Raw genomic sequence first — 72,089 nt, 5'->3', positions numbered from 1 at the left:
TGTGACAATGCATGTGATCCTTCCTTCCATCCTTCTTTCCTTTGTGACAAAGCTTGTGATCCATCCTTCCATCCTTCTTTCCTTTGTGACAATGCATGTGATCCTTCCTTCCATCCTTCTTTCCTTTGTGACAATGCATGTGATTCTTCCTTCCATCCTTCTTTCCTTTGTGACATTGCATGTCATCCTGCCTTCCATCGTTCTTTCCTTTGTGACAATGCTTGTAATCCTTCCTTCCATCCTTCTTTCCTTTGTGACAATGCATGTGATCCTTCCTTCCATCCTTCTTTCCTTTGTGACAATGCATGTGATTCCTCCTTCCATCCTTCTTTCCTTTGTGACATTGCATGTCATCCTGCCTTCCATCGTTCTTTCCTTTGTGACAAGGCATGTGATCCTTCCTTCCATCCTTCTTTCCTTTGTGACAATGCTTGTGATCCTTCCTTCCATCCTTCTTTCCTTTGTGACAATGCATGTGATCCTTCCTTCCACCCTTCTTTCCTTTGTGACAATGCATGTGATCCTTCCTTCCATCCTTCTTTCCTTTGTGACAAAGCTTGTGATCTTTCCTTCCATCCTTCTTTCCTTAGTTTAGTTTCAGTTTTCAGATTTATTTGTCATATGCAAGTTAGCACAGGGTCAACATTGCAATTAAATGTGTTTTACGAGCAGCAGTCACTCAGCAGCATGCACAGTAGGAGAAAATATATTAAAATAAAATAAAACAATAAAGAAAATAGAAAAATAGTAAGGAGCAAAATATTAGAGAGACATTGTAAAAGAGAAAAGTTGACTGAATATATATGTATCTATAAATATAAATATATGTACATTAGTGATTAAATAAGAAAATCTTGAAAAGAAATATGACGGGAGGGCAGATGGGATATTGCACAGGAATGAGCAGCAGAAAATTAAAGTATTGCACTTGTGACAAAGCTTGTGATCTTTCCTTCCTTTCTTCCACCCTTCTTTCCTTTGTGACAAAGCTTGTGATCCTTCCTTCCATCCTTGTTTCCTTTGTGACAATGCATGTGATTCTTCCTTCCATCCTTCTTTCCTTTGTGACATTGCATGTCATCCTGCCTTCCATCGTTCTTTCCTTTGTGACAATGCATGTGATCCTTCCTTTCATCCTTCTTTCCTTTGTGACAATGCATGTGATTCTTCCTTCCATCCTTCTTTCCTTTGTGACATTGCATGTCATCCTGCCTTCCATCGTTCTTTCCTTTGTGACAATGCTTGTGATCCATCCTTCCTTCCATCCTTCTTTCCTTTGTGACAATGCTTGTGATCCTTCCTTCCATCCTTCTTTCCTTTGTGACAATGCATGTGATTCTTCCTTCCATCCTTCTTTCCTTTGTGACATTGCATGTCATCCTGCCTTCCATCGTTCTTTCCTTTGTGACAATGCATGTGATCCTTCCTTCCATCCTTCTTTCCTTTGTGACAATGCATGTGATTCTTCCTTCCATCCTTCTTTCCTTTGTGACATTGCATGTCATCCTGCCTTCCATCGTTCTTTCCTTTGTGACAATGCATGTGATCCTTCCTTCCATCCTTCTTTCCTTTGTGACAATGCATGTGATCCTTCCTTCCATCGTTCTTTCCTTTGTGACAATGCATGTGATTCTTCCTTCCATCCTTCTTTCCTTTGTGACATTGCATGTCATCCTGCCTTCCATCGTTCTTTCCTTTGTGACAATGCATGTGATCCTTCCTTCCATCCTTCTTTCCTTTGTGACAATGCATGTGATTCTTCCTTCCATCCTTCTTTCCTTTGTGACAATGCTTGTGATCCTTCCTTCCTTCCTTCCTTCCTTCCTTCTTTCCTTTGTGACAATGCATGTGATCCTTCCATCCTTCTTTCCTTTGTGACATTGCATGTCATCCTGCCTTCCATCGTTCTTTCCTTTGTGACAATGCATGTGATCCTTCCTTCCATCCTTCTTTCCTTTGTGACAATGCATGTGATCCTTCCTTCCATCGTTCTTTCCTTTGTGACAATGCATGTGATTCTTCCTTCCATCCTTCTTTCCTTTGTGACATTGCATGTCATCCTGCCTTCCATCGTTCTTTCCTTTGTGACAATGCATGTGATCCTTCCTTCCATCCTTCTTTCCTTTGTGACAATGCATGTGATTCTTCCTTCCATCCTTCTTTCCTTTGTGACAATGCTTGTGATCCTTCCTTCCTTCCTTCCTTCCTTCCATCCTTCTTTCCTTTGTGACAAAGATTGTGATCTTTCCTCCCATCCTTCTTTCCTTTGTGACAAAGCTTGTGATCCTTCCTTCCATCCTTCTTTCCTTTGTGACAATGCTTGTGATCCTTCCTTCCTTCCATCCTTCTTTCCTTTGTGACATTGCATGTCATCCTGCCTTCCATCGTTCTTTCCTTTGTGACAATGCATGTGATCCTTCCTTCCATCCTTCTTTCCTTTGTGACAATGCTTGTGATCCTTCCTTCCATCCTTCTTTCCTTTGTGACAATGCTTGTGATCCTTCCTTCCATCCTTCTTTCCTTTGTGACAATGCATGTGATTCTTCCTTCCATCCTTCTTTCCTTTGTGACATTGCTTGTGATCCTTCCTTCCATCCTTCTTTCCTTTGTGACAATGCATGTGATCCTTCCTTCCATCCTTCTTTCCTTTGTGACAATGCATGTGATTCTTCCTTCCATCCTTCTTTCCTTTGTGACATTGCATGTCATCCTGCCTTCCATCGTTCTTTCCTTTGTGACAATGCATGTGATCCTTCCTTCCATCCTCCTTTCCTTTGTGACAATGCTTGTGATCCTTCCTTCCATCCTTCTTTCCTTTGTGACAATGCATGTGATTCTTCCTTCCATCCTTCTTTCCTTTGTGACATTGCATGTCATCCTGCCTTCCATCGTTCTTTCCTTTGTGACAATGCATGTGATCCTTCCTTCCATCCTTCTTTCCTTTGTGACAATGCATGTGATTCTTCCTTCCATCCTTCTTTCCTTTGTGACATTGCATGTCATCCTGCCTTCCATCGTTCTTTCCTTTGTGACAATGCATGTGATCCTTCCTTCCATCCTTCTTTCCTTTGTGACAATGCTTGTGATCCTTCCTTCCATCCTTCTTTCCTTTGTGACAATGCTTGTGATCCTTCCTTCCTTCCATCCTTCTTTCCTTTGTGACAATGCATGTGATCCTTCCATCCATCCTTCTTTCCTTTGTGACAAAGCTTGTGATCTTTCCTCCCATCCTTCTTTCCTTTGTGACAAAGCTTGTGATCCTTCCTTCCATCCTTCTTTCCTTTGTGACAATGCTTGTGATCCTTCCTTCCATCCTTCTTTCCTTAGTTTAGTTTCAGTTTTCAGATTTATTTGTCATATGCAAGTTAGCACAGGGTCAACATTGCAATTAAATGTGTTTGACGAGCAGCAGTCACTCAGCAGCATGCACAGTAGGAGAAAATATATTAAAATAAAATAAAACAATAAAGAAAATAGAAAAATAGTAAGGAGCAAAATATTAGAGAGACATGGTAAAAGAGAAAAGATGACTGACTATATATGTATCTATAAATATAAATATATGTACATTAGTGATTAAATAAGAAAATCTTGAAAAGAAATATGACAGGAGGGCAGATGGGATATTGCACAGGAATGAGCAGCAGAAAATTAAAGTATTGCACTTGTGACAAAGCTTGTGATCTTTCCTTCCTTCCACCCTTCTTTCCTTTGTGACAAAGCTTGTGATCCTTCCTTCCATCCTTCTTTCCTTTGTGACAATGCTTGTGATCCTTCCTTCCATCCTTCTTTCCTTTGTGACAATGCTTTTGATCCTTCCTTCCATCCTTCTTTCCTTTGTGACAATGCATGTGATCCTTCCTTCCATCCTTCTTTCCTTTGTGACAAAGCTTGTGATCCATCCTTCCATCCTTCTTTCCTTTGTGACAATGCATGTGATCCTTCCTTCCATCCTTCTTTCCTTTGTGACAATGCATGTGATTCTTCCTTCCATCCTTCTTTCCTTTGTGACATTGCATGTCATCCTGCCTTCCATCGTTCTTTCCTTTGTGACAATGCATGTGATCCTTCCTTCCATCCTTCTTTCCTTTGTGACAATGCTTGTGATCCTTCCTTCCATCCTTCTTTCCTTTGTGACAATGCATGTGATCCTTCCTTCCATCCTTCTTTCCTTTGTCACAATGCATGTGATTCTTCCTTCCATCCTTCTTTCCTTTGTGACATTGCATGTCATCCTGCCTTCCATCGTTCTTTCCTTTGTGACAATGCATGTGATCCTTCCTTCCATCCTTCTTTCCTTTGTGACAATGCTTGTGATCCTTCCTTCCATCCTTCTTTCCTTTTTGACAATGCTTGTGATCCTTCCTTCCATCCTTCTTTCCTTTGTGACAATGCATGTGATTCTTCCTTCCATCCTTCTTTCCTTTGTGACATTGCATGTCATCCTGCCTTCCATCGTTCTTTCCTTTGTGACAATGCATGTGATCCTTCCTTCCATCCTTCTTTCCTTTGTGACAATGCATGTGATTCTTCCTTCCATCCTTCTTTCCTTTGTGACATTGCATGTCATCCTGCCTTCCATCCTTCTTTCCTTTGTGACAATGCATGTGATTCTTCCTTCCATCCTTCTTTCCTTTGTGACATTGCATGTCATCCTGCCTTCCATCGTTCTTTCCTTTGTGACAATGCATGTGATCCTTCCTTCCATCCTTCTGTCCTTTGTGACAATGCTTGTGATCCTTCCTTCCATCCTTCTTTCCTTTGTGACAATGCTTGTGATCCTTCCTTCCATCCTTGTTTCCTTTGTGACAATGCATGTGATTCTTCCTTCCATCCTTCTTTCCTTTGTGACATTGCATGTCATCCTGCCTTCCATCGTTCTTTCCTTTGTGACAATGCATGTGATTCTTCCTTCCATCCTTCTTTCCTTTGTGACATTGCATGTGATCCTTCCTTCCATCCTTCTTTCCTTTGTGACAATGCTTGTGATCCTTCCTTCCATCCTTCTTTCCTTTGTGACATTGCATGTCATCCTGCCTTCCATCGTTCTTTCCTTTGTGACAATGCATGTGATCCTTCCTTCCATACTTCTTTCCTTTGTGACAATGCTTGTGATCCTTCCTTCCATCCTTCTTTCCTTTGTGACAATGCTTGTGATCCTTCCTTCCTTCCATCCTTCTTTCCTTTGTGACAATGCATGTGATCCTTCCATCCATCCTTCTTTCCTTTGTGACAAAGCTTGTGATCTTTCCTCCCATCCTTCTTTCCTTTGTGACAAAGCTTGTGATCCTTCCTTCCATCCTTCTTTCCTTTGTGACAAAGCTTGTGATCTTTCCTTCCATCCTTCTTTCCTTAGTTTAGTTTCAGTTTTCAGATTTATTTGTCATATGCAAGTTAGCACAGGGTCAACATTGCAATTAAATGTGTTTGACGAGCAGCAGTCACTCAGCAGCATGCACAGTAGGAGAAAATATATTAAAATAAAATAAAACAATAAAGAAAATAGAAAAATAGTAAGGAGCAAAATATTAGAGAGACATGGTAAAAGAGAAAAGATGACTGAATATATATGTATCTATAAATATAAATATATGTACATTAGTGATTAAATAAGAAAATCTTGAAAAGAAATATGACGGGAGGGCAGATGGGATATTGCACAGGAATGAGCAGCAGAAAATTAAAGTATTGCACTTGTGACAAAGCTTGTGATCTTTCCTTCCTTCCATCCTTCTTTCCTTTGTGACAAAGCTTGTGATCCTTCCTTCCATCCTTCTTTCCTTTGTGACAATGCATGTCATCCTTCCTTCCATCCTTCTTTCCTTTGTGACAATGCATGTCATCCTTCCTTCCATCCTTCTTTCCTTTGTGACAAAGCTTGTGATCCTTCCTTCCATCCTTCTTTCCTTTGTGACAAAGCTTGTGATCCTTCCTTCCATCCTTCTTTCCTTTGTGACAATGCATGTGATCCTTCCTTCGATCCTTCTTTCCTTTGTGACAATGCATGTCATCCTTCCTTCCATCCTTCTTTCCTTTGTGACAAAGTTTGTGATCCTTCCTTCCATCCTTCTTTCCTTTGTGACAATGCTTGTGATCCTTCCTTCCATCCTTCTTTCCTTGGTGACAATGCATGTGATCCTTCCTTCCATCCTTCTTTCCTTTGTTTAGTTTTAGTGAGAAGGGTCTGGCTGCAGCCACTGTGGAGCTCCACAGTAGCCGGAAGCACGTGACCTCCACAGTAGCCGGAAGCACGTGACCTCCACAGTAGCCGTAAACACGCATGGATACCGTGGAAGTCTTGCAAGTTGATCGCAAAGGTTAGTTAAGTCTTTCTTATATAAATTTGCCGTTAGTGATTTCATAATTCTAGGAATCGTCTAGTTTTCTTACAATGATCATGTTGCCACTTTTTTTGCGTTACAACAACATTCCTCCTTATTTTAATGTTTTTTCATCGTGCTCCATGGCAGAGAAACACACAGATATGCTTTTTCCTGGGCCTGGTTTTAGTAAGAGAGCTGGATTAACGGCTTCTGTGGGCGAGAAGAAGCAAAAACCACATTTTGCATTAGAGTATGATTTATTGTTGGCGTCAGAGATGCAAAATAACGAATACTTCAATACTGTACTTAAGTAGAATTTTCTGGTATCTTTACTTTACTGCTGTACTTTTTTGTGCCTACTGTATACTTCTTTATACTTCTACTTCTCACATTTTAGCACGCGTATCTGTACTTTGTAATCCGTACATTTGTAAATCAGCACGCGTGCTTTGGACGCAAGATTACTTCAAAATTTTGTACATAAATTATATTTTAGACCCTGTACTTCTTACTTCGACTTGACTAAAAAGTCGAGCCAGTGCTTTCTAAACAGAGGTATCTAAACTGTAGTAAGGAACGTGTGTACTTGTGACACCTTTGGTTAGCGTCAACACTGCAAATTTCGTCACAAACAGATTTATATATTTATCAATACTTCTATTCGTCATTCTTTTCTGTACAGCTTTTTTATTGCCCAGATTTTAGTTAGCCTCTGTTCAATTGACTGTTATATGTCAATAGAAACATATCTCACAGATTAAAGTGTCTTTTAAAATATTTGGGGTTTTTTTTTCAAGAATTTTCTTCCCAAATCTATTACATGCCAAGTGTAAATTGTTATTTCTGCTAAAACCTTAACTTAAATGTGTATATGGTGTTTATCTGTTTCTCTCTGTGTTTTAGATGCACACATCAATCTGGAATTCAGGCTTAAAGCCAGAATTGCAGGAATGCAACACGTGTTGCAGAGGACTCTTTCACTGCCCTCTGTGCCCCACTTTCAGCCCTACTGTCAGGGCAAAGATTGAGGAGCATCTAAGTGTGCATATAAAAAATGCTTTGCCTTTAAAAGGTATGTTTGTATTAAATATACTTTATAGTTATAAATATGCACTTTTTTAAGCACTTCTGCAGTATCTTTGTTGACTTAAAAGTTGCTGTTGATATTGTACAGTTCAGTGCATTCATCTGCAACAAAAATAGTGTTTTTATAAAATATATTTTTATTTACTTTTCACCACTTTTCTTGACATAACTTTTGTGATCCATACCATTTTGCTTTCATTATTGAGGTTGGCTTGGATGTTTTTGTTAACATGTACAATCTGATTGTTAGACAAATTGATTGCATTCTATACAACTACATTTAAATTACATCTGTTTGTTTGTTTGTTTGTTTTTTTTCTCTTACAGATAAAATGATATGCCGGTGCAGGCAGCCTTGTAGGACAACAGGACACTTTCACTGCCCTGTCTGTAAGATTACAATCATACGGCGTGGGGATATGGCAAGGCATTTATTGTCTTGTCAGCATTCTTCAATGCCAAGTCAGCCACCATTATCAGGACTGCTCCCCGCTGAACTCTTCGAGGAGACCCGTCTCCCCCCCCCCAAGGTTTTGTCTTCGGTATCTGAACCATTTTCTGAGTCTTTGTTAGAACATTCATAAGCTCTACCCTCTGTGTTCAATAAAACTGCAGCTGATGGAAAGTCCATGAAAATGACATGCCCTCACTGTGGCCTTACTCTTCGTAGCTCTGGCAAGCTATTTGCACACTGGAGAGAGGAAGCCAAAGCTGTGCTTGAAGGACAACACGTGCCCATTTTCAGACTGAAAAAGCGCAAGTTCCAGGAAGTCAGTCAGGTCAGTATTCACTTTAAACAGTAGTGTAATTACATGGTTAGTGACATTTGAATAACTATTAAAAAACTGTTCTGCAACAGAGAAATAACTATGTTTTCATCCCCATTTGCCTGACACAGGAGCCAGCAGTTGTTGAAGATCTGCGTCCTGCTGTGCAGTGGGCTGTCCAAAATAAGGCACATGTAACAATGCCCAAATATCTGTCCTTAAATCAAGGGGACCAGCAGAGGGTCTTAAGAGACATGTCAGAGGAAGAAGACACTGGAGCAAGGGACTTGTTCCTCTTTGTTTTTCAGTTTGCAAAGGACATGGAGCTCTTTTTGAAAGCATGTGCTGATGATCAGGGGCTAAGGGTCAGTGCTATGTTTGACATGTAATGGACAAATGAAGGCACTGGCTGTGTTTGTTTAATATGTTGTTGTTGTTGTTGTTGTTTTGTTTTTGCATAGTACAAAATTCCAATTAAACTTATTTCAAAATGTTGTTCACTTGATTCTGTGTCCATACTTATAATAAATGATTACAGTGAAACAGCATTAAATGTAAATGTAACAGCATTTTTTTAAACTTGTAATTTCAAAATAAAAAGCTTATTGTTGATATTAACAGTAAAGAATTGTAATCAATAATATTTTTATACATTTTAAACATTAACACTCTGGGCTCTATCCTGGCTATCTGTGGACACTTCACTTATTCTTTTTTTTTGACTACTGCACTGCAGTGGACCAAAACAATGACACGGGTTTGATCTTAAGGATCTAATAGTTATGTGTGTTGTGCATGACATTGCCACACAAATATGTATTTGCAAGATAGAGTAGAATAAATTATGACGCATGAAATATTACATAGGCTGCAGTGAATTTCTGTTGATACAGCCAATTGAGCTTTGAGTTTCCCAGTCAAACTTAGCTTTGAAGCACCTGCTAAAAACACTTTTACTCTTTTACATTTCATAACAAGACACCATAGCCAAAATATTAACAAAATATATATTATTAAAAAATTCAAAGCTGCACATACAGCAACAAACACCGTTAGTAAATGTGTCCTGGAGTTTATGCAGGTGCAGAAAGTGCTGCTGCTGTAAGTCAGCCTAACAGCTTACAGATCACTTATTTTTCTGGAAAGATGGTAGGAAGGGCATCACTGCTCATTTCTACAGTCTCCCAGATCTTGGAATACAATCCCTTTGTACCATGAAACCACTTCGCAGTACTAGGAGTCCACTAAAACCTATAAAGAGAGTGATCCTGGAAGAAATGGGGCACACACTAGTGACCTCAACAATTGCAAGACGGCCTTTTCCCCGATGCTCAGATGGGGAAAAAAAGGAAGTTTCATGAAAACATTAGGACTTTATCACCGTTTTACCAGAAAAGTTAATGGTAATATATAACCTAACTGGCTATAAAGAGTAAAACATTTAGATACAATTTTGATTTTGATGAAAAGGACTGGTGCTATTTTAAAGAGTCACGTCGGTAAAAGTAGATAAATGTTTTAAGAAATATACATTTTATAGCATTTTGTGAACATACACAAAAAGTGGCCATTTTTGGCAACAAACAAGCTGAGAGAGAGTTGTATATTTTTGGCTCTCCTTGAACAAAAATAATAGTGCATAATAATCAATGTTGATGTTAATCAATTAGATGTCCCAGACACTACTATTAATAATACAGCGGTGCCTCGTTTATCGCTGGTGTTACGTTCAAAAAATAACCCGCGGTAGGTGAAATCCATAGCCAACTTTATTTTTTACAATTATTACAGATGTTAAGACTGTAAAACCCCTCACTACATGCTTTATACACTTTTCTCAGACAGGAATGAACATTTTCACACTTTTCTCTTTGTTTAAACACTCTTAGAGTTCAAACCTTTGTAGAAACACAAGTCCAGTATTATGGAATGAAACCTAAAGGTGCATTTGAGGGTGCAAAACGTTTCGTCGGCATTGTTGTGTTTGTTTGGGAGAAAACTTCCAAACGTACAGTACAGCACTTCAGAGTTACACTGCTAGCGATCGAAGATTTATGTAAATTCGACAAGCTAAACGCATTCTGTACTGTACAGCGGGAGTCCCCAACCTTTTTTGCACCACAGACCACTTTAATGTCAGACAATATTTTCAGGGAACTACCTTTAAGGTGTCGCGGATAAATACAACAAAAGAATAAAAAAAAGAAACTGTGGTATTTTGTAAATATAATAATAAACGTGACTTGAGCTGTGCGCCAACAACAATGACAGTGACATCCTCCTCTCTGCTTCTTAACGCTCTCTGGTCGCTATGGTAACGCGTAAATAGTTCTTTCAAAATAAGACACACAACTACAACCATACATTTCACACCGGAAGATCAACCCTCGCGGAACGGTACCAAAGGACTCACGGACCGGGACCGGTCCGTGGGCCTATTAGGGACCGCTCCTGTACAGGAGACACTGGACTAGATTGATTGACAAAGGTCTACAGCAATCAGAACGCACAACACGATGTACTGTAAAAATAATAATAAATCAGCGAAACAGCAAGTGTCACTTTTGGCCACGAACAATTTAGGGGATGGTGAATTTTTTTTGAACAAACCCAGAGTGTTAAAACCCCCCCCACTTAAAACCATTTTATAGTAACAAAAACGCAATTTAGTTTTCGCTGTCAAAGTCGATTTAACCGAAGTTACGTGTTTACGGCTAGTGTGGAGGTCACGTGTTTCCGGTTACTGTGGAGGTCACGTGTTTCCGGTTACTGTGGAGCTCCACAGTGGACAGTGGCTGCAGCCAGGTGCTCTTGGTTTTAGTTTTCAGATTTATTTGTCATATGCAAGTTAGCACATAAATGTGTTTGACGAGCAGCAGTCACTCAGCAGCATGCACAGTAGGAGAAAATATATTAAAATAAAATAAAATAATAAAGAAAATAGAAAAATAGCAAGGAGCAAAATATTAGAGAGACATGGTAAAAGAGAAAAGATGACTGAATATATATGTATCTATAAATATAAATATATGTACATTAGTGATTAAATAAGAAAATCTTGAAAAGAAATATGACGGGAGGGCAGATGGGATATTGCACAGGAATGAGCAGCAGAAAATTAAAGTATTGCACTTGTGACAATACTTGTGATCTTTCCTTCCTTCCACCCTTCTTTCCTTTGTGACAAAGCTTGTGATCCTTCCTTCCATCCTTCTTTCCTTTGTGACAATGCTTGTGATCCTTCCTTCCATCCTTCTTTCCTTTGTGACAATGCATGTGATCCTTCCTTCGATCCTTCTTTCCTTTGTGACAATGCATGTGATCCTTCCTTCCATCCTTCTTTCCTTTGTGACAATGCATGTGATCCTTCCCTCCTTCTTTCCTTTGTGACAAAGCTTGTGATCCTTCCTTCCATCCTTCTTTCCTTTGTGACAATGCTTGTGATCCTTCCTTCCATCCTTCTTTCCTTTGTAACAATGCATGTGATCCTTCCCTCCTTCTTTCCTTTGTGACAAAGCTTGTGATCCTTCCTTCCATCCTTCTTTCCTTTGTGACAAAGCTTGTGATCCTTCCTTCCATCCTTCTTTCCTTAGTTTAGTTTTAGTTTTCAGATTTATTTGTCATATGCAAGTTAGCACAGGGTCAACATTGCAATTAAATGTGTTTGACGAGCAGCAGTCACTCAGCAGCATGCACAGTAGGAGAAAATATATTAAAATAAAATAAAATAATAAAGAAAATAGAAAAATAGCAAGGAGCAAAATATTAGAGAGACATGGTAAAAGAGAAAAGATGACTGAATATATATGTATCTATAAATATAAATATATGTACATTAGTGATTAAATAAGAAAATCTTGAAAAGAAATATGACGGGAGGGCAGATGGGATATTGCACAGGAATGAGCAGCAGAAAATTAAAGTATTGCACTTGTGACAAAGCTTGTGATCTTTCCTTCCTTCCATCCTTCTTTCCTTTGTGACAAAGCTTGTGATCCTTCCTTCCTTCCTTCCATCCTTCTTTCCTTTGTGACAAAGCTTGTGATCCTTCCTTCCTTCCTTCCATCCTTCTTTCCTTTGTGACATTGCATGTGATCCTTCCTTCCATCCTTCTTTCCTTTGTGACAAAGCTTGTGATCCTTCCTTCCATCCTTCTTTCCTTTGTGACAAAGCTTGTGATCCATCCTTCCATCCTTCTTTCCTTTGTGACAATGCATGTGATCCTTCCTTCCATCCTTCTTTCCTTTGTGACAATGCATGTGATTCTTCCTTCCATCCTTCTTTCCTTTGTGACATTGCATGTGATCCTTCCTTCCATCCTTCTTTCCTTTGTGACAATGCATGTGATCCTTCCTTCCATCCTTCTTTCCTTTGTGACAATGCATGTGATTCTTCCTTCCATCCTTCTTTCCTTTGTGACATTGCATGTGATCCTGCCTTCCATCGTTCTTTCCTTTGTGACAATGCATGTGATCCTTCCTTCCATTCTTCTTTCCTTTGTGACAATGCTTGTGATCCTTCCTTCCATCCTTCTTTCCTTTGTGACAATGCATGTGATTCTTCCTTCCATCCTTCTTTCCTTTGTGACAATGCTCGTGATCCTTCCTTCCATCCTTCTTTCCTTTGTGACAATGCTTGTGATCCTTCCTTCCATCCTTCTTTCCTTTGTGACAATGCATGTGATTCTTCCTTCCATCCTTCTTTCCTTTGTGACATTGCATGTCATCCTGCCTTCCATCGTTCTTTCCTTTGTGACAATGCATGTGATCCTTCCTTCCATCCTTCTTTCCTTTGTGACAATGCTCGTGATCCTTCCTTCCATCCTTCTTTCCTTTGTGACAATGCTTGTGATCCTTCCTTCCATCCTTCTTTCCTTTGTGACAATGCATGTGATTCTTCCTTCCATCCTTCTTTCCTTTGTGACATTGCATGTCATCCTGCCTTCCATCGTTCTTTCCTTTGTGACAATGCATGTGATCCTTCCTTCCATCCTTCTTTCCTTTGTGACAATGCTTGTGATCCTTCCTTCCATCCTTCTTTCCTTTGTGACAATGCTTGTGATCCTTCCTTCCATCCTTCTTTCCTTTGTGACAATGCATGTGATTCTTCCTTCCATCCTTCTTTCCTTTGTGACATTGCATGTCATCCTGCCTTCCATCGTTCTTTCCTTTGTGACAATGCATGTGATCCTTCCTTCCATCCTTCTTTCCTTTGTGACAATGCATGTGATTCTTCCTTCCATCCTTCTTTCCTTTGTGACATTGCATGTCATCCTGCCTTCCATCGTTCTTTCCTTTGTGACAATGCATGTGATCCTTCCTTCCATCCTTCTTTCCTTTGTGACAATGCATGTGATTCTTCCTTCCATCCTTCTTTCCTTTGTGACAATGCTTGTGATCCTTCCTTCCTTCCATCCTTCTTTCCTTTGTGACAATGCATGTGATCCTTCCATCCATCCTTCTTTCCTTTGTGACAAAGCTTGTGATCTTTCCTCCCATCCTTCTTTCCTTTGTGACAAAGCTTGTGATCCTTCCCTCCATCCTTCTTTCCTTTGTGACAAAGCTTGTGATCTTTCCTTCCATCCTTCTTTCCTTAGTTTAGTTTCAGTTTTCAGATTTATTTGTCATATGCAAGTTAGCACAGTGTCAACATTGCAATTAAATGTGTTTGACGAGCAGCAGTCACTCAGCAGCATGCACAGTAGGAGAAAATATATTAAAATAAAATAAAACAATAAAGAAAATAGAAAAATAGTAAGGAGCAAAATATTAGAGAGACATGGTAAAAGAGAAAAGATGACTGAATATATATGTATCTATAAATATAAATATATGTACATTAGTGATTAAATAAGAAAATCTTGAAAAGAAATATGACGGGAGGGCAGATGGGATATTGCACAGGAATGAGCAGCAGAAAATTAAAGTATTGCACTTGTGACAAAGCTTGTGATCTTTCCTTCCTTCCATCCTTCTTTCCTTTGTGACAAAGCTTGTGATCCTTCCTTCCATCCTTCTTTCCTTTGTGACAATGCTTGTGATCCTTCCTTCCATCCTTCTTTCCTTTGTGACAATGCTTGTGATCCTTCCTTCCATGCTTCTTTCCTTTGTGACAATGCATGTGATCCTTCCTTCCATCCTTCTTTCCTTTGTGACAATGCATGTGATCCTTCCTTCCATCCTTCTTTCCTTTGTGACAATGCATGTGATTCTTCCTTCCATCCTTCTTTTCTTTGTGACAATGCTTGTGATCCTTCCTTCCATCCTTCTTTCCTTTGTGACAAAGCTTGTGATCCTTCCTTCCATCCTTCTTTCATTTGTGACAAAGCTTGTGATCCTTCCTTCCATCCTTCTTTCCTTTGTGACAAAGCTTGTGATCCATCCTTCCATCCTTCTTTCCTTTGTGACAATGCTTGTGATCCTTCCTTCCTTCCATCCTTCTTTCCTTTGTGACAATGCATGTGATCCTTCCATCCATCCTTCTTTCCTTTGTGACAAAGCTTGTGATCTTTCCTCCCATCCTTCTTTCCTTTGTGACAAAGCTTGTGATCCTTCCCTCCATCCTTCTTTCCTTTGTGACAAAGCTTGTGATCTTTCCTTCCATCCTTCTTTCCTTAGTTTAGTTTCAGTTTTCAGATTTATTTGTCATATGCAAGTTAGCACAGTGTCAACATTGCAATTAAATGTGTTTGACGAGCAGCAGTCACTCAGCAGCATGCACAGTAGGAGAAAATATATTAAAATAAAATAAAACAATAAAGAAAATAGAAAAATAGTAAGGAGCAAAATATTAGAGAGACATGGTAAAAGAGAAAAGATGACTGAATATATATGTATCTATAAATATAAATATATGTACATTAGTGATTAAATAAGAAAATCTTGAAAAGAAATATGACGGGAGGGCAGATGGGATATTGCACAGGAATGAGCAGCAGAAAATTAAAGTATTGCACTTGTGACAAAGCTTGTGATCTTTCCTTCCTTCCATCCTTCTTTCCTTTGTGACAAAGCTTGTGATCCTTCCTTCCATCCTTCTTTCCTTTGTGACAATGCTTGTGATCCTTCCTTCCATCCTTCTTTCCTTTGTGACAATGCTTGTGATCCTTCCTTCCATGCTTCTTTCCTTTGTGACAATGCATGTGATCCTTCCTTCCATCCTTCTTTCCTTTGTGACAATGCATGTGATCCTTCCTTCCATCCTTCTTTCCTTTGTGACAATGCATGTGATTCTTCCTTCCATCCTTCTTTCCTTTGTGACAATGCTTGTGATCCTTCCTTCCATCCTTCTTTCCTTTGTGACAAAGCTTGTGATCCTTCCTTCCATCCTTCTTTCATTTGTGACAAAGCTTGTGATCCTTCCTTCCATCCTTCTTTCCTTTGTGACAAAGCTTGTGATCCATCCTTCCATCCTTCTTTCCTTTGTGACAATGCATGTAATCCTTCCTTCCATCCTTCTTTCCTTTGTGACAATGCTTGTGATCCTTCCTTCCATCCTTCTTTCCTTTGTAACAATGCATGTGATCCTTCCTTCCATCCTTCTTTCCTTTGTGACAATGCATGTGATCCTTCCTTCCATCCTTCTTTCCTTTGTGACAATGCATGTGATCCTTCCTTCCACCCTTCTTTCCTTTGTGACAATGCATGTGATCCTTCCTTCCATCCTTCTTTCCTTTGTGACAAAGCTTGTGATCCTTCCTTCCATCCTTCTTTCCTTAGTTTAGTTTTAGTTTTCAGATTTATTTGTCATATGCAAGTTAGCACAGGGTCAACATTGCAATTAAATGTGTTTGACGAGCAGCAGTCACTCAGCAGCATGCACAGTAGGAGAAAATATATTAAAATAAAATAAGATAATAAAGAAAATAGAAAAATAGCAAGGAGCAAAATATTAGAGAGACATGGTAAAAGAGAAAAGATGACTGAATATATATGTATCTATAAATATAAATATATGTACATTAGTGATTAAATAAGAAAATCTTGAAAAGAAATATGACGGGAGGGCAGATGGGATATTGCACAGGAATGAGCAGCAGAAAATTAAAGTATTGCACTTGTGACAAAGCTTGTGATCTTTCCTTCCTTCCATCCTTCTTTCCTTTGTGACAAAGCTTGTGATCCTTCCTTCCTTCCATCCTTCTTTCCTTTGTGACAAAGCTTGTGATCCTTCCTTCCTTCCTTCCATCCTTCTTTCCTTTGTGACATTGCATGTGATCCTTCCTTCCATCCTTCTTTCCTTTGTGACAAAGCTTGTGATCCTTCCTTCCATCCTTCTTTCCTTTGTGACAAAGCTTGTGATCCATCCTTCCATCCTTCTTTCCTTTGTGACAATGCATGTGATCCTTCCTTCCATCCTTCTTTCCTTTGTGACAATGCATGTGATTCTTCCTTCCATCCTTTTTTCCTTTTTGACATTGCATGTCATCCTGCCTTCCATCGTTCTTTCCTTTGTGACAATGCATGTGATCCTTCCTTCCATCCTTCTTTCCTTTGTGACAATGCATGTGATTCTTCCTTCCATCCTTCTTTCCTTTGTGACATTGCATGTCATCCTGCCTTCCATCGTTCTTTCCTTTGTGACAATGCATGTGATCCTTCCTTCCATCCTTCTTTCCTTTGTGACAATGCTTGTGATCCTTCCTTCCATCCTTCTTTCCTTTGTGACAATGCATGTGATCCTTCCTTCCATCCTTCTTTCCTTTGTGACAATGCATGTGATCCTTCCATCCATCCTTCTTTCCTTTGTGACAAAGCTTGTGATCTTTCCTCCCATCCTTCTTTCCTTTGTGACAAAGCTTGTGATCCTTCCTTCCATCCTTCTTTCCTTTGTGACAAAGCTAGTGATCTTTCCTTCCATCCTTCTTTCCTTAGTTTAGTTTCAGTTTTCAGATTTATTTGTCATATGCAAGTTAGCACAGGGTCAACATTGCAATTAAATGTGTTTGACGAGCAGCAGTCACTCAGCAGCATGCACAGTAGGAGAAAATATAATAAAATAAAATAAAACAATAAAGAAAATAGAAAAATAGTAAGGAGCAAAATATTAGAGAGACATGGTAAAAGAGAAAAGATGACTGAATATATATGTATCTATAAATATAAATATATGTACATTAGTGATTAAATAAGAAAATCTTGAAAAGAAATATGACGGGAGGGCAGATGGGATATTGCACAGGAATGAGCAGCAGAAAATTAAAGTATTGCACTTGTGACAAAGCTTGTGATCTTTCCTTCCTTCCATCCTTCTTTCCTTTGTGACAAAGCTTGTGATCCTTCCTTCCATCGTTCTTTCCTTTGTGACAATGCTTGTGATCCTTCCTTCCATCCTTCTTTCCTTTGTGACAATGCATGTGATCCTTCCATCCATCCTTCTTTCCTTTGTGACAAAGCTTGTGATCCTTCCTTCCATCCTTCTTTCCTTTGTGACAATGCATGTGATCCTTCCTTCCATCCTTCTTTACTTTGTGACAATGCTTGTGATCCTTCCTTCCATCCTTCTTTCCTTTGTGACAATGCATGTGATCCTTCCTTCCATCCTTCTTTCCTTTGTGACAATGCATGTGATTCTTCCTTCCATCCTTCTTTCCTTTGTGACATTGAATGTCATCCTGCCTTCCATCCTTCTTTCCTTTGTGACAATGCATGTGATCCTTCCTTCCATCCTTCTTTCCTTTGTGACTATGCTTGTGATCCTTCCTTCCATCCTTCTTTCCTTTGTGACAATGCATGTGATCCTTCCTTCCATCCTTCTTTCCTTTGTGACAATGCATGTGATTCTTCCTTCCATCCTTCTTTCCTTTGTGACATTGCATGTCATCCTGCCTTCCATCGTTCTTTCCTTTGTGACAATGCATGTGATCCTTCCTTCCATCCTTCTTTCCTTTGTGACAATGCTTGTGATCCTTCCTTCCATCCTTCTTTCCTTTGTGACAATGCTTGTGATCCTTCCTTCCATCCTTCTTTCCTTTGTGACAATGCATGTGATCCTTCCTTCCATCCTTCTTTCCTTTGTGACAATGCATGTGATTCTTCCTTCCATCCTTCTTTCCTTTGTGACAATGCTTGTGATCCTTCCTTCCTTCCATCCTTCTTTCCTTTGTGACAATGCATGTGATCCTTCCATCCATCCTTCTTTCCTTTGTGACAAAGCTTGTGATCTTTCCTCCCATCCTTCTTTCCTTTGTGACAAAGCTTGTGATCCTTCCTTCCATCCTTCTTTCCTTTGTGACAAAGCTTGTGATCTTTCCTTCCATCCTTCTTTCCTTAGTTTAGTTTCAGTTTTCAGATTTATTTGTCATATGCAAGTTAGCACAGGGTCAACATTGCAATTAAATGTGTTTGACGAGCAGCAGTCACTCAGCAGCATGCACAGTAGGAGAAAATATATTAAAATAAAATAAAACAATAAAGAAAATAGAAAAATAGTAAGGAGCAAAATATTAGAGAGACATGGTAAAAGAGAAAAGATGACTGAATATATATGTATCTATAAATATAAATATATTTACATTAGTGATTAAATAAGAAAATCTTGAAAAGAAATATGACGGGAGGGCAGATGGGATATTGCACAGGAATGAGCAGCAGAAAATTAAAGTATTGCACTTGTGACAAAGCTTGTGATCTTTCCTTCCTTCCATCCTTCTTTCCTTTGTGACAAAGCTTGTGATCCTTCCTTCCATCCTTCTTTCCTTTGTGACAATGCTTGTGATCCTTCCTTCCATCCTTCTTTCCTTTGTGACAATGCTTGTGATCCTTCCTTCCATCCTTCTTTCCTTTGTGACAATGCATGTGATCCTTCCTTCCATCCTTCTTTCCTTTGTGACAATGCATGTGATCCTTCCTTCCATCCTTCTTTCCTTTGTGACAATGCATGTGATTCTTCCTTCCATCCTTCTTTCCTTTGTGACAATGCTTGTGATCCTTCCTTCCATCCTTCTTTCCTTTGTGACAAAGCTTGTGATCCTTCCTTCCATCCTTCTTTCCTTTGTGACAAAGCTTGTGATCCATCCTTCCATCCTTCTTTCCTTTGTGACAATGCATGTGATCCTTCCTTCCATCCTTCTTTCCTTTGTGACAAAGCTTGTGATCCTTCCTTCCATCCTTCTTTCCTTTGTGACAATGCATGTGATCCTTCCTTCCATCCTTCTTTCCTTTGTGACAATGCTTGTGATCCTTCCTTCCATCCTTCTTTCCTTTGTGACAATGCATGTGATCCTTCCTTCCATCCTTCTTTCCTTTGTGACAATGCATGTGATTCTTCCTTCCATCCTTCTTTCCTTTGTGACATTGCATGTCATCCTGCCTTCCATCGTTCTTTCCTTTGTGACAATGCATGTGATCCTTCCTTCCATCCTTCTTTCCTTTGTGACTATGCTTGTGATCCTTCCTTCCATCCTTCTTTCCTTTGTGACAATGCATGTGATTCTTCCTTCCATCCTTCTTTCCTTTGTGACAATGCATGTGATTCGTCCTTCCATCCTTCTTTCCTTTGTGACATTGCATGTCATCCTGCCTTCCATCGTTCTTTCCTTTGTGACAATGCATGTGATCCTTCCTTCCATCCTTCTTTCCTTTGTGACAATGCTTGTGATCCTTCCTTCCATCCTTCTTTCCTTTGTGACAATGCTTGTGATCCTTCCTTCCATCCTTCTTTCCTTTGTGACAATGCATGTGATCCTTCCTTCCATCCTTCTTTCCTTTGTGACAATGCATGTGATTTTTCCTTCCATCCTTCTTTCCTTTGTGACATTGCATGTCATCCTGCCTTCCATCGTTCTTTCCTTTGTGACAATGCATGTGATCCTTCCTTCCATCCTTCTTTCCTTTGTGACAATGCATGTGATTCTTCCTTCCATCCTTCTTTCCTTTGTGACATTGCATGTCATCCTGCCTTCCATCGTTCTTTCCTTTGTGACAATGCATGTGATCCTTCCTTCCATCCTTCTTTCCTTTGTGACAATGCTTGTGATCCTTCCTTCCATCGTTCTTTCCTTTGTGACAATGCATGTGATCCTTCCTTCCATCCTTCTTTCCTTTGTGACAATGCTTGTGATCCTTCCTTCCATCCTTCTTTCCTTTGTGACAATGCTTGTGATCCTTCCTTCCTTCCATCCTTCTTTCCTTTGTGACAATGCATGTGATCCTTCCATCCATCGTTCTTTCCTTTGTGACAATGCATGTGATTCTTCCTTCCATCCTTCTTTCCTTTGTGACATTGCATGTCATCCTGCCTTCCATCGTTCTTTCCTTTGTGACAATGCATGTGATCCTTCCTTCCATCCTTCTTTCCTTTGTGACAATGCTTGTGATCCTTCCTTCCTTCCATCCTTTTTTCCTTTGTGACAATGCATGTGATCCTTCCATCCATCGTTCTTTCCTTTGTGACATTGCATGTCATCCTGCCTTCCATCGTTCTTTCCTTTGTGACAATGCATGTGATCCTTCCTTCCATCCTTCTTTCCTTTGTGACAATGCTTGTGATCCTTCCTTCCATCCTTCTTTCCTTTGTGACAATGCATGTGATTCTTCCTTCCATCCTTCTTTCCTTTGTGACAATGCATGTGATTCTTCCTTCCATCCTTCTTTCCTTTGTGACATTGCATGTCATCCTGCCTTCCATCGTTCTTTCCTTTGTGACAATGCATGTGATCCTTCCTTCCATCCTTCTTTCCTTTGTGACAATGCATGTGATTCTTCCTTCCATCCTTCTTTCCTTTGTGACATTGCATGTCATCCTGCCTTCCATCGTTCTTTCCTTTGTGACAATGCATGTGATCCTTCCTTCCATCCTTCTTTCCTTTGTGACAATGCTTGTGATCCTTCCTTCCTTCCATCCTTCTTTCCTTTGTGACAATGCTTGTGATCCTTCCTTCCATCCTTCTTTCCTTTGTGACAATGCATGTGATCCTTCCTTCCATCCTTCTTTCCTTTGTGACAATGCATGTGATTCTTCCTTCCATCCTTCTTTCCTTTGTGACATTGCATGTCATCCTGCCTTCCATCGTTCTTTCCTTTGTGACAATGCATGTGATCCTTCCTTCCATCCTTCTTTCCTTTGTGACTATGCTTGTGATCCTTCCTTCCATCCTTCTTTCCTTTGTGACATTGCATGTCATCCTGCCTTCCATCGTTCTTTCCTTTGTGACAATGCATGTGATCCTTCCTTCCATCCTTCTTTCCTTTGTGACAATGCATGTGATTCTTCCTTCCATCCTTCTTTCCTTTGTGACATTGCATGTCATCCTGCCTTCCATCGTTCTTTCCTTTGTGACAATGCATGTGATCCTTCCTTCCATCCTTCTTTCCTTTGTGACAATGCTTGTGATCCTTCCTTCCATCCTTCTTTCCTTTGTGACAATGCTTGTGATCCTTCCTTCCTTCCATCCTTCTTTCCTTTGTGACAATGCTTGTGATCCTTCCTTCCATCCTTCTTTCCTTTGTGACAATGCATGTGATCCTTCCTTCCATCCTTCTTTCCTTTGTGACAATGCATGTGATTCTTCCTTCCATCCTTCTTTCCTTTGTGACATTGCATGTCATCCTGCCTTCCATCGTTCTTTCCTTTGTGACAATGCATGTGATCCTTCCTTCCATCCTTCTTTCCTTTGTGACTATGCTTGTGATCCTTCCTTCCATCCTTCTTTCCTTTGTGACAATGCATGTGATCCTTCCTTCCATCCTTCTTTCCTTTGTGACAATGCATGTGATTCGTCCTTCCATCCTTCTTTCCTTTGTGACATTGCATGTCATCCTGCCTTCCATCCAGTGGCGGCTCCTGAAAAAAATCTCAGGGGGGGCAATTTTTATGATATCGACTAAAATGACCCATTTAATGAGTACATCAAACAACACAATTTTAATTTAAATTTAAAATGAACAACCATATTCTGGCCATTTGTATAGATTTGTAAAAATGAACAACCATATTCTGGCCATTTGTATAGATTTGTAAAAATGAACATGAACAGATTTTTTTTTTTGAATGAATGAATGAAAAATAACTATTGAAAACAACAACTGTAAACTGATTGGGGGGGTGGGCTAAAGAGAGAAAGAGAGAGGGATGGAGAAAGAGAGTAAATATGGTTAAGGGTTCTTATTTGTACAAGAACTTTGCTCGTCTGTCTTTCTGAGTGGCAAATTTCTCGATGACCCTGGTGTTGAAATCAGGAAGTTCTTGTGTGAGTTTTTTCTCTATGGACAGCATAGCCAGAGCGTTGAGCCGATCCTGAGCCATATTGTTTCTCAGGAAAGTTTTTATCCTCTTTAAAGTAGAGAAACACCTCTCCGATTCTGATGTTGTCATTGGTGTGGTGATGAGGATGTTAAGAAGACTTACAGTTTCGGTGAATGTGTCTTGAAGGTTGTTTTCCATCAGAACCTGATAGAGCGCCAGCGCACCACTACAACTCTGAAACTCCTCGTTGTCGTAGATCAGGGACAGTTCTGTTTTAAGTCTGGCTTTGTCCAATGAGGGATAGGCTTCCACTGTGGTTTGTAGTGCTGCATCTGGAAAATTTTTGCTGTGTTGTTGGAACAAGTCTCCTTGCAACAGAGTGGCGCTGACAAGGTGCTTGGTGAAAGAAAACCTCTCCTTGGCATGGCTCATAATGGTGTCGCACACCTATCCAATAATATATAATTGGTAAGAGTTAGATTCAGTGGTAAGACTTTGGCACATGTCTCATGTTAATCATTATTCTGAAAAAAAAAATCTGTCCATAACAAAACAAAACAGTCATGACCACTATATCAAATGACATCTGACAGCATCGTCATTAGATTTTATCTGATGATCCGATTTAAATCAGACCAAGCAGCTAGTGCTTACCTCCAGTGCCAAATGGTGTTGCCTGTCTTCCCCCAATGTTCTCCGTCTCTTTGTGGGTGGGTCTTGAACAGGTCCCCTGTACTCCTCATCCACAACCAGATTAGGAAGTGCCTCCCTGATCCAATACATAAGTTTCATTAATGGCTTCTGAAAACTGAATAGGGATATATTAACCAAACACAAACCAAACAAAGGTTGTGTTCTAATTACCGGGAATTACCGGATTTAATTAATAACCGGACCTGGTTTAATGGCTGGGGGAAAACCAGTGCAAGTAAATAAAGGCCCTGGCCATAATTTCAGGAAATAGCCTATGGTATAGGCTACATCAAATCATTACTGGGAATATACTTCATCAAATATACTTAATCAAATATTTTTCATAAAATTACTTCAAAGGCTGATATAAATCAAAATTATCTGAATTCCATTAAACATTTAAGTCACAGAACACAGAATATATGCAGAGAATTTGATAGAATCTATGCATAGATAATTAACATTTATTCTAGGTTACATATTTATGCTTTTATGCCTACCTGATAGCCTGCATGCGGCTGATGAATGTCTGGGTGATCCCTGCGATGGTGACAGAATCGATGTTTCTCTTCTGTAGGTGGTTATACAGCATGTCTACATGTGGCATTATCTTGTGAAACAAGGCCAGGAAAAAACAGAAAGCTTCGTCTTCCAGCATTCTCACGAAACCACCGGCATCTCTCTTTGTAGGGGCATCAAATCCTTCACTGTTACGGATGGTCTGAAAACACCTCACCAGATCGTCTTTATGTTCATACACTGTATTCACAGCACGACTGTTGAAGTTCCAACGGGTTGCCGATGCACTTGGAAGTCGGTGCGCCACCACCTCGACAAAAAGTCCTGTTGTATGCTTTTGACTTCTCCTTCGTTGCCTGGGTTAGTTGAATTTCGGGCTTGTCAGGTCCCAACTCTTTAACTTGCAGTTTTTCTGCCATTGTCCTTCTGGCAAAAGGGTAGGTTAGAAGCGATCTAACCGAATTTGGGGGAGGCTGTGCCTCAACCGTTAACAATACCGCTGCCATCGTCTCTCTCTGACCTTATAGCTCACTTAGGCTACTGACTGAGGTAAAATTCTAGAACAGCAAATCTTCGCGCGTTTTCTGCAGGGGCGCAATTTTAAGCACCCCCAAACCATTTAATTCAGCGACGCTGATAGGTCAAATATTTATTATTTTCCCCTGGCAACCATTTAATGATAGGCTATTTCGCTGCATATCAAGGGCGCTTTGACGAGCGCCCCAGAAGAAGAAAAACACCGTTTGTTGGTTGAACTTTAATGAGTCAGCTGGTGAAAATGTTAAAATACGCCTGGCTGTATATGGGCACACACATAGTAAAACTATCATTGATGAATTTTTTAAAAATATATATTTTTACTCCTCCACATTTGGGGGGGCGGAGCCCGAGCGCCCCCTATGGGCCAGCCGCCACTGCTTCCATCGTTCTTTCCTTTGTGACAATGCATGTGATCCTTCCTTCCATCCTTCTTTCCTTTGTGACAATGCTTGTGATCCTTCCTTCCATCCTTCTTTCCTTTGTGACAATGCTTGTGATCCTTCCTTCCATCCTTCTTTCCTTTGTGACAATGCATGTGATCCTTCCTTCCATCCTTCTTTCCTTTGTGACAATGCATGTGATTCTTCCTTCCATCCTTCTTTCCTTTGTGACATTGCATGTCATCCTGCCTTCCATCGTTCTTTCCTTTGTGACAATGCATGTGATCCTTCCTTCCATCCTTCTTTCCTTTGTGACAATGCATGTGATTCTTCCTTCCATCCTTCTTTCCTTTGTGACATTGCATGTCATCCTGCCTTCCATCGTTCTTTCCTTTGTGACAATGCATGTGATCCTTCCTTCCATCCTTCTTTCCTTTGTGACAATGCTTGTGATCCTTCCTTCCATCGTTCTTTCCTTTGTGACAATGCATGTGATCCTTCCTTCCATCCTTCTTTCCTTTGTGACAATGCTTGTGATCCTTCCTTCCATCCTTCTTTCCTTTGTGACAATGCTTGTGATCCTTCCTTCCTTCCATCCTTCTTTCCTTTGTGACAATGCATGTGATCCTTCCATCCATCGTTCTTTCCTTTGTGACAATGCATGTGATTCTTCCTTCCATCCTTCTTTCCTTTGTGACATTGCATGTCATCCTGCCTTCCATCGTTCTTTCCTTTGTGACAATGCATGTGATCCTTCCTTCCATCCTTCTTTCCTTTGTGACAATGCTTGTGATCCTTCCTTCCTTCCATCCTTTTTTCCTTTGTGACAATGCATGTGATCCTTCCATCCATCGTTCTTTCCTTTGTGACAATGCATGTGATCCTTCCTTCCATCCTTCTTTCCTTTGTGACAATGCTTGTGATCCTTCCTTCCATCCTTCTTTCCTTTGTGACAATGCTTGTGATCCTTCCTTCCATCCTTCTTTCCTTTGTGACAATGCATGTGATTCTTCCTTCCATCCTTCTTTCCTTTGTGACATTGCATGTCATCCTGCCTTCCATCGTTCTTTCCTTTGTGACAATGCATGTGATCCTTCCTTCCATCCTTCTTTCCTTTGTGACAATGCATGTGATTCTTCCTTCCATCCTTCTTTCCTTTGTGACATTGCATGTCATCCTGCCTTCCATCGTTCTTTCCTTTGTGACAATGCATGTGATCCTTCCATCCATCCTTCTTTCCTTTGTGACAAAGCTTGTGATCTTTCCTCCCATCCTTCTTTCCTTTGTGACAAAGCTTGTGATCCTTCCTTCCATCCCTCTTTCCTTTGTGACAAAGCTTGTGATCTTTCCTTCCATCCTTCTTTCCTTAGTTTAGTTTCAGTTTTCAGAATTATTTGTCATATGCAAGTTAGCACAGGGTCAACATTGCAATTAAATGTGTTTGACGAGCAGCAGTCACTCAGCAGCATGCACAGTAGGAGAAAATATATTAAAATAAAATAAAACAATAAAGAAAATAGAAAAATAGTAAGGAGCAAAATATTAGAGAGACATGGTAAAAGAGAAAAGATGACTGAATATATATGTATCTATAAATATAAATATATGTACATTAGTGATTAAATAAGAAAATCTTGAAAAGAAATATGACGGGAGGGCAGATGGGATATTGCACAGGAATGAGCAGCAGAAAATTAAAGTATTGCACTTGTGACAAAGCTTGTGATCTTTCCTTCCTTCCATCCTTCTTTCCTTTGTGACAAAGCTTGTGATCCTTCCTTCCTTCCTTCCTTCCATCCTTCTTTCCTTTGTGACAAAGCTTGTGATCCTTCCTTCCTTCCTTCCGTCCTTCTTTCCTTTGTGACATTGCATGTGATCCTTCCTTCCATCCTTCTTTCCTTTGTGACAAAGCTTGTGATCCTTCCTTCCATCCTTCTTTCCTTTGTGACAAAGCTTGTGATCCATCCTTCCATCCTTCTTTCCTTTGTGACAATGCATGTGATCCTTCCTTCCATCCTTCTTTCCTTTGTGACAATGCATGTGATCCTTCCTTCCATCCTTCTTTCCTTTGTGACATTGCTTGTGATCCTTCCTTCCATCCTTCTTTCCTTTGTGACAATGCATGTGATTCTTCCTTCCATCCTTCTTTCCTTTGTGACATTGCATGTCATCCTTCCTTCCATCGTTCTTTCCTTTGTGACAATGCATGTGATCCTTCCTTCCATCCTTCTTTCCTTTGTGACAATGCATGTGATTCTTCCTTCCATCCTTCTTTCCTTTGTGACATTGCATGTCATCCTGCCTTCCATCGTTCTTTCCTTTGTGACAATGCATGTGATCCTTCCTTCCATCCTTCTTTCCTTTGTGACATTGCATGTCATCCTGCCTTCCATCGTTCTTTCCTTTGTGACAATGCATGTGATCCTTCCTTCCATCCTTCTTTCCTTTGTGACATTGCTTGTGATCCTTCCTTCCATCCTTCTTTCCTTTGTGACAATGCATGTGATTCTTCCTTCCATCCTTCTTTCCTTTGTGACATTGCATGTCATCCTGCCTTCCATCCTTCTTTCCTTTGTGACATTGCATGTCATCCTGCCTTCCATCGTTCTTTCCTTTGTGACAATGCATGTGATCCTTCCTTCCATCCTTCTTTCCTTTGTGACAATACTTGTGATCCTTCCTTCCATCCTTCTTTCCTTTGTGACAATGCTTGTGATCCTTCCTTCCATCCTTCTTTCCTTTGTGACAATGCTTGTGATTGTTCCTTCCATCGTTCTTTCCTTTGTGACATTGCATGTCGTCCTGCCTTCCATCGTTCTTTCCTTTGTGACAATGCATGTGATCCTTCCTTCCATCCTTCTTTCCTTTGTGACAATGCATGTGATTCTTCCTTCCATTCTTCTTTCCTTTGTGACATTGCATGTCATCCTGCCTTCCATCCTTCTTTCCTTTGTGACAATGCATGTGATCCTTCCTTCCATCCTTCTTTCCTTTGTGACAATGCTTGTGATCCTTCCTTCCATCCTTCTTTCCTTTGTGACAATGCTTGTGATCCTTCCTTCCTTCCATCCTTCTTTCCTTTGTGACAATGCATGTGATCCTTCCATCCATCCTTCTTTCCTTTGTGACAAAGCTCTTGATCCTTCCTTCCACCCTTCTTTCCTTTGTGACAAAGCTTGTGATCTTTCCTTCCATCCTTCTTTCCTTAGTTTAGTTTCAGTTTTCAGATTTATTTGTCATATGCAAGTTAGCACAGGGTCAACATTGCAATTAAATGTGTTTGACGAGCAGCAGTCACTCAGCAGCATGCACAGTAGGAGAAAATATATTAAAATAAAATAAAACAATAAAGAAAATAGAAAAATAGTAAGGAGCAAAATATTAGAGAGACATGGTAAAAGAGAAAAGATGACTGAATATATATGTATCTATAAATATACTATAAATATAAATATACAGTGGGGCAAAAAAGTATTTAGTCAGCCACCGATTGTGCAAGTTCCCCCACCTAAAATGATGACAGAGGTCAGTAATTTGCACCAGAGGTACACTTCAACTGTGAGAGACAGAATGTGAAAAAAAAATCCATGAATTCACATGGTAGGATTTGTAAAGAATTTATTCGTAAATTAGGGTGGAAAATAAGTATTTGGTCACCTCAAACAAGGAAAATCTCTGGCTCTCACAGACCTGTAACGTCTTCTGTAAGAAGCTTTTCTGTCCCCCACTCGTTACCTGTATGAATGGCACCTGTTTGAACTCATCATCTGTATAAAAGACACCTGTCCACAGCCTCAAACAGTCAGACTCCAAACTCCGCCATGGCCAAGACCAAAGAGCTTTCGAAGGACACCAGGAAAAGTATTGTAGACCTGCACCAGACTGGGAAGAGTGAATCTACAATAGGCAAGCAGCTTGGTGTGAAAAAATCAACTGTGGGAGCAATCATCAGAAAATGGAAGACATACAAGACCACTGATAATCTCCCTCGATCTGGGGCTCCACGCAAGATCTCATCCCGTGGGGTCAAAATGATCATGAGAATGGTGAGCAAAGATCCCAGAACCACACGGGGGGACCTGGTGAATGACCTGCAGAGAGCTGGGACCAAAGTAACAAAGGTCACCATCAGTAACACACTACAACGGCAGGGAATCAAATCCCGCAGTGCCAGACGTGTTCCACTGCTGAAGCCAGTGCATGTCCAGGCCCGTCTGAAGTTTGCCAGAGAGCACATGGATGATACAGCAGAGGATTGGGAGAATGTCATGTGGTCAGATGAAACCAAAGTAGAACTTTTTGGTATAAACTCAACTCGTCGTGTTTGGAGGAAGAAGAATACTGAGTTGCATCCCAAGAACACCATACCTACTGTGAAGCATGGGGGTGGAAACATCATGCTATGGGGCTGTTTTTCTGCCAAGGGGACAGGACGACTGATCTGTGTTAAGGACAGAATGAATGGGGCCATGTATCGTGAGATTTTGAGCCAAAACCTCCTTCCATCAGTGAGAACTTTGAAGATGAAACGAGGCTGGGTCTTCCAACATGACAATGATCCAAAACACACCGCCCGGGCAACAAAGGAGTGGCTCCGTAAGATGCATTTGAAAGTCCTGGAGTGGCCTAGCCAGTCTCCAGACCTCAACCCCATAGAAAATCTGTGGCGGGAGTTGAAAGTCCGTGTTGCTCGGCGACAGCCCCAAAACATCACTGCTCTCGAGAAGATCTGCATGGAGGAATGGGCCAAAATACCAGCTACTGTGTGTGCAAACCTGGTAAAGACCTATAGTAAACGTTTGACCTCTGTTATTGCCAACAAAGGTTATGTTACAAAGTATTGAGTTGTATTTTTGTTATTGACCAAATACTTATTTTCCACCCTGATTTACAAATAAATTCTTTACAAATCCTACCATGTGAATTCATGGATTTTTCTTTCACATTCTGTCTCTCACAGTTGAAGTGTACCTCTGGTGCAAATTACTGACCTCTGTCATCATTTTAAGTGGGGGAACTTGCACAATCGGTGGCTGACTAAATACTTTTTTGCCCCACTGTATGTACATTAGTGATTAAATAAGAAAATCTTGAAAAGAAATATGACGGGAGGGCAGATGGGATATTTCACAGGAATGAGCAGCAGAAAATTAAAGTATTGCACTTGTGACAAAGCTTGTGATCTTTCCTTCCTTCCATCCTTCTTTCCTTTGTGACAAAGCTTGTGATCCTTCCTTCCTTCCTTCCATCCTTCTTTCCTTTGTGACAAAGCTTGTGATCCTTCCTTCCTTCCTTCCGTCCTTCTTTCCTTTGTGACATTGCATGTGATCCTTCCTTCCATCCTTCTTTCCTTTGTGACAAAGCTTGTGATCCTTCCTTCCATCCTTCTTTCCTTTGTGACAAAGCTTGTGATCCATCCTTCCATCCTTCTTTCCTTTGTGACAATGCATGTGATCCTTCCTTCCATCCTTCTTTCCTTTGTGACAATGCATGTGATCCTTCCTTCCATCCTTCTTTCCTTTGTGACATTGCTTGTGATCCTTCCTTCCATCCTTCTTTCCTTTGTGACAATGCATGTGATCCATCCTTCCATCCTTCTTTCCTTTGTGACAATGCATGTGATCCTTCCTTCCATCCTTCTTTCCTTTGTGACAATGCATGTCATCCTGCCTTCCATCGTTCTTTCCTTTGTGACAATGCATGTGATCCTTCCTTCCATCCTTCTTTCCTTTGTGACAATGCTTGTGATCCTTCCTTCCATCCTTCTTTCCTTTGTGACAATGCTTGTGATCCTTCCTTCCATCCTTCTTTCCTTTGTGACAATGCATGTGATTCTTCCTTCCATCCTTCTTTCCTTTGTGACATTGCATGTCATCCTGCCTTCCATCGTTCTTTCCTTTGTGACAATGCATGTGATCCTTCCTTCCATCCTTCTTTCCTTTGTGACATTGCATGTCATCCTGCCTTCCATCGTTCTTTCCTTTGTGACAATGCATGTGATCCTTCCTTCCATCCTTCTTTCCTTTGTGACAATGCATGTGATCCTTCCTTCCATCCTTCTTTCCTTTGTGACATTGCTTGTGATCCTTCCTTCCATCCTTCTTTCCTTTGTGACAATGCATGTGATTCTTCCTTCCATCCTTCTTTCCTTTGTGACATTGCATGTCATCCTGCCTTCCATCCTTCTTTCCTTTGTGACATTGCATTTCATCCTGCCTTCCATCGTTCTTTCCTTTGTGACAATGCATGTGATCCTTCCTTCCATCCTTCTTTCCTTTGTGACAATACTTGTGATCCTTCCTTCCATCCTTCTTTCCTTTGTGACAATGCTTGTGATCCTTCCTTCCATCCTTCTTTCCTTTGTGACAATGCTTGTGATTGTTCCTTCCATCGTTCTTTCCTTTGTGACATTGCATGTCGTCCTGCCTTCCATCCTTCTTTCCTTTGTGACAATGCATGTGATCCTTCCTTCCATCCTTCTTTCCTTTGTGACAATGCATGTGATTCTTCCTTCCATCCTTCTTTCCTTTGTGACATTGCATGTCATCCTGCCTTCCATCGTTCTTTCCTTTGTGACAATGCATGTGATCCTTCCTTCCATCCTTCTTTCCTTTGTGACAATGCTTGTGATCCTTCCTTCCATCCTTCTTTCCTTTGTGACAATGCTTGTGATCCTTCCTTCCTTCCATCCTTCTTTCCTTTGTGACAATGCATGTGATCCTTCCATCCATCCTTCTTTCCTTTGTGACAAAGCTTGTGATCCTTCCTTCCATCCTTCTTTCCTTTGTGACAAAGCTTGTGATCTTTCCTTCCATCCTTCTTTCCTTAGTTTAGTTTCAGTTTTCAGATTTATTTGTCATATGCAAGTTAGCACAGGGTCAACATTGCAATTAAATGTGTTTGACGAGCAGCAGTCACTCAGCAGCATGCACAGTAGGAGAAAATATATTAAAATAACATAAAACAATAAAGAAAATAGAAAAATAGTAAGGAGCAAAATATTAGAGAGACATGGTAAAAGAGAAAAGATGACTGAATATATATGTAACTATAAATATAAATATATGTACATTAGTGATTAAATAAGAAAATCTTGAAAAGAAATATGACGGGAGGGCAGATGGGATATTGCACAGGAATGAGCAGCAGAAAATTAAAGTATTGCACTTGTGACAAAGCTTGTGATCTTTCCTTCCTTCCATCCTTCTTTCCTTTGTGACAAAGCTTGTGATCCTTCCTTCCATCCTTCTTTCCTTTGTGACAATGCATGTCATCCTTCCTTCCATCCTTCTTTCCTTTGTGACAATGCATGTCATCCTTCCTTCCATCCTTCTTTCCTTTGTGACAAAGCTTGTGATCCTTCCTTCGATCCTTCTTTCCTTTGTGACAATGCATGTGATCCTTCCTTCCATCCTTCTTTCCTTTGTGACAATGCATGTGATCCTTCCTTCCATCCTTCTTTCCTTTGTGACAAAGTTTGTGATCCTTCCTTCCATCCTTCTTTCCTTTGTGACAATGCATGTCATCCTTCCTTCCATCCTTCTTTCCTTTGTGACAATGCATGTGATCCTTCCTTCCATCCTTCTTTCCTTTGTGACAAAGCTTGTGATCCTTCCTTCCATTCTTCTTTCCTTTGTGACAAAGCTTGTGATCCTTCCTTCCATCCTTCTTTCCTTTGTGACAATGCATGTGATCCTTCCTTCCATCCTTCTTTCCTTTGTGACAAAGTTTGTGATCCTTCCTTCCATCCTTCTTTCCTTTGTGACAATGCTTGTGATCCTTCCTTCCATCCTTCTTTCCTTGGTGACAATGCATGTGATCCTTCCTTCCATCCTTCTTTCCTTTGTTTAGTTTTAGTGAGAAGGGTCTGGCTGCAGCCACTGTGGAGCTCCACAGTAGCCGGAAGCACGTGACCTCCACAGTAGCCGGAAGCACGTGACCTCCACAGTAGCCGTAAACACGCATGGATACCGTGGAAGTCTTGCAAGTTGATCGCAAAGGTTAGTTAAGTCTTTCTTATATAAATTTGCCGTTAGTGATTTCATAATTCTAGGAATCGTCTAGTTTTCTTACAATGATCATGTTGCCACTTTTTTTGCGTTACAACAACATTCCTCCTTATTTTAATGTTTTTTCATCGTGCTCCATGGCAGAGAAACACACAGATATGCTTTTTCCTGGGCCTGGTTTTAGTAAGAGAGCTGGATTAACGGCTTCTGTGGGCGAGAAGAAGCAAAAACCACATTTTGCATTAGAGTATGATTTATTGTTGGCGTCAGAGATGCAAAATAACGAATACTTCAATACTGTACTTAAGTAGAATTTTCTGGTATCTTTACTTTACTGCTGTACTTTTTTGTGCCTACTGTATACTTCTTTATACTTCTACTTCTCACATTTTAGCACGCGTATCTGTACTTTGTAATCCGTACATTTGTAAATCAGCACGCGTGCTTTGGACGCAAGATTACTTCAAAATTTTGTACATAAATTATATTTTAGACCCTGTACTTCTTACTTCGACTTGACTAAAAAGTCGAGCCAGTGCTTTCTAAACAGAGGTATCTAAACTGTAGTAAGGAACGTGTGTACTTGTGACACCTTTGGTTAGCGTCAACACTGCAAATTTCGTCACAAACAGATTTATATATTTATCAATACTTCTATTCGTCATTCTTTTCTGTACAGCTTTTTTATTGCCCAGATTTTAGTTAGCCTCTGTTCAATTGACTGTTATATGTCAATAGAAACATATCTCACAGATTAAAGTGTCTTTTAAAATATTTGGGGTTTTTTTTTCAAGAATTTTCTTCCCAAATCTATTACATGCCAAGTGTAAATTGTTATTTCTGCTAAAACCTTAACTTAAATGTGTATATGGTGTTTATCTGTTTCTCTCTGTGTTTTAGATGCACACATCAATCTGGAATTCAGGCTTAAAGCCAGAATTGCAGGAATGCAACACGTGTTGCAGAGGACTCTTTCACTGCCCTCTGTGCCCCACTTTCAGCCCTACTGTCAGGGCAAAGATTGAGGAGCATCTAAGTGTGCATATAAAAAATGCTTTGCCTTTAAAAGGTATGTTTGTATTAAATATACTTTATAGTTATAAATATGCACTTTTTTAAGCACTTCTGCAGTATCTTTGTTGACTTAAAAGTTGCTGTTGATATTGTACAGTTCAGTGCATTCATCTGCAACAAAAATAGTGTTTTTATAAAATATATTTTTATTTACTTTTCACCACTTTTCTTGACATAACTTTTGTGATCCATACCATTTTGCTTTCATTATTGAGGTTGGCTTGGATGTTTTTGTTAACATGTACAATCTGATTGTTAGACAAATTGATTGCATTCTATACAACTACATTTAAATTACATCTGTTTGTTTGTTTGTTTTTTTCTCTTACAGATAAAATGATATGCCGGTGCAGGCAGCCTTGTAGGACAACAGGACACTTTCACTGCCCTGTCTGTAAGATTACAATCATACGGCGTGGGGATATGGCAAGGCATTTATTGTCTTGTCAGCATTCTTCAATGCCAAGTCAGCCACCATTATCAGGACTGCTCCCCGCTGAACTCTTCGAGGAGACCCGTCTCCCCCCCCCCAAGGTTTTGTCTTCGGTATCTGAACCATTTTCTGAGTCTTTGTTAGAACATTCATAAGCTCTACCCTCTGTGTTCAATAAAACTGCAGCTGATGGAAAGTCCATGAAAATGACATGCCCTCACTGTGGCCTTACTCTTCGTAGCTCTGGCAAGCTATTTGCACACTGGAGAGAGGAAGCCAAAGCTGTGCTTGAAGGACAACACGTGCCCATTTTCAGACTGAAAAAGCGCAAGTTCCAGGAAGTCAGTCAGGTCAGTATTCACTTTAAACAGTAGTGTAATTACATGGTTAGTGACATTTGAATAACTGTTAAAAAACTGTTCTGCAACAGAGAAATAACTATGTTTTCATCCCCATTTGCCTGACACAGGAGCCAGCAGTTGTTGAAGATCTGCGTCCTGCTGTGCAGTGGGCTGTCCAAAATAAGGCACATGTAACAATGCCCAAATATCTGTCCTTAAATCAAGGGGACCAGCAGAGGGTCTTAAGAGACATGTCAGAGGAAGAAGACACTGGAGCAAGGGACTTGTTCCTCTTTGTTTTTCAGTTTGCAAAGGACATGGAGCTCTTTTTGAAAGCATGTGCTGATGATCAGGGGCTAAGGGTCAGTGCTATGTTTGACATGTAATGGACAAATGAAGGCACTGGCTGTGTTTGTTTAATATGTTGTTGTTGTTGTTGTTGTTTTGTTTTTGCATAGTACAAAATTCCAATTAAACTTATTTCAAAATGTTGTTCACTTGATTCTGTGTCCATACTTATAATAAATGATTACAGTGAAACAGCATTAAATGTAAATGTAACAGCATTTTTTTAAACTTATAATTTCAAAATAAAAAGCTTATTGTTGATATTAACAGTAAAGAATTGTAATCAATAATATTTTTATACATTTTAAACATTAACACTCTGGGCTCTATCCTGGCTATCTGTGGACACTTCACTTATTCTTTTTTTTGACTACTGCACTGCAGTGGACCAAAACAATGACACGGGTTTGATCTTAAGGATCTAATAGTTATGTGTGTTGTGCATGACATTGCCACACAAATATGTATTTGCAAGATAGAGTAGAATAAATTATGACGCATGAAATATTACATAGGCTGCAGTGAATTTCTGTTGATACAGCCAATTGAGCTTTGAGTTTCCCAGTCAAACTTAGCTTTGAAGCACCTGCTAAAAACACTTTTACTCTTTTACATTTCATAACAAGACACCATAGCCAAAATATTAACAAAATATATATTATTAAAAAATTCAAAGCTGCACATACAGCAACAAACACCGTTAGTAAATGTGTCCTGGAGTTTATGCAGGTGCAGAAAGTGCTGCTGCTGTAAGTCAGCCTAACAGCTTACAGATCACTTATTTTTCTGGAAAGATGGTAGGAAGGGCATCACTGCTCATTTCTACAGTCTCCCAGATCTTGGAATACAATCCCTTTGTACCATGAAACCACTTCGCAGTACTAGGAGTCCACTAAAACCTATAAAGAGAGTGATCCTGGAAGAAATGGGGCACACACTAGTGACCTCAACAATTGCAAGACGGCCTTTTCCCCGATGCTCAGATGGGGAAAAAAAGGAAGTTTCATGAAAACATTAGGACTTTATCACCGTTTTACCAGAAAAGTTAATGGTAATATATAACCTAACTGGCTATAAAGAGTAAAACATTTAGATACAATTTTGATTTTGATGAAAAGGACTGGTGCTATTTTAAAGAGTCACGTCGGTAAAAGTAGATAAATGTTTTAAGAAATATACATTTTATAGCATTTTGTGAACATACACAAAAAGTGGCCATTTTTGGCAACAAACAAGCTGAGAGAGAGTTGTATATTTTTGGCTCTCCTTGAACAAAAATAATAGTGCATAATAATCAATGTTGATGTTAATCAATTAGATGTCCCAGACACTACTATTAATAATACAGCGGTGCCTCGTTTATCGCTGGTGTTACGTTCAAAAAATAACCCGCGGTAGGTGAAATCCATAGCCAACTTTATTTTTTACAATTATTACAGATGTTAAGACTGTAAAACCCCTCACTACATGCTTTATACACTTTTCTCAGACAGGAATGAACATTTTCACACTTTTCTCTTTGTTTAAACACTCTTAGAGTTCAAACCTTTGTAGAAACACAAGTCCAGTATTATGGAATGAAACCTAAAGGTGCATTTGAGGGTGCAAAACGTTTCGTCGGCATTGTTGTGTTTGTTTGGGAGAAAACTTCCAAACGTACAGTACAGCACTTCAGAGTTACACTGCTAGCGATCGAAGATTTATGTAAATTCGACAAGCTAAACGCATTCTGTACTGTACAGCGGGAGTCCCCAACCTTTTTTGCACCACAGACCACTTTAATGTCAGACAATATTTTCAGGGAACTACCTTTAGGGTGTCGCGGATAAATACAACAAAAGAATAAAAAAAAGAAACTGTGGTATTTTGTAAATATAATAATAAACGTGACTTGAGCTGTGCGCCAACAACAATGACAGTGACATCCTCCTCTCTGCTTCTTAACGCTCTCTGGTCGCTATGGTAACGCGTAAATAGTTCTTTCAAAATAAGACACACAACTACAACCATACATTTCACACCGGAGGATCAACCCTCGCGGAACGGTACCAAAGGACTCACGGACCGGGACCGGTCCGTGGGCCTATTAGGGACCGCTCCTGTACAGGAGACACTGGACTAGATTGATTGACAATGGTCTACAGCAATCAGAACGCACAACACGATGTACTGTAAAAATAATAATAAATCAGCGAAACAGCAAGTGTCACTTTTGGCCACGAACAATTTAGGGGATGGTGAATTTTTTTTGAACAAACCCAGAGTGTTAAAAAAAAAACCCACTTAAAACCATTTTATAGTAACAAAAACGCAATTTAGTTTTCGCTGTCAAAGTCGATTTAACCGAAGTTACGTGTTTACGGCTAGTGTGGAGGTCACGTGTTTCCGGTTACTGTGGAGGTCACGTGTTTCCGGTTACTGTGGAGCTCCACAGTGGACAGTGGCTGCAGCCAGGTGCTCTTGGTTTTAATTTTCAGATTTATTTGTCATATGCAAGTTAGCACAGGGTCAACATTGCAATTAAATGTGTTTGAATCAGAATCAGAATCAGAATACTTTATTGATCCCTGGGGGAAATTATTTTTTGTTACAGTGCTCCATTTTAAACCAACATTAAGACAAGACAGACAATACGCTAACTAAGAATAGTACAATATATACATATACATACATACATACATACATAAGTCACTTATAAATAAATATTTGGAAAAGAAACATGTGTAGTTGTAGCGGCAAACAGTGTGTTAAGTGGATGCGTTGTACAGGGAGATGGCCACAGGCAGGAATGATTTCCTGTGTCGTTCAGTGGTGCTTTTCGGTAATCTCAGTCTCTCACTGAACGAGCTCCTGTGACTGACCAACATGTTTGACGAGCAGCAGTCACTCAGCAGCATGCACAGTAGGAGAAAATATATTAAAATAAAATAAAATAATAAAGAAAATGGAAAAATAGCAAGGAGCAAAATATTAGAGAGACATGGTAAAAGAGAAAAGATGACTGAATATATATGTATCTATAAATATAAATATATGTACATTAGTGATTAAATAAGAAAATCTTGAAAAGAAATATGACGGGAGGGCAGATGGGATATTGCACAGGAATGAGCAGCAGAAAATTAAAGTATTGCACTTGTGACAATGCTTGTGATCTTTCCTTCCTTCCATCCTTCTTTCCTTTGTGACAATGCTTGTGATCCTTCCTTCCATCCTTCTTTCCTTTGTAACAATGCATGTGATCCTTCCCTCCTTCTTTCCTTTGTGACAAAGCTTGTGATCCTTCCTTCCATCCTTCTTTCCTTTGTGACAAAGCTTGTGATCCATCCTTCCATCCTTCTTTCCTTTGTGACAATGCATGTGATCCTTCCTTCCATCCTTCTTTCCTTTGTGACAAAGCTTGTGATCCTTCCTTCCATCCTTCTTTCCTTTGTGACAAAGCTTGTGATCCATCCTTCCATCCTTCTTTCCTTTGTGACAATGCATGTGATTCTTCCTTCCATCCTTCTTTCCTTTGTGACATTGCATGTCATCCTGCCTTCCATCCTTCTTTCCTTTGTGACAATGCATGTGATTCTTCCTTCCATCCTTCTTTCCTTTGTGACATTGCATGTCATCCTGCCTTCCATCGTTCTTTCCTTTGTGACAATGCATGTGATCCTTCCTTCCATCCTTCTTTCCTTTGTGACAATGCATGTGATTCTTCCTTCCATCCTTCTTTCCTTTGTGACATTGCATGTCATCCTGCCTTCCATCGTTCTTTCCTTTGTGACAATGCATGTGATCCTTCCTTCCATCCTTCTTTCCTTTGTGACAATGCATGTGATTCTTCCTTCCATCCTTCTTTCCTTTGTGACAATGCTTGTGATCCTTCCTTCCTTCCATCCTTCTTTCCTTTGTGAAAATGCATGTGATCCTTCCATCCATCCTTCTTTCCTTTGTGACAAAGCTTGTGATCTTTCCTCCCATCCTTCTTTCCTTTGTGACAATGCATGTGATCCTTCCATCCATCCTTCTTTCCTTTGTGACAAAGCTTGTGATCTTTCCTTCCATCCTTCTTTCCTTAGTTTAGTTTCAGTTTTCAGATTTATTTGTCATATGCAAGTTAGCACAGGGTCAACATTGCAATTAAATGTGTTTGACGAGCAGCAGTCACTCAGCAGCATGCACAGTAGGAGAAAATAAATTAAAATAAAATAAAATAATAAAGAAAATAGAAAAATAGTAAGGAGCAAAATATTAGAGAGACATGGTAAAAGAGAAAAGATGACTGAATATATATGTATCTATAAATATAAATATATGTACATTAGTGATTAAATAAGAAAATCTTGAAAAGAAATATGACGGGAGGGCAGATGGGATATTGCACAGGAATGAGCAGCAGAAAATTAAAGTATTGCACTTGTGACAAAGCTTGTGATCTTTCCTTCCTTCCATCCTTCTTTCCTTTGTGACAAAGCTTGTGATCCTTCCTTCCATCCTTCTTTCCTTTGTGACAATGCTTGTGATCCTTCCTTCCATCCTTCTTTCCTTTGTGACAATGCATGTGATCCTTCCTTCGATCCTTCTTTCCTTTGTGACAATGCATGTGATCCTTCCTTCCATCCTTCTTTCCTTTGTGACAATGCATGTGATCCTTCCTTCCATCCTTCTTTCCTTTGTAACAATGCATGTGATCCTTCCCTCCTTCTTTCCTTTGTGACAAAGCTTGTGATCCTTCCTTCCATCCTTCTTTCCTTTGTGACAAAGCTTGTGATCCTTCCTTCCATCCTTCTTTCCTTTGTGACAATGCATGTGATCCTTCCTTCCATCCTTCTTTCCTTTGTGACAATGCATGTGATCCTTCCTTCCATCCTTCTTTCCTTTGTGACAATGCATGTGATCCTTCCTTCCATCCTTCTTTCCTTTGTGACAAAGCTTGTGATCCTTCCTTCCATCCTTCTTTCCTTTGTAACAAAGCTTGTGATCCTGCCTTCCATCCTTCTTTCCTTTGTGACAATGCATGTGATCCTTCCTTCCATCCTTCTTTCCTTTGTGACAATGCATGTGATTCTTCCTTCCATCCTTCTTTCCTTTGTGTCAAAGCTTGTGATCCTTCCTTCCATCCTTCTTTCCTTTGTGACAAAGCTTGTGATCCATCCTTCCATCCTTCTTTCCTTTGTGACAATGCATGTGATCCTTCCTTCCATCCTTCTTTCCTTTGTGACATTGCATGTGATTCTTCCTTCCATCCTTCTTTCCTTTGTGACAATGCATGTGATCCATCCTTCCATCCTTCTTTCCTTTGTGACAATGCATGTGATCCTTCCTTCCATCCTTCTTTCCTTTGTGACAAAGCTTGTGATCCATCCTTCCATCCTTCTTTCCTTTGTGACAATGCATGTGATCCTTCCTTCCATCCTTCTTTCCTTTGTGACAATGCATGTGATTCTTCCTTCCATCCTTCTTTCCTTTGTGACAATGCATGTGATCCTTCCTTCCTTCCTTCTTTCCTTTGTGACAATGCATGTGATTCTTCCTTCCATCCTTCTTTCCTTTGTGACAATGCATGTGATCCTTCCTTCCATCCTTCTTTCCTTTGTGACAATGCTTGTGATTCTTCCTTCCATCCTTCTTTCCTTTGTGACATTGCATGTCATCCTGCCTTCCATCGTTCTTTCCTTTGTGACAATGCATGTGATCCTTCCTTCCATCGTTCTTTCCTTTGTGACAATGCATGTGATCCTTCCTTCCATCCTTCTTTCCTTTGTGACAATGCTTGTGATCCTTCCTTCCATCCTTCTTTCCTTTGTGACAATGCATGTGATCCTTCCTTCCATCCTTCTTTCCTTTGTGACAATGCATGTGATTCTTCCTTCCATCCTTCTTTCCTTTGTGACATTGCATGTCATCCTGCCTTCCATCGTTCTTTCCTTTGTGACAATGCATGTGATCCTTCCTTCCATCCTTCTTTCCTTTGTGACAATGCTTGTGATCCTTCCTTCCATCCTTCTTTCCTTTGTGACAATGCATGTGATCCTTCCTTCCATCCTTCTTTCCTTTGTGACAATGCATGTGATTCTTCCTTCCATCCTTCTTTCCTTTGTGACATTGCATGTCATCCTGCCTTCCATCGTTCTTTCCTTTGTGACAATGCATGTGATCCTTCCTTCCATCCTTCTTTCCTTTGTGACAATGCATGTGATTCTTCCTTCCATCCTTCTTTCCTTTGTGACATTGCATGTCATCCTGCCTTCCATCGTTCTTTCCTTTGTGACAATGCATGTGATCCTTCCTTCCATCCTTCTTTCCTTTGTGACAATGCTTGTGATCCTTCCTTCCTTCCATCCTTCTTTCCTTTGTGACAATGCATGTGATCCTTCCATCCATCCTTCTTTCCTTTGTGACAAAGCTTGTGATCTTTCCTCCCATCCTTCTTTCCTTTGTGACAAAGCTTGTGATCCATCCTTCCATCCTTCTTTCCTTTGTGACAATGCATGTGATCCTTCCTTCCATCCTTCTTTCCTTTGTGACAATGCATGTGATTCTTCCTTCCATCCTTCTTTCCTTTGTGACAAAGCTTGTGATCCATCCTTCCATCCTTCTTTCCTTTGTGACAATGCATGTGATCCTTCCTTCCATCCTTCTTTCCTTTGTGACAATGCATGTGATCCTTCCTTCCATCCTTCTTTCCTTTGTGACAAAGCTTGTGATCCTTCCTTCCATCCTTCTTTCCTTTGTGACAAAGCTTGTGATCCATCCTTCCATCCTTCTTTCCTTTGTGACAATGCATGTGATCCTTCCTTCCATCCTTCTTTCCTTTGTGACAATGCATGTGATCCTTCCTTCCATCCTTCTTTCCTTTGTGACAATGCATGTGATCCTTCCTTCCATCCTTCTTTCCTTTGTGACAATGCATGTGATCCTTCCTTCCATCCTTCTTTCCTTTGTGACAATGCATGTGATCCTTCCTTCCATCCTTCTTTCCTTTGTGACAAAGCTTGTGATCCTTCCTTCCATCCTTCTTTTCTTTGTGACAAAGCTTGTGATCCATCCTTCCATCCTTCTTTCCTTTGTGACAATGCATGTCATAATGCCTTCCATTGTTCTTTCCTTTGTGACAATGCATGTGATCCTTCCTTCCATCCTTCTTTCCTTTGTGACAATGCTTGTGATCCTTCCTTCCATCCTTCTTTCCTTTGTGACAATGCATGTGATCCTTCCTTCCATCCTTCTTTCCTTTGTGACAATGCATGTGATTCTTCCTTCCATCCTTCTTTCCTTTGTGACATTGCATGTCATCCTGCCTTCCATCGTTCTTTCCTTTGTGACAATGCATGTGATCCTTCCTTCCATCCTTCTTTCCTTTGTGACAATGCTTGTGATCCTTCCTTCCATCCTTCTTTCCTTTGTGACAATGCTTGTGATCCTTCCTTCCATCCTTCTTTCCTTTGTGACAATGCATGTGATTCTTCCTTCCATCCTTCTTTCCTTTGTGACATTGCATGTCATCCTGCCTTCCATCGTTCTTTCCTTTGTGACAATGCATGTGATCCTTCCTTCCATCCTTCTTTCCTTTGTGACAATGCATGTGATTCTTCCTTCCATCCTTCTTTCCTTTGTGACATTGCATGTCATCCTGCCTTCCATCGTTCTTTCCTTTGTGACAATGCATGTGATCCTTCCTTCCATCCTTCTTTCCTTTGTGACAATGCATGTGATTCTTCCTTCCATCCTTCTTTCCTTTGTGACATTGCATGTCATCCTGCCTTCCATCGTTCTTTCCTTTGTGACAATGCATGTGATCCTTCCTTCCATCCTTCTTTCCTTTGTGACAATGCTTGTGATCCTTCCTTCCATCCTTCTTTCCTTTGTGACAATGCATGTGATCCTTCCTTCCATCCTTCTTTCCTTTGTGACAATGCATGTGATCCTTCCTTCCATCCTTCTTTCCTTTGTGACAATGCTTGTGATCCTTCCTTCCATCCTTCTTTCCTTTGTGACATTGCATGTCATCCTGCCTTCCATCGTTCTTTCCTTTGTGACAATGCATGTGATCCTTCCTTCCATCCTTCTTTCCTTTGTGACAATGCTTGTGATCCTTCCTTCCTTCCATCCTTCTTTCCTTTGTGACATTGCATGTCATCCTGCCTTCCATCGTTCTTTCCTTTGTGACAATGCATGTGATCCTTCCTTCCATCCTTCTTTCCTTTGTGACAATGCTTGTGATCCTTCCTTCCTTCCATCCTTCTTTCCTTTGTGACAATGCATGTGATCCTTCCATCCATCCTTCTTTCCTTTGTGACAAAGCTTGTGATCTTTCCTCCCATCCTTCTTTCCTTTGTGACAAAGCTTGTGATCCATCCTTCCATCCTTCTTTCCTTTGTGACAATGCATGTGATCCTTCCTTCCATCCTTCTTTCCTTTGTGACAATGCATGTGATCCTTCCTTCCATCCTTCTTTCCTTTGTGACAAAGCTTGTGATCCATCCTTCCATCCTTCTTTCCTTTGTGACAATGCATGTGATCCTTCCTTCCATCCTTCTTTCCTTTGTGACAATGCATGTGATCCTTCCTTCCATCCTTCTTTCCTTTGTGACAATGCATGTGATCCTTCCTTCCATCCTTCTTTCCTTTGTGACAATGCATGTGATCCTTCCTTCCATCCTTCTTTCCTTTGTGACAATTCATGTGATCCTTCCTTCCATCCTTCTTTCCTTTGTGACAATGCATGTGATCCTTCCTTCCATCCTTCTTTCCTTTGTGACAAAGCTTGTGATCCTTCCTTCCATCCTTCTTTTCTTTGTGACAAAGCTTGTGATCCATCCTTCCATCCTTCTTTCCTTTGTGACAATGCATGTCATAATGCCTTCCATTGTTCTTTCCTTTGTGACAATGCATGTGATCCTTCCTTCCATCCTTCTTTCCTTTGTGACAATGCTTGTGATCCTTCCTTCCATCCTTCTTTCCTTTGTGACAATGCATGTGATCCTTCCTTCCATCCTTCTTTCCTTTGTGACAATGCATGTGATTCTTCCTTCCATCCTTCTTTCCTTTGTGACATTGCATGTCATCCTGCCTTCCATCGTTCTTTCCTTTGTGACAATGCATGTGATCCTTCCTTCCATCCTTCTTTCCTTTGTGACAATGCTTGTGATCCTTCCTTCCATCCTTCTTTCCTTTGTGACAATGCTTGTGATCCTTCCTTCCATCCTTCTTTCCTTTGTGACAATGCATGTGATTCTTCCTTCCATCCTTCTTTCCTTTGTGACATTGCATGTCATCCTGCCTTCCATCGTTCTTTCCTTTGTGACAATGCATGTGATCCTTCCTTCCATCCTTCTTTCCTTTGTGACAATGCATGTGATTCTTCCTTCCATCCTTCTTTCCTTTGTGACATTGCATGTCATCCTGCCTTCCATCGTTCTTTCCTTTGTGACAATGCATGTGATCCTTCCTTCCATCCTTCTTTCCTTTGTGACAATGCATGTGATTCTTCCTTCCATCCTTCTTTCCTTTGTGACATTGCATGTCATCCTGCCTTCCATCGTTCTTTCCTTTGTGACAATGCATGTGATCCTTCCTTCCATCCTTCTTTCCTTTGTGACAATGCTTGTGATCCTTCCTTCCATCGTTCTTTCCTTTGTGACAATGCATGTGATCCTTCCTTCCATCCTTCTTTCCTTTGTGACAATGCATGTGATTCTTCCTTCCATCCTTCTTTCCTTTGTGACATTGCATGTCATCCTGCCTTCCATCGTTCTTTCCTTTGTGACAATGCATGTGATCCTTCCTTCCATCCTTCTTTCCTTTGTGACAATGCTTGTGATCCTTCCTTCCATCCTTCTTTCCTTTGTGACAATGCTTGTGATCCTTCCTTCCTTCCATCCTTCTTTCCTTTGTGACAATGCATGTGATCCTTCCTTCCATCCTTCTTTCCTTTGTGACAATGCATGTGATTCTTCCTTCCATCCTTCTTTCCTTTGTGACAAAGATTGTGATCCATCCTTCCATCCTTCTTTCCTTTGTGACAATGCATGTGATCCTTCCTTCCATCCTTCTTTCCTTTGTGACAATGCATGTGATCCTTCCTTCCATCCTTCTTTCCTTTGTGACAAAGCTTGTGATCCTTCCTTCCATCCTTCTTTCCTTTGTGACAAAGCTTGTGATCCATCCTTCCATCCTTCTTTCCTTTGTGACAATGCATGTGATCCTTCCTTCCATCCTTCTTTCCTTTGTGACAATGCATGTGATCCTTCCTTCCATCCTTCTTTCCTTTGTGACAATGCTTGTGATCCTTCCTTCCATCCTTCTTTCCTTTGTGACAATGCATGTGATCCTTCCTTCCATCCTTCTTTCCTTTGTGACAATGCATGTGATCTTTCCTTCCATCCTTCTTTCCTTTGTGACAAAGCTTGTGATCCTTCCTTCCATCCTTCTTTCCTTTGTGACAAAGCTTGTGATCCATCCTTCCATCCTTCTTTCCTTTGTGACAATGCATGTCATCCTGCCTTCCATCGTTCTTTCCTTTGTGACAATGCATGTGATCCTTCCATCCATCCTTCTTTCCTTTGTGACAAAGCTTGTGATCTTTCCTTCCATCCTTCTTTCCTTAGTTTAGTTTCAGTTTTCAGATTTATTTGTCATATGCAAGTTAGCACAGGGTCAACATTGCAATTAAATGTGTTTGACGAGCAGCAGTCACTCAGCAGCATGCACAGTAGGAGAAAATATATTAAAATAAAATAAAACAATAAAGAAAATAGAAAAATAGTAAGGAGCAAAATATTAGAGAGACATGGTAAAAGAGAAAAGATGACTGAATATATATGTATCTATAAATATAAATATATGTACATTAGTGATTAAATAAGAAAATCTTGAAAAGAAATATGAAGGGAGGGCAGATGGGATATTGCACAGGAATGAGCAGCAGAAAATTAAAGTATTGCACTTGTGACAAAGCTTGTGATCTTTCCTTCCTTCCATCCTTCTTTCCTTTGTGACAAAGCTTGTGATCCTTCCTTCCATCCTTCTTTCCTTTGTGACAATGCTTGTGATCCTTCCTTCCATCCTTCTTTCCTTTGTGACAATGCATGTGATTCTTCCTTCCATCCTTCTTTCCTTTGTGACATTGCATGTCATCCGGCCTTCCATCGTTCTTTCCTTTGTGACAATGCATGTGATCCTTCCTTCCATCCTTCTTTCCTTTGTGACAATGCATGTGATTCTTCCTTCCATCCTTCTTTCCTTTGTGACATTGCATGTCATCCTGCCTTCCATCGTTCTTTCCTTTGTGACAATGCATGTGATCCTTCCTTCCATCCTTCTTTCCTTTGTGACAATGCTTGTGATCCTTCCTTCCATCGTTCTTTCCTTTGTGACAATGCATGTGATCCTTCCTTCCATCCTTCTTTCCTTTGTGACAATGCATGTGATTCTTCCTTCCATCCTTCTTTCCTTTGTGACATTGCATGTCATCCTGCCTTCCATCGTTCTTTCCTTTGTGACAATGCATGTGATCCTTCCTTCCATCCTTCTTTCCTTTGTGACAATGCTTGTGATCCTTCCTTCCATCCTTCTTTCCTTTGTGACAATGCTTGTGATCCTTCCTTCCTTCCATCCTTCTTTCCTTTGTGACAATGCATGTGATCCTTCCATCCATCCTTCTTTCCTTTGTGACAAAGCTTGTGATCTTTCCTCCCATCCTTCTTTCCTTTGTGACAAAGCTTGTGATCCTTCCTTCCATCCTTCTTTCCTTTGTGACAAAGCTTGTGATCTTTCCTTCCATCCTTCTTTCCTTAGTTTAGTTTCAGTTTTCAGATTTATTTGTCATATGCAAGTTAGCACAGGGTCAACATTGCAATTAAATGTGTTTGACGAGCAGCAGTCACTCAGCAGCATGCACAGTAGGAGAAAATATATTAAAATAAAATAAAACAATAAAGAAAATAGAAAAATAGTAAGGAGCAAAATATTAGAGAGACATGGTAAAAGAGAAAAGATGACTGAATATATATGTATCTATAAATATATATATATGTACATTAGTGATTAAATAAGAAAATCTTGAAAAGAAATATGACGGGAGGGCAGATGGGATATTGCACAGGAATGAGCAGCAGAAAATTAAAGTATTGCACTTGTGACAAAGCTTGTGATCTTTCCTTCCTTCCATCCTTCTTTCCTTTGTGACAAAGCTTGTGATCCTTCCTTCCTTCCTTCCATCCTTCTTTCCTTTGTGACAAAGCTTGTGATCCTTCCTTCCTTCCTTCCGTCCTTCTTTCCTTTGTGACATTGCATGTGATCCTTCCTTCCATCCTTCTTTCCTTTGTGACAAAGCTTGTGATCCTTCCTTCCATCCTTCTTTCCTTTGTGACAAAGCTTGTGATCCATCCTTCCATCCTTCTTTCCTTTGTGACAATGCATGTGATCCTTCCTTCCATCCTTCTTTCCTTTGTGACAATGCATGTGATCCTTCCTTCCATCCTACTTTCCTTTGTGACATTGCTTGTGATCCTTCCTTCCATCCTTCTTTCCTTTGTGACAATGCATGTGATTCTTCCTTCCATCCTTCTTTCCTTTGTGACATTGCATGTCATCCTGCCTTCCATCGTTCTTTCCTTTGTGACAATGCATGTGATCCTTCCTTCCATCCTTCTTTCCTTTGTGACAATGCTTGTGATCCTTCCTTCCATCCTTCTTTCCTTTGTGACAAAGCTTGTGATCCATCCTTCCATCCTTCTTTCCTTTGTGACAATGCATGTCATCCTGCCTTCCATCGTTCTTTCCTTTGTGACAATGCATGTGATCCTTCCATCCATCCTTCTTTCCTTTGTGACAAAGCTTGTGATCTTTCCTTCCATCCTTCTTTCCTTAGTTTAGTTTCAGTTTTCAGATTTATTTGTCATATGCAAGTTAGCACAGGGTCAACATTGCAATTAAATGTGTTTGACGAGCAGCAGTCACTCAGCAGCATGCACAGTAGGAGAAAATATATTAAAATAAAATAAAACAATAAAGAAAATAGAAGAATAGTAAGGAGCAAAATATTAGAGAGACATGGTAAAAGAGAAAAGATGACTGAATATATATGTATCTATAAATATAAATATATGTACATTAGTGATTAAATAAGAAAATCTTGAAAAGAAATATGAAGGGAGGGCAGATGGGATATTGCACAGGAATGAGCAGCAGAAAATTAAAGTATTGCACTTGTGACAAAGCTTGTGATCTTTCCTTCCTTCCATCCTTCTTTCCTTTGTGACAAAGCTTGTGATCCTTCCTTCCATCCTTCTTTCCTTTGTGACAATGCTTGTGATCCTTCCTTCCATCCTTCTTTCCTTTGTGACAATGCATGTGATTCTTCCTTCCATCCTTCTTTCCTTTGTGACATTGCATGTCATCCGGCCTTCCATCGTTCTTTCCTTTGTGACAATGCATGTGATCCTTCCTTCCATCCTTCTTTCCTTTGTGACAATGCATGTGATTCTTCCTTCCATCCTTCTTTCCTTTGTGACATTGCATGTCATCCTGCCTTCCATCGTTCTTTCCTTTGTGACAATGCATGTGATCCTTCCTTCCATCCTTCTTTCCTTTGTGACAATGCTTGTGATCCTTCCTTCCATCGTTCTTTCCTTTGTGACAATGCATGTGATCCTTCCTTCCATCCTTCTTTCCTTTGTGACAATGCATGTGATTCTTCCTTCCATCCTTCTTTCCTTTGTGACATTGCATGTCATCCTGCCTTCCATCGTTCTTTCCTTTGTGACAATGCATGTGATCCTTCCTTCCATCCTTCTTTCCTTTGTGACAATGCTTGTGATCCTTCCTTCCATCCTTCTTTCCTTTGTGACAATGCTTGTGATCCTTCCTTCCTTCCATCCTTCTTTCCTTTGTGACAATGCATGTGATCCTTCCATCCATCCTTCTTTCCTTTGTGACAAAGCTTGTGATCTTTCCTCCCATCCTTCTTTCCTTTGTGACAAAGCTTGTGATCCTTCCTTCCATCCTTCTTTCCTTTGTGACAAAGCTTGTGATCTTTCCTTCCATCCTTCTTTCCTTAGTTTAGTTTCAGTTTTCAGATTTATTTGTCATATGCAAGTTAGCACAGGGTCAACATTGCAATTAAATGTGTTTGACGAGCAGCAGTCACTCAGCAGCATGCACAGTAGGAGAAAATATATTAAAATAAAATAAAACAATAAAGAAAATAGAAAAATAGTAAGGAGCAAAATATTAGAGAGACATGGTAAAAGAGAAAAGATGACTGAATATATATGTATCTATAAATATATATATATGTACATTAGTGATTAAATAAGAAAATCTTGAAAAGAAATATGACAGGAGGGCAGATGGGATATTGCACAGGAATGAGCAGCAGAAAATTAAAGTATTGCACTTGTGACAAAGCTTGTGATCTTTCCTTCCTTCCATCCTTCTTTCCTTTGTGACAATGCTTGTGATCCTTCCTTCCATCCTTCTTTCCTTTGTGACAATGCTTGTGATCCTTCCTTCCATCCTTCTTTCCTTTGTGACAATGCATGTGATCCTTCCTTCCATCCTTCTTTCCTTTGTGACAATGCATGTGATCCTTCCTTCCATCCTTCTTTCCTTTGTGACAATGCATGTGATCCTTCCTTCCATCCTTCTTTCCTTTGTGACAATGCATGTGATCCTTCCTTCCATCCTTCTTTCCTTTGTGACAAAGCTTGTGATCCTTCCTTCCATCCTTCTTTCCTTTGTGACAAAGCTTGTGATCCATCCTTCCATCCTTCTTTCCTTTGTGACAATGCATGTGATCCTTCCTTCCATCCTTCTTTCCTTTGTGACAATGCATGTGATTCTTCCTTCCATCCTTCTTTCCTTTGTGACATTGCATGTCATCCTGCCTTCCATCGTTCTTTCCTTTGTGACAATGCATGTGATCCTTCCTTCCATCCTTCTTTCCTTTGTGACAATGCTTGTGATCCTTCCTTCCATCCTTCTTTCCTTTGTGACAATGCTTGTGATCCATCCTTCCATCCTTCTTTCCTTTGTGACAATGCATGTGATCCTTCCTTCCATCCTTCTTTCCTTTGTGACAATGCTTGTGATTCTTCCTTCCATCCTTCTTTCCTTTGTGACAATGCATGTGATCCTTCCTTCCATCCTTCTTTCCTTTGTGACAATGCATGTGATTCTTCCTTCCATCCTTCTTTCCTTTGTGACATTGCATGTTATCCTGCCTTCCATCGTTCTTTCCTTTGTGACAATGCATGTGATCCTTCCTTCCATCCTTCTTTCCTTTGTGACAATGCTTGTGATCCTTCCTTCCATCCTTCTTTCCTTTGTGACAATGCATGTGATCCTTCCTTCCATCCTTCTTTCCTTTGTGACAATGCATGTGATTCTTCCTTCCATCCTTCTTTCCTTTGTGACATTGCATGTCATCCTGCCTTCCATCGTTCTTTCCTTTGTGACAATGCATGTGATCCTTCCTTCCATCCTTCTTTCCTTTGTGACAATGCTTGTGATCCTTCCTTCCATCCTTCTTTCCTTTGTGACAATGCTTGTGATCCTTCCTTCCATCCTTCTTTCCTTTGTGACAATGCATGTGATTCTTCCTTCCATCCTTCTTTCCTTTGTGACATTGCATGTCATCCTGCCTTCCATCGTTCTTTCCTTTGTGACAATGCATGTGATCCTTCCTTCCATCCTTCTTTCCTTTGTGACAATGCATGTGATTCTTCCTTCCATCCTTCTTTCCTTTGTGACATTGCATGTCATCCTGCCTTCCATCGTTCTTTCCTTTGTGACAATGCATGTGATCCTTCCTTCCATCCTTCTTTCCTTTGTGACAATGCTTGTGATCCTTCCTTCCATCCTTCTTTGCTTTGTGACAATGCTTGTGATCCTTCCTTCCTTCCATCCTTCTTTCCTTTGTGACAATGCATGTGATCCTTCCATCCATCCTTCTTTCCTTTGTGACAAAGCTTGTGATCTTTCCTCCCATCCTTCTTTCCTTTGTGACAAAGCTTGTGATCCTTCCTTCCATCCTTCTTTCCTTTGTGACAAAGCTTGTGATCTTTCCTTCCATCCTTCTTTCCTTAGTTTAGTTTCAGTTTTCAGATTTATTTGTCATATGCAAGTTAGCACAGGGTCAACATTGCAATTAAATGTGTTTGACGAGCAGCAGTCACTCAGCAGCATGCACAGTAGGAGAAAATATATTAAAATAAAATAAAACAATAAAGAAAATAGAAAAATAGTAAGGAGCAAAATATTAGAGAGACATGGTAAAAGAGAAAAGATGACTGAATATATATGTATCTATAAATATAAATATATGTACATTAGTGATTAAATAAGAAAATCTTGAAAAGAAATATGACGGGAGGGCAGATGGGATATTGCACAGGAATGAGCAGCAGAAAATTAAAGTATTGCACTTGTGACAAAGCTTGTGATCTTTCCTTCCTTCCATCCTTCTTTCCTTTGTGACAAAGCTTGTGATCCTTCCTTCCATCCTTCTTTCCTTTGTGACAATGCTTGTGATCCTTCCTTCCATCCTTCTTTCCTTTGTGACAATGCTTGTGATCCTTCCTTCCATCCTTCTTTCCTTTGTGACAATGCATGTGATCCTTCCTTCCATCCTTCTTTCCTTTGTGACAATGCATGTGATCCTTCCTTCCATCCTTCTTTCCTTTGTGACAATGCATGTGATCCTTCCTTCCATCCTTCTTTCCTTTGTGACAATGCATGTGATCCTTCCTTCCATCCTTCTTTCCTTTGTGACAAAGCTTGTGATCCTTCCTTCCATCCTTCTTTCCTTTGTGACAAAGCTTGTGATCCATCCTTCCATCCTTCTTTCCTTTGTGACAATGCATGTGATCCTTCCTTCCATCCTTCTTTCCTTTGTGACAATGCATGTGATTCTTCCTTCCATCCTTCTTTCCTTTGTGACATTGCATGTCATCCTGCCTTCCATCGTTCTTTCCTTTGTGACAATGCATGTGATCCTTCCTTCCATCCTTCTTTCCTTTGTGACAATGCTTGTGATCCTTCCTTCCATCCTTCTTTCCTTTGTGACAATGCATGTGATCCTTCCTTCCATCCTTCTTTCCTTTGTGACAATGCTTGTGATTCTTCCTTCCATCCTTCTTTTCTTTGTGACAATGCATGTGATCCTTCCTTCCATCCTTCTTTCCTTTGTGACAATGCATGTGATTCTTCCTTCCATCCTTCTTTCCTTTGTGACATTGCATGTCATCCTGCCTTCCATCGTTCTTTCCTTTGTGACAATGCATGTGATCCTTCCTTCCATCCTTCTTTCCTTTGTGACAATGCTTGTGATCCTTCCTTCCATCCTTCTTTCCTTTGTGACAATGCATGTGATCCTTCCTTCCATCCTTCTTTCCTTTGTGACAATGCATGTGATTCTTCCTTCCATCCTTCTTTCCTTTGTGACATTGCATGTCATCCTGCCTTCCATCGTTCTTTCCTTTGTGACAATGCATGTGATCCTTCCTTCCATCCTTCTTTCCTTTGTGACAATGCTTGTGATCCTTCCTTCCATCCTTCTTTCCTTTGTGACAATGCTTGTGATCCTTCCTTCCATCCTTCTTTCCTTTGTGACAATGCATGTGATTCTTCCTTCCATCCTTCTTTCCTTTGTGACATTGCATGTCATCCTGCCTTCCATCGTTCTTTCCTTTGTGACAATGCATGTGATCCTTCCTTCCATCCTTCTTTCCTTTGTGACAATGCATGTGATTCTTCCTTCCATCCTTCTTTCCTTTGTGACATTGCATGTCATCCTGCCTTCCATCGTTCTTTCCTTTGTGACAATGCATGTGATCCTTCCTTCCATCCTTCTTTCCTTTGTGACAATGCTTGTGATCCTTCCTTCCATCCTTCTTTCCTTTGTGACAATGCTTGTGATCCTTCCTTCCTTCCATCCTTCTTTCCTTTGTGACAATGCATGTGATCCTTCCATCCATCCTTCTTTCCTTTGTGACAAAGCTTGTGATCTTTCCTCCCATCCTTCTTTCCTTTGTGACAAAGCTTGTGATCCTTCCTTCCATCCTTCTTTCCTTTGTGACAATGCATGTGATCCTTCCTTCGATCCTTCTTTCCTTTGTGACAATGCATGTCATCCTTCCTTCCATCCTTCTTTCCTTTGTGACAATGCATGTGATCCTTCCTTCCATCCTTCTTTCCTTTGTGACAAAGCTTGTGATCCTTCCTTCCACTCTTCTTTCCTTTGTGACAAAGCTTGTGATCCTTCCTTCCATCCTTCTTTCCTTTGTGACAATGCATGTGATCCTTCCTTCCATCCTTCTTTCCTTTGTGACAAAGTTTGTGATCCTTCCTTCCATCCTTCTTTCCTTTGTGACAATGCTTGTGATCCTTCCTTCCATCCTTCTTTCCTTGGTGACAATGCATGTGATCCTTCCTTCCATCCTTCTTTCCTTTGTTTAGTTTTAGTGAGAAGGGTCTGGCTGCAGCCACTGTGGAGCTCCACAGTAGCCGGAAGCATGTGACCTCCACAGTAGCCGTAAACACGCATGGATACCGTGGAAGTCTTGCAAGTTGATCGCAAAGGTTAGTTAAGTCTTTCTTATATAAATTTGCCGTTAGTGATTTCATAATTCTAGGAATCGTCTAGTTTTCTTACAATGATCATGTTGCCACTTTTTTTGCGTTACAACAACATTCCTCCTTATTTTAATGTTTTTTCATCGTGCTCCATGGCAGAGAAACACACAGATATGCTTTTTCCTGGGCCTGGTTTTAGTAAGAGAGCTGGATTAACGGCTTCTGTGGGCGAGAAGAAGCAAAAACCACATTTTGCATTAGAGTATGATTTATTGTTGGCGTCAGAGATGCAAAATAACGAATACTTCAATACTGTACTTAAGTAGAATTTTCTGGTATCTTTACTTTACTGCTGTACTTTTTTGTGCCTACTGTATACTTCTTTATACTTCTACTTCTCACATTTTAGCACGCGTATCTGTACTTTGTAATCCGTACATTTGTAAATCAGCACGCGTGCTTTGGACGCAAGATTACTTCAAAATTTTGTACATAAATTATATTTTAGACCCTGTACTTCTTACTTCGACTTGACTAAAAAGTCGAGCCAGTGCTTTCTAAACAGAGGTATCTAAACTGTAGTAAGGAACGTGTGTACTTGTGACACCTTTGGTTAGCGTCAACACTGCAAATTTCGTCACAAACAGATTTATATATTTATCAATACTTCTATTCGTCATTCTTTTCTGTACAGCTTTTTTATTGCCCAGATTTTAGTTAGCCTCTGTTCAATTGACTGTTATATGTCAATAGAAACATATCTCACAGATTAAAGTGTCTTTTAAAATATTTGGGGTTTTTTTTTCAAGAATTTTCTTCCCAAATCTATTACATGCCAAGTGTAAATTGTTATTTCTGCTAAAACCTTAACTTAAATGTGTATATGGTGTTTATCTGTTTCTCTCTGTGTTTTAGATGCACACATCAATCTGGAATTCAGGCTTAAAGCCAGAATTGCAGGAATGCAACACGTGTTGCAGAGGACTCTTTCACTGCCCTCTGTGCCCCACTTTCAGCCCTACTGTCAGGGCAAAGATTGAGGAGCATCTAAGTGTGCATATAAAAAATGCTTTGCCTTTAAAAGGTATGTTTGTATTAAATATACTTTATAGTTATAAATATGCACTTTTTTAAGCACTTCTGCAGTATCTTTGTTGACTTAAAAGTTGCTGTTGATATTGTACAGTTCAGTGCATTCATCTGCAACAAAAATAGTGTTTTTATAAAATATATTTTTATTTACTTTTCACCACTTTTCTTGACATAACTTTTGTGATCCATACCATTTTGCTTTCATTATTGAGGTTGGCTTGGATGTTTTTGTTAACATGTACAATCTGATTGTTAGACAAATTGATTGCATTCTATACAACTACATTTAAATTACATCTGTTTGTTTGTTTGTTTTTTTCTCTTACAGATAAAATGATATGCCGGTGCAGGCAGCCTTGTAGGACAACAGGACACTTTCACTGCCCTGTCTGTAAGATTACAATCATACGGCGTGGGGATATGGCAAGGCATTTATTGTCTTGTCAGCATTCTTCAATGCCAAGTCAGCCACCATTATCAGGACTGCTCCCCGCTGAACTCTTCGAGGAGACCCGTCTCCCCCCCCCAAGGTTTTGTCTTCGGTATCTGAACCATTTTCTGAGTCTTTGTTAGAACATTCATAAGCTCTACCCTCTGTGTTCAATAAAACTGCAGCTGATGGAAAGTCCATGAAAATGACATGCCCTCACTGTGGCCTTACTCTTCGTAGCTCTGGCAAGCTATTTGCACACTGGAGAGAGGAAGCCAAAGCTGTGCTTGAAGGACAACACGTGCCCATTTTCAGACTGAAAAAGCGCAAGTTCCAGGAAGTCAGTCAGGTCAGTATTCACTTTAAACAGTAGTGTAATTACATGGTTAGTGACATTTGAATAACTGTTAAAAAACTGTTCTGCAACAGAGAAATAACTATGTTTTCATCCCCATTTGCCTGACACAGGAGCCAGCAGTTGTTGAAGATCTGCGTCCTGCTGTGCAGTGGGCTGTCCAAAATAAGGCACATGTAACAATGCCCAAATATCTGTCCTTAAATCAAGGGGACCAGCAGAGGGTCTTAAGAGACATGTCAGAGGAAGAAGACACTGGAGCAAGGGACTTGTTCCTCTTTGTTTTTCAGTTTGCAAAGGACATGGAGCTCTTTTTGAAAGCATGTGCTGATGATCAGGGGCTAAGGGTCAGTGCTATGTTTGACATGTAATGGACAAATGAAGGCACTGGCTGTGTTTGTTTAATATGTTGTTGTTGTTGTTGTTGTTTTGTTTTTGCATAGTACAAAATTCCAATTAAACTTATTTCAAAATGTTGTTCACTTGATTCTGTGTCCATACTTATAATAAATGATTACAGTGAAACAGCATTAAATGTAAATGTAACAGCATTTTTTTAAACTTGTAATTTCAAAATAAAAAGCTTATTGTTGATATTAACAGTAAAGAATTGTAATCAATAATATTTTTATACATTTTAAACATTAACACTCTGGGCTCTATCCTGGCTATCTGTGGACACTTCACTTATTCTTTTTTTTGACTACTGCACTGCAGTGGACCAAAACAATGACACGGGTTTGATCTTAAGGATCTAATAGTTATGTGTGTTGTGCATGACATTGCCACACAAATATGTATTTGCAAGATAGAGTAGAATAAATTATGACGCATGAAATATTACATAGGCTGCAGTGAATTTCTGTTGATACAGCCAATTGAGCTTTGAGTTTCCCAGTCAAACTTAGCTTTGAAGCACCTGCTAAAAACACTTTTACTCTTTTACATTTCATAACAAGACACCATAGCCAAAATATTAACAAAATATATATTATTAAAAAATTCAAAGCTGCACATACAGCAACAAACACCGTTAGTAAATGTGTCCTGGAGTTTATGCAGGTGCAGAAAGTGCTGCTGCTGTAAGTCAGCCTAACAGCTTACAGATCACTTATTTTTCTGGAAAGATGGTAGGAAGGGCATCACTGCTCATTTCTACAGTCTCCCAGATCTTGGAATACAATCCCTTTGTACCATGAAACCACTTCGCAGTACTAGGAGTCCACTAAAACCTATAAAGAGAGTGATCCTGGAAGAAATGGGGCACACACTAGTGACCTCAACAATTGCAAGACGGCCTTTTCCCCGATGCTCAGATGGGGAAAAAAAGGAAGTTTCATGAAAACATTAGGACTTTATCACCGTTTTACCAGAAAAGTTAATGGTAATATATAACCTAACTGGCTATAAAGAGTAAAACATTTAGATACAATTTTGATTTTGATGAAAAGGACTGGTGCTATTTTAAAGAGTCACGTCGGTAAAAGTAGATAAATGTTTTAAGAAATATACATTTTATAGCATTTTGTGAACATACACAAAAAGTGGCCATTTTTGGCAACAAACAAGCTGAGAGAGAGTTGTATATTTTTGGCTCTCCTTGAACAAAAATAATAGTGCATAATAATCAATGTTGATGTTAATCAATTAGATGTCCCAGACACTACTATTAATAATACAGCGGTGCCTCGTTTATCGCTGGTGTTACGTTCAAAAAATAACCCGCGGTAGGTGAAATCCATAGCCAACTTTATTTTTTACAATTATTACAGATGTTAAGACTGTAAAACCCCTCACTACATGCTTTATACACTTTTCTCAGACAGGAATGAACATTTTCACACTTTTCTCTTTGTTTAAACACTCTTAGAGTTCAAACCTTTGTAGAAACACAAGTCCAGTATTATGGAATGAAACCTAAAGGTGCATTTGAGGGTGCAAAACGTTTCGTCGGCATTGTTGTGTTTGTTTGGGAGAAAACTTCCAAACGTACAGTACAGCACTTCAGAGTTACACTGCTAGCGATCGAAGATTTATGTAAATTCGACAAGCTAAACGCATTCTGTACTGTACAGCGGGAGTCCCCAACCTTTTTTGCACCACAGACCACTTTAATGTCAGACAATATTTTCAGGGAACTACCTTTAAGGTGTCGCGGATAAATACAACAAAAGAATAAAAAAAAGAAACTGTGGTATTTTGTAAATATAATAATAAACGTGACTTGAGCTGTGCGCCAACAACAATGACAGTGACATCCTCCTCTCTGCTTCTTAATGCTCTCTGGTCGCTATGGTAACGCGTAAATAGTTCTTTCAAAATAAGACACACAACTACAACCATACATTTCACACCGGAGGATCAACCCTCGCGGAACGGTACCAAAGGACTCACGGACCGGGACCGGTCCGTGGGCCTATTAGGGACCGCTCCTGTACAGGAGACACTGGACTAGATTGATTGACAATGGTCTACAGCAATCAGAACGCACAACACGATGTACTGTAAAAATAATAATAAATCAGCGAAACAGCAAGTGTCACTTTTGGCCACGAACAATTTAGGGGATGGTGAATTTTTTTTGAACAAACCCAGAGTGTTAAAAAAAAAAACCCACTTAAAACCATTTTATAGTAACAAAAACGCAATTTAGTTTTCGCTGTCAAAGTCGATTTAACCGAAGTTACGTGTTTACGGCTAGTGTGGAGGTCACGAGTTTCCGGTTACTGTGGAGGTCACGTGTTTCCGGTTACTGTGGAGCTCCACAGTGGACAGTGGCTGCAGCCAGGTGCTCTTGGTTTTAGTTTTCAGATTTATTTGTCATATGCAAGTTAGCACATAAATGTGTTTGACGAGCAGCAGTCACTCAGCAGCATGCACAGTAGGAGAAAATATATTAAAATAAAATAAAATAATAAAGAAAATAGAAAAATAGCAAGGAGCAAAATATTAGAGAGACATGGTAAAAGAGAAAAGATGACTGAATATATATGTATCTATAAATATAAATATATGTACATTAGTGATTAAATAAGAAAATCTTGAAAAGAAATATGACGGGAGGGCAGATGGGATATTGCACAGGAATGAGCAGCAGAAAATTAAAGTATTGCACTTGTGACAAAGCTTGTGATCTTTCCTTCCTTCCATCCTTCTTTCCTTTGTGACAAAGCTTGTGATCTTTCCTTCCTTCCATCCTTCTTTCCTTTGTGACAAAGCTTGTGATCCTTCCTTCCATCCTTCTTTCCTTTGTGACAATGCTTGTGATCTTTCCTTCCTTCCATCCTTCTTTCCTTTGTGACAAAGCTTGTGATCCTTCCTTCCATCCTTCTTTCCTTTGTGACAATGCATGTGATCCTTCCCTCCTTCTTTCCTTTGTGACAAAGCTTGTGATCCTTCCTTCCATCCTTCTTTCCTTTGTGACAATGCTTGTGATCCTTCCTTCCATCCTTCTTTCCTTTGTAACAATGCATGTGATCCTTCCCTCCTTCTTTCCTTTGTGACAAAGCTTGTGATCCTTCCTTCCATCCTTCTTTCCTTTGTGACAATGCTTGTGATCTTTCCTTCCATCCTTCTTTCCTTTGTTTAGTTTTAGTTTTCAGATTTATTTGTCATATGCAAGTTAGCACAGGGTCAACATTGCAATTAAATGTGTTTGACGAGCAGCAGTCACTCAGCAGCATGCACAGTAGGAGAAAATATATTAAAATAAAATAAAATAATAAAGAAATTAGAAAAATAGCAAGGAGCAAAATATTAGAGAGACATGGTAAAAGAGAAAAGATGACTGAATATATATGTATCTATAAATATAAATATATGTACATTAGTGATTAAATAAGAAAATCTTGAAAAGAAATATGACGGGAGGGCAAATGGGATATTGCACAGGAATGAGCAGCAGAAAATTAAAGTATTGCACTTGTGACAAAGCTTGTGATCTTTCCTTCCTTCCATCCTTCTTTCCTTTGTGACAAAGCTTGTGATCCTTCCTTCCATCCTTCTTTCCTTTGTGACAATGCATGTGATCCTTCCTTCCATCCTTCTTTCCTTTGTGACAATGCATGTGATCCTTCCTTCCATCCTTCTTTCCTTTGTGACAATGCATGTAATCCTTCCTTCCATCCTTCTTTCCTTTGTGACAATGCTTGTGATCCTTCCTTCCATCCTTCTTTCCTTTGTAACAATGCATGTGATCCTTCCTTCCATCCTTCTTTCCTTTGTGACAATGCTTGTGATCCTTCCTTCCATCCTTCTTTCCTTTGTGACAATGCATGTGATCCTTCCTTCCACCCTTCTTTCCTTTGTGACAATGCATGTGATCCTTCCTTCCATCCTTCTTTCCTTTGTGACAAAGCTTGTGATCCTTCCTTCCATCCTTCTTTCCTTAGTTTAGTTTTAGTTTTCAGATTTATTTGTCATATGCAAGTTAGCACAGGGTCAACATTGCAATTAAATGTGTTTGACGAGCAGCAGTCACTCAGCAGCATGCACAGTAGGAGAAAATATATTAAAATAAAATAAAATAATAAAGAAAATAGAAAAATAGCAAGGAGCAAAATATTAGAGAGACATGGTAAAAGAGAAAAGATGACTGAATATATATGTATCTATAAATATAAATATATGTACATTAGTGATTAAATAAGAAAATCTTGAAAAGAAATATGACGGGAGGGCAGATGGGATATTGCACAGGAATGAGCAGCAGAAAATTAAAGTATTGCACTTGTGACAAAGCTTGTGATCTTTCCTTCCTTCCATCCTTCTTTCCTTTGTGACAAAGCTTGTGATCCTTCCTTCCATCCTTCTTTCCTTTGTGACAAAGCTTGTGATCCTTCCTTCCATCCTTCTTTCCTTTGTGACAATGCATGTGATCCTTCCTTCCATCCTTCTTTCCTTTGTGACAATGCATGTGATTCTTCCTTCCATCCTTCTTTCCTTTGTGACAATGCATGTGATCCTTCCTTCCATCCTTCTTTCCTTTGTGACAATGCTTGTGATCCTTCCTTCCATCCTTCTTTCCTTTGTGACAATGCATGTGATTCTTCCTTCCATCCTTCTTTCCTTTGTGACATTGCATGTCATCCTGCCTTCCATCGTTCTTTCCTTTGTGACAATGCATGTGATCCTTCCTTCCATCCTTCTTTCCTTTGTGACAATGCATGTGATTCTTCCTTCCATCCTTCTTTCCTTTGTAACATTGCATGTGATTCTTCCTTCCATCCTTCTTTCCTTTGTGACATTGCATGTCATCCTGCCTTCCATCGTTCTTTCCTTTGTGACAATGCATGTGATCCTTCCTTCCATCCTTCTTTCCTTTGTGACAATGCTTGTGATCCTTCCTTCCATCCTTCTTTCCTTTGTGACAATGCATGTGATTCTTCCTTCCATCCTTCTTTCCTTTGTGACATTGCATGTCATCCTGCCTTCCATCGTTCTTTCCTTTGTGACAATGCATGTGATCCTTCCTTCCATCCTTCTTTCCTTTGTGACAATGCATGTGATTCTTCCTTCCATCCTTCTTTCCTTTGTGACAATGCTTGTGATCCTTCCTTCCTTCCATCCTTCTTTCCTTTGTGACAATGCATGTGATCCTTCCATCCATCCTTCTTTCCTTTGTGACAAAGCTTGTGATCTTTCCTCCCATCCTTCTTTCCTTTGTGACAAAGCTTGTGATCCTTCCTTCCATCCTTCTTTCCTTTGTGACAAAGCTTGTGATCTTTCCTTCCATCCTTCTTTCCTTAGTTTAGTTTCAGTTTTCAGATTTATTTGTCATATGCAAGTTAGCACAGGGTCAACATTGCAATTAAATGTGTTTGACGAGCAGCAGTCACTCAGCAGCATGCACAGTAGGAGAAAATATATTAAAATAAAATGAAACAATAAAGAAAATAGAAAAATAGTAAGGAGCAAAATATTAGAGAGACATGGTAAAAGAGAAAAGATGACTGAATATATATGTATCTATAAATATAAATATATGTACATTAGTGATTAAATAAGAAAATCTTGAAAAGAAATATGACGGGAGGGCAGATGGGATATTGCACAGGAATGAGCAGCAGAAAATTAAAGTATTGCACTTGTGACAAAGCTTGTGATCTTTCCTTCCTTCCATCCTTCTTTCCTTTGTGACAAAGCTTGTGATCCTTCCTTCCATCCTTCTTTCCTTTGTGACAATGCTTGTGATCCTTCCTTCCATCCTTCTTTCCTTTGTGACAATGCATGTGATCCTTCCTTCCATCCTTCTTTCCTTTGTGACAATGCATGTGATCCTTCCTTCCATCCTTCTTTCCTTTGTGACAATGCATGTGATCCTTCCTTCCATCCTTCTTTCCTTTGTGACAATGCATGTGATTCTTCCTTCCATCATTCTTTCCTTTGTGACAATGCTTGTGATCCTTCCTTCCATCCTTCTTTCCTTTGTGACAAAGCTTGTGATCCTTCCTTCCATCCTTCTTTCCTTTGTGACAAAGCTTGTGATCCTTCCTTCCATCCTTCTTTCCTTTGTGACAAAGCTTGTGATCCATCCTTCCATCCTTCTTTCCTTTGTGACAATGCATGTGATCCTTCCTTCCATCCTTCTTTCCTTTGTGACAAAGCTTGTGATCCTTCCTTCCATCCTTCTTTCCTTTGTGACAATGCATGTGATCCTTCCTTCCATCCTTCTTTCCTTTGTGACAATGCTTGTGATCCTTCCTTCCATCCTTCTTTCCTTTGTGACAATGCATGTGATCCTTCCTTCCATCCTTCTTTCCTTTGTGACAATGCATGTGATTCTTCCTTCCATCCTTCTTTCCTTTGTGACATTGCATGTCATCCTGCCTTCCATCGTTCTTTCCTTTGTGACAATGCATGTGATCCTTCCTTCCATCCTTCTTTCCTTTGTGACTATGCTTGTGATCCTTCCTTCCATCCTTCTTTCCTTTGTGACAATGCATGTGATCCTTACTTCCATCCTTCTTTCCTTTGTGACAATGCATGTGATCCTTCCTTCCATCCTTCTTTCCTTTGTGACAATGCATGTGATTCTTCCTTCCATCCTTCTTTCCTTTGTGACATTGCATGTCATCCTGCCTTCCATCGTTCTTTCCTTTGTGACAATGCATGTGATCCTTCCTTCCATCCTTCTTTCCTTTGTGACAATGCTTGTGATCCTTCCTTCCATCCTTCTTTCCTTTGTGACAATGCTTGTGATCCTTCCTTCCATCCTTCTTTCCTTTGTGACAATGCATGTGATCCTTCCTTCCATCCTTCTTTCCTTTGTGACAATGCATGTGATTCTTCCTTCCATCCTTCTTTCCTTTGTCACAATGCTTGTGATCCTTCCTTCCTTCCATCCTTCTTTCCTTTGTGACAATGCATGTGATCCTTCCATCCATCCTTCTTTCCTTTGTGACAAAGCTTGTGATCTTTCCTCCCATCCTTCTTTCCTTTGTGACAAAGCTTGTGATCCTTCCTTCCATCCTTCTTTCCTTTGTGACAAAGCTTGTGATCTTTCCTTCCATCCTTCTTTCCTTAGTTTAGTTTCAGTTTTCAGATTTATTTGTCATATGCAAGTTAGCACAGGGTCAACATTGCAATTAAATGTGTTTGACGAGCAGCAGTCACTCAGCAGCATGCACAGTAGGAGAAAATATATTAAAATAAAATAAAACAATAAAGAAAATAGAAAAATAGTAAGGAGCAAAATATTAGAGAGACATGGTAAAAGAGAAAAGATGACTGAATATATATGTATCTATAAATATAAATATATGTACATTAGTGATTAAATAAGAAAATCTTGAAAAGAAATATGACGGGAGGGCAGATGGGATATTGCACAGGAATGAGCAGCAGAAAATTAAAGTATTGCACTTGTGACAAAGCTTGTGATCTTTCCTTCCTTCCATCCTTCTTTCCTTTGTGACAAAGCTTGTGATCCTTCCTTCCATCCTTCTTTCCTTTGTGACAATGCTTGTGATCCTTCCTTCCATCCTTCTTTCCTTTGTGACAATGATTGTGATCCTTCCTTCCATCCTTCTTTCCTTTGTGACAATGCATGTGATCCTTCCTTCCATCCTTCTTTCCTTTGTGACAATGCATGTGATCCTTCCTTCCATCCTTCTTTCCTTTGTGACAATGCATGTGATTCTTCCTTCCATCCTTCTTTCCTTTGTGACAATGCTTGTGATCCTTCCTTCCATCCTTCTTTCCTTTGTGACAAAGCTTGTGATCCTTCCTTCCATCCTTCTTTCCTTTGTGACAAAGCTTGTGATCCATCCTTCCATCCTTCTTTCCTTTGTGACAATGCATGTAATCCTTCCTTCCATCCTTCTTTCCTTTGTGACAATGCTTGTGATCCTTCCTTCCATCCTTCTTTCCTTTGTAACAATGCATGTGATCCTTCCTTCCATCCTTCTTTCCTTTGTGACAATGCATGTGATCCTTCCTTCCATCCTTCTTTCCTTTGTGACAATGCATGTGATCCTTCCTTCCACCCTTCTTTCCTTTGTGACAATGCATGTGATCCTTCCTTCCATCCTTCTTTCCTTTTTGACAAAGCTTGTGATCCTTCCTTCCATCCTTCTTTCCTTAGATTAGTTTTAGTTTTCAGATTTATTTGTCATATGCAAGTTAGCACAGGGTCAACATTGCAATTAAATGTGTTTGACGAGCAGCAGTCACTCAGCAGCATGCACAGTAGGAGAAAATATATTAAAATAAAATAAGATAATAAAGAAAATAGAAAAATAGCAAGGAGCAAAATATTAGAGAGACATGGTAAAAGAGAAAAGATGACTGAATATATATGTATCTATAAATATAAATATATGTACATTAGTGATTAAATAAGAAAATCTTGAAAAGAAATATGACGGGAGGGCAGATGGGATATTGCACAGGAATGAGCAGCAGAAAATTAAAGTATTGCACTTGTGACAAAGCTTGTGATCTTTCCTTCCTTCCATCCTTCTTTCCTTTGTGACAAAGCTTGTGATCCTTCCTTCCTTCCATCCTTCTTTCCTTTGTGACAAAGCTTGTGATCCTTCCTTCCTTCCTTCCATCCTTCTTTCCTTTGTGACATTGCATGTGATCCTTCCTTCCATCCTTCTTTCCTTTGTGACAAAGCTTGTGATCCTTCCTTCCATCCTTCTTTCCTTTGTGACAAAGCTTGTGATCCATCCTTCCATCCTTCTTTCCTTTGTGACAATGCATGTGATCCTTCCTTCCATCCTTCTTTCCTTTGTGACAATGCATGTGATTCTTCCTTCCATCCTTCTTTCCTTTGTGACATTGCATGTCATCCTGCCTTCCATCGTTCTTTCCTTTGTGACAATGCATGTGATCCTTCCTTCCATCCTTCTTTCCTTTGTGACAATGCATGTGATTCTTCCTTCCATCCTTCTTTCCTTTGTGACATTGCATGTCATCCTGCCTTCCATCGTTCTTTCCTTTGTGACAATGCATGTGATCCTTCCTTCCATCCTTCTTTCCTTTGTGACAATGCTTGTGATCCTTCCTTCCATCCTTCTTTCCTTTGTGACAATGCATGTGATCCTTCCTTCCATCCTTCTTTCCTTTGTGACAATGCATGTGATTCTTCCTTCCATCCTTCTTTCCTTTGTGACATTGCATGTCATCCTGCCTTCCATCCTTCTTTCGTTTGTGACAAAGCTTGTGATCCTTCCTTCCTTCCTTCCATCCTTCTTTCCTTTGTGACATTGCATGTGATCCTTCCTTCCATCCTTCTTTCCTTTGTGACAAAGCTTGTGATCCTTCCTTCCATCCTTCTTTCCTTTGTGACAAAGCTTGTGATCCATCCTTCCATCCTTCTTTCCTTTGTGACAATGCATGTGATCCTTCCTTCCATCCTTCTTTCCTTTGTGACAATGCATGTGATTCTTCCTTCCATCCTTCTTTCCTTTGTGACATTGCATGTCATCCTGCCTTCCATCGTTCTTTCCTTTGTGACAATGCATGTGATCCTTCCTTCCATCCTTCTTTCCTCTGTGACAATGCATGTGATTCTTCCTTCCATCCTTCTTTCCTTTGTGACATTGCATGTCATCCTGCCTTCCATCGTTCTTTCCTTTGTGACAATGCATGTGATCCTTCCTTCCATCCTTCTTTCCTTTGTGACAATGCTTGTGATCCTTCCTTCCATCCTTCTTTCCTTTGTGACAATGCATGTGATCCTTCCTTCCATCCTTCTTTCCTTTGTGACAATGCATGTGATTCTTCCTTCCATCCTTCTTTCCTTTGTGACATTGCATGTCATCCTGCCTTCCATCGTTCTTTCCTTTGTGACAATGCATGTGATCCTTCCTTCCATCCTTCTTTCCTTTGTGACAATGCTTGTGATCCTTCCTTCCATCCTTCTTTCCTTTGTGACAATGCTTGTGATCCTTCCTTCCATCCTTCTTTCCTTTGTGACAATGCATGTGATTCTTCCTTCCATCCTTCTTTCCTTTGTGACATTGCATGTCATCCTGCCTTCCATCGTTCTTTCCTTTGTGACAATGCATGTGATCCTTCCTTCCATCCTTCTTTCCTTTGTGACAATGCATGTGATTCTTCCTTCCATCCTTCTTTCCTTTGTGACATTGCATGTCATCCTGCCTTCCATCGTTCTTTCCTTTGTGACAATGCATGTGATCCTTCCTTCCATCCTTCTTTCCTTTGTGACAATGCATGTGATTCTTCCTTCCATCCTTCTTTCCTTTGTGACAATGTTTGTGATCCTTCCTTCCTTCCATCCTTCTTTCCTTTGTGACAATGCATGTGATCCTTCCATCCATCCTTCTTTCCTTTGTGACAAAGCTTGTGATCTTTCCTCCCATCCTTCTTTCCTTTGTGACAAAGCTTGTGATCCTTCCTTCCATCCTTCTTTCCTTTGTGACAAAGCTTGTGATCTTTCCTTCCATCCTTCTTTCCTTAGTTTAGTTTCAGTTTTCAGATTTATTTGTCATATGCAAGTTAGCACAGGGTCAACATTGCAATTAAATGTGTTTGACGAGCAGCAGTCACTCAGCAGCATGCACAGTAGGAGAAAATATAATAAAATAAAATAAAACAATAAAGAAAATAGAAAAATAGTAAGGAGCAAAATATTAGAGAGACATGGTAAAAGAGAAAAGATGACTGAATATATATGTATCTATAAATATAAATATATGTACATTAGTGATTAAATAAGAAAATCTTGAAAAGAAATATGACGGGAGGGCAGATGGGATATTGCACAGGAATGAGCAGCAGAAAATTAAAGTATTGCACTTGTGACAAAGCTTGTGATCTTTCCTTCCTTCCATCCTTCTTTCCTTTGTGACAAAGCTTGTGATCCTTCCTTCCATCCTTCTTTCCTTTGTGACAATGCTTGTGATCCTTCCTTCCATCCTTCTTTCCTTTGTGACAAAGCTTGTGATCCTTCCTTCCATCCTTCTTTCCTTTGTGACAAAGCTTGTGATCTTTCCTTCCATCCTTCTTTCCTTAGTTTAGTTTCAGTTTTCAGATTTATTTGTCATATGCAAGTTAGCACAGGGTCAACATTGCAATTAAATGTGTTTGACGAGCAGCAGTCACTCAGCAGCATGCACAGTAGGAGAAAATATATTAAAATAAAATGAAACAATAAAGAAAATAGAAAAATAGTAAGGAGCAAAATATTAGAGAGACATGGTAAAAGAGAAAAGATGACTGAATATATATGTATCTATAAATATAAATATATGTACATTAGTGATTAAATAAGAAAATCTTGAAAAGAAATATGACGGGAGGGCAGATGGGATATTGCACAGGAATGAGCAGCAGAAAATTAAAGTATTGCACTTGTGACAAAGCTTGTGATCTTTCCTTCCTTCCATCCTTCTTTCCTTTGTGACAAAGCTTGTGATCCTTCCTTCCATCCTTCTTTCCTTTGTGACAATGCTTGTGATCCTTCCTTCCATCCTTCTTTCCTTTGTGACAATGCTTGTGATCCTTCCTTCCATCCTTCTTTCCTTTGTGACAATGCATGTGATCCTTCCTTCCATCCTTCTTTCCTTTGTGACAATGCATGTGGTCCTTCCTTCCATCCTTCTTTCCTTTGTGACAATGCATGTGATTCTTCCTTCCATCATTCTTTCCTTTGTGACAATGCTTGTGATCCTTCCTTCCATCCTTCTTTCCTTTGTGACAAAGCTTGTGATCCTTCCTTCCATCCTTCTTTCCTTTGTGACAAAGCTTGTGATCCTTCCTTCCATCCTTCTTTCCTTTGTGACAAAGCTTGTGATCCATCCTTCCATCCTTCTTTCCTTTGTGACAATGCATGTGATCCTTCCTTCCATCCTTCTTTCCTTTGTGACAAAGCTTGTGATCCTTCCTTCCATCCTTCTTTCCTTTGTGACAATGCATGTGATCCTTCCTTCCATCCTTCTTTCCTTTGTGACAATGCTTGTGATCCTTCCTTCCATCCTTCTTTCCTTTGTGACAATGCATGTGATCCTTCCTTCCATCCTTCTTTCCTTTGTGACAATGCATGTGATTCTTCCTTCCATCCTTCTTTCCTTTGTGACATTGCATGTCATCCTGCCTTCCATCGTTCTTTCCTTTGTGACAATGCATGTGATCCTTCCTTCCATCCTTCTTTCCTTTGTGACTATGCTTGTGATCCTTCCTTCCATCCTTCTTTCCTTTGTGACAATGCATGTGATCCTTACTTCCATCCTTCTTTCCTTTGTGACAATGCATGTGATCCTTCCTTCCATCCTTCTTTCCTTTGTGACAATGCATGTGATTCTTCCTTCCATCCTTCTTTCCTTTGTGACATTGCATGTCATCCTGCCTTCCATCGTTCTTTCCTTTGTGACAATGCATGTGATCCTTCCTTCCATCCTTCTTTCCTTTGTGACAAAGCTTGTGATCCTTCCTTCCATCCTTCTTTCCTTTGTGACAATGCTTGTGATCCTTCCTTCCATCCTTCTTTCCTTTGTGACAATGCATGTGATCCTTCCTTCCATCCTTCTTTCCTTTGTGACAATGCATGTGATTCTTCCTTCCATCCTTCTTTCCTTTGTCACAATGCTTGTGATCCTTCCTTCCTTCCATCCTTCTTTCCTTTGTGACAATGCATGTGATCCTTCCATCCATCCTTCTTTCCTTTGTGACAAAGCTTGTGATCTTTCCTCCCATCCTTCTTTCCTTTGTGACAAAGCTTGTGATCCTTCCTTCCATCCTTCTTTCCTTTGTGACAAAGCTTGTGATCTTTCCTTCCATCCTTCTTTCCTTAGTTTAGTTTCAGTTTTCAGATTTATTTGTCATATGCAAGTTAGCACAGGGTCAACATTGCAATTAAATGTGTTTGACGAGCAGCAGTCACTCAGCAGCATGCACAGTAGGAGAAAATATATTAAAATAAAATAAAACAATAAAGAAAATAGAAAAATAGTAAGGAGCAAAATATTAGAGAGACATGGTAAAAGAGAAAAGATGACTGAATATATATGTATCTATAAATATAAATATATGTACATTAGTGATTAAATAAGAAAATCTTGAAAAGAAATATGACGGGAGGGCAGATGGGATATTGCACAGGAATGAGCAGCAGAAAATTAAAGTATTGCACTTGTGACAAAGCTTGTGATCTTTCCTTCCTTCCATCCTTCTTTCCTTTGTGACAAAGCTTGTGATCCTTCCTTCCATCCTTCTTTCCTTTGTGACAATGCTTGTGATCCTTCCTTCCATCCTTCTTTCCTTTGTGACAATGATTGTGATCCTTCCTTCCATCCTTCTTTCCTTTGTGACAATGCATGTGATCCTTCCTTCCATCCTTCTTTCCTTTGTGACAATGCATGTGATCCTTCCTTCCATCCTTCTTTCCTTTGTGACAATGCATGTGATTCTTCCTTCCATCCTTCTTTCCTTTGTGACAATGCTTGTGATCCTTCCTTCCATCCTTCTTTCCTTTGTGACAAAGCTTGTGATCCTTCCTTCCATCCTTCTTTCCTTTGTGACAAAGCTTGTGATCCATCCTTCCATCCTTCTTTCCTTTGTGACAATGCATGTAATCCTTCCTTCCATCCTTCTTTCCTTTGTGACAATGCTTGTGATCCTTCCTTCCATCCTTCTTTCCTTTGTAACAATGCATGTGATCCTTCCTTCCATCCTTCTTTCCTTTGTGACAATGCATGTGATCCTTCCTTCCATCCTTCTTTCCTTTGTGACAATGCATGTGATCCTTCCTTCCACCCTTCTTTCCTTTGTGACAATGCATGTGATCCTTCCTTCCATCCTTCTTTCCTTTTTGACAAAGCTTGTGATCCTTCCTTCCATCCTTCTTTCCTTAGATTAGTTTTAGTTTTCAGATTTATTTGTCATATGCAAGTTAGCACAGGGTCAACATTGCAATTAAATGTGTTTGACGAGCAGCAGTCACTCAGCAGCATGCACAGTAGGAGAAAATATATTAAAATAAAATAAGATAATAAAGAAAATAGAAAAATAGCAAGGAGCAAAATATTAGAGAGACATGGTAAAAGAGAAAAGATGACTGAATATATATGTATCTATAAATATAAATATATGTACATTAGTGATTAAATAAGAAAATCTTGAAAAGAAATATGACGGGAGGGCAGATGGGATATTGCACAGGAATGAGCAGCAGAAAATTAAAGTATTGCACTTGTGACAAAGCTTGTGATCTTTCCTTCCTTCCATCCTTCTTTCCTTTGTGACAAAGCTTGTGATCCTTCCTTCCTTCCATCCTTCTTTCCTTTGTGACAAAGCTTGTGATCCTTCCTTCCTTCCTTCCATCCTTCTTTCCTTTGTGACATTGCATGTGATCCTTCCTTCCATCCTTCTTTCCTTTGTGACAAAGCTTGTGATCCTTCCTTCCATCCTTCTTTCCTTTGTGACAAAGCTTGTGATCCATCCTTCCATCCTTCTTTCCTTTGTGACAATGCATGTGATCCTTCCTTCCATCCTTCTTTCCTTTGTGACAATGCATGTGATTCTTCCTTCCATCCTTCTTTCCTTTGTGACATTGCATGTCATCCTGCCTTCCATCGTTCTTTCCTTTGTGACAATGCATGTGATCCTTCCTTCCATCCTTCTTTCCTCTGTGACAATGCATGTGATTCTTCCTTCCATCCTTCTTTCCTTTGTGACATTGCATGTCATCCTGCCTTCCATCGTTCTTTCCTTTGTGACAATGCATGTGATCCTTCCTTCCATCCTTCTTTCCTTTGTGACAATGCTTGTGATCCTTCCTTCCATCCTTCTTTCCTTTGTGACAATGCATGTGATTCTTCCTTCCATCCTTCTTTCCTTTGTGACATTGCATGTCATCCTGCCTTCCATCGTTCTTTCCTTTGTGACAATGCATGTGATCCTTCCTTCCATCCTTCTTTCCTTTGTGACAATGCTTGTGATCCTTCCTTCCATCCTTCTTTCCTTTGTGACAATGCATGTGATCCTTCCTTCCATCCTTCTTTCCTTTGTGACAATGCATGTGATTCTTCCTTCCATCCTTCTTTCCTTTGTGACATTGCATGTCATCCTGCCTTCCATCCTTCTTTCGTTTGTGACAAAGCTTGTGATCCTTCCTTCCTTCCTTCCATCCTTCTTTCCTTTGTGACATTGCATGTGATCCTTCCTTCCATCCTTCTTTCCTTTGTGACAAAGCTTGTGATCCTTCCTTCCATCCTTCTTTCCTTTGTGACAAAGCTTGTGATCCATCCTTCCATCCTTCTTTCCTTTGTGACAATGCATGTGATCCTTCCTTCCATCCTTCTTTCCTTTGTGACAATGCATGTGATTCTTCCTTCCATCCTTCTTTCCTTTGTGACATTGCATGTCATCCTGCCTTCCATCGTTCTTTCCTTTGTGACAATGCATGTGATCCTTCCTTCCATCCTTCTTTCCTCTGTGACAATGCATGTGATTCTTCCTTCCATCCTTCTTTCCTTTGTGACATTGCATGTCATCCTGCCTTCCATCGTTCTTTCCTTTGTGACAATGCATGTGATCCTTCCTTCCATCCTTCTTTCCTTTGTGACAATGCTTGTGATCCTTCCTTCCATCCTTCTTTCCTTTGTGACAATGCTTGTGATCCTTCCTTCCATCCTTCTTTCCTTTGTGACAATGCATGTGATTCTTCCTTCCATCCTTCTTTCCTTTGTGACATTGCATGTCATCCTGCCTTCCATCGTTCTTTCCTTTGTGACAATGCATGTGATCCTTCCTTCCATCCTTCTTTCCTTTGTGACAATGCATGTGATTCTTCCTTCCATCCTTCTTTCCTTTGTGACATTGCATGTCATCCTGCCTTCCATCGTTCTTTCCTTTGTGACAATGCATGTGATCCTTCCTTCCATCCTTCTTTCCTTTGTGACAATGCATGTGATTCTTCCTTCCATCCTTCTTTCCTTTGTGACAATGTTTGTGATCCTTCCTTCCTTCCATCCTTCTTTCCTTTGTGACAATGCATGTGATCCTTCCATCCATCCTTCTTTCCTTTGTGACAAAGCTTGTGATCTTTCCTCCCATCCTTCTTTCCTTTGTGACAAAGCTTGTGATCCTTCCTTCCATCCTTCTTTCCTTTGTGACAAAGCTTGTGATCTTTCCTTCCATCCTTCTTTCCTTAGTTTAGTTTCAGTTTTCAGATTTATTTGTCATATGCAAGTTAGCACAGGGTCAACATTGCAATTAAATGTGTTTGACGAGCAGCAGTCACTCAGCAGCATGCACAGTAGGAGAAAATATAATAAAATAAAATAAAACAATAAAGAAAATAGAAAAATAGTAAGGAGCAAAATATTAGAGAGACATGGTAAAAGAGAAAAGATGACTGAATATATATGTATCTATAAATATAAATATATGTACATTAGTGATTAAATAAGAAAATCTTGAAAAGAAATATGACGGGAGGGCAGATGGGATATTGCACAGGAATGAGCAGCAGAAAATTAAA

At 39.9% G+C, this 72,089-nt stretch overlaps 1 protein-coding gene and 3 long non-coding RNA genes across 4 annotated transcripts; 3 read left to right on the top strand and 1 right to left on the bottom strand.

The window, feature by feature from the left end:
• The first annotated feature begins 7,268 nt into the window (after positions 1-7,268).
• On the top strand, positions 7,269-8,714 carry LOC143418483 (uncharacterized). Its single transcript, XR_013098475.1, has 4 exons — positions 7,269-7,395; positions 7,737-7,951; positions 8,080-8,188; positions 8,308-8,714. It is a non-coding gene; the product is annotated as an uncharacterized LOC143418483 (long non-coding RNA).
• Positions 8,715-22,200: 13,486 nt separating this feature from the next.
• Positions 22,201-23,880, bottom strand: LOC112434218 (uncharacterized). Its single transcript, XM_024801951.2, has 3 exons — positions 23,554-23,880; positions 23,015-23,129; positions 22,201-22,807 (listed from the first exon to the last, which is right to left on the bottom strand). Exons 1-3 carry the CDS (start codon positions 23,709-23,711, stop codon positions 22,280-22,282), a joined length of 801 nt encoding a protein of 266 aa, XP_024657719.1. The 5' UTR covers positions 23,712-23,880; the 3' UTR covers positions 22,201-22,279.
• Positions 23,881-33,443: 9,563 nt separating this feature from the next.
• Positions 33,444-34,881, top strand: LOC143418482 (uncharacterized). The gene is made up of 4 exons (XR_013098474.1): positions 33,444-33,570; positions 33,907-34,121; positions 34,250-34,358; positions 34,478-34,881. It is a non-coding gene; the product is annotated as an uncharacterized LOC143418482 (long non-coding RNA).
• Positions 34,882-54,221: 19,340 nt separating this feature from the next.
• LOC143418481 (uncharacterized) lies at positions 54,222-55,661 on the top strand. Its single transcript, XR_013098473.1, has 4 exons — positions 54,222-54,348; positions 54,685-54,898; positions 55,027-55,135; positions 55,255-55,661. It is a non-coding gene; the product is annotated as an uncharacterized LOC143418481 (long non-coding RNA).
• Positions 55,662-72,089: the final 16,428 nt, after the last annotated feature.

This window comes from Maylandia zebra, linkage group LG4 (assembly GCF_041146795.1).
Source record: "Maylandia zebra isolate NMK-2024a linkage group LG4, Mzebra_GT3a, whole genome shotgun sequence".
NCBI classification, from domain to species: Eukaryota; Metazoa; Chordata; class Actinopteri; order Cichliformes; family Cichlidae; genus Maylandia; species Maylandia zebra.
Note: the sequence above shows the minus strand (reverse complement) of the source record. Positions and strands in the feature narration are given on the sequence as shown.

Coding starts and splice junctions, on each gene's coding strand:
- LOC112434218 (XM_024801951.2), bottom strand. CDS start 23,711: ATGCTGGAAGACGAAGCTTTCTGTTTTTTCCTGGCCTTGTTTCACAAG. Junction 23,130..23,553: donor AGCCGCATGCAGGCTATCAG/GTAGGCATAAAA, acceptor GTATTGGATCAG/GGAGGCACTTCCTAATCTGG. Junction 22,808..23,014: donor AACACCATTTGGCACTGGAG/GTAAGCACTAGC, acceptor ATTATTGGATAG/GTGTGCGACACCATTATGAG.